The sequence below is a fragment of the Thamnophis elegans genome, chromosome 10 (genome assembly GCF_009769535.1).
Source record: "Thamnophis elegans isolate rThaEle1 chromosome 10, rThaEle1.pri, whole genome shotgun sequence".
Classification (NCBI taxonomy): domain Eukaryota; kingdom Metazoa; phylum Chordata; class Lepidosauria; order Squamata; family Colubridae; genus Thamnophis; species Thamnophis elegans.
In genome coordinates, this window is record NC_045550.1 from 40,844,273 (window position 1) to 40,914,061 (window position 69,789).

Sequence of the window (69,789 nt, forward strand, 5' to 3'; positions counted from 1 at the left end):
TGTTCTCCTCTTCGCTGTCCGGGACAAACAACGGCAGTAAGAGACAGCCGCTTGCGTCTCCAACGGAAGGGTTGACCGTTAACGGTCTTCGGCGGCGAAAGAAATCAGGGGAGGTGAAAAAAGCCTTTTGCGCGTGCGCGGACCTCTCGGTCGCTCGCGCTCCCGTTTGACAGCTGCGCGTCGTCGCTCTCCCTTCGGGTGGCACGTGAGACGCGCCTACTTCGCGGGTATCCCAGCGGGGTTGCAGGTCTAGGAGGCAGGAAGGAGGAGAAAGGTGGCTTTGCAGAGCGGCCTCTCCGATGACCCTCCGTTTACTGCGGGGCCGGCGCTATGGCTGCTCTATACCAGAGTGCAGACCCATCGGCCTCGGCTTCCCCGAACAAGCTGCTGGCGTTGAAGGACGTCCGGCAGGTGAAGGAGGAGACCACCCTGGACGAGAAACTGTTCCTGCTGGCTTGCGACAAAGGTCTGTCTCTCGCTTTTCCCTTCATTGCCACAAGGAAACTATTTTCGTTCCACCCGCATTATCAACCAGGAGCGAGCGGGCCTTCGTCAAGGAATCCGCCTAGCATCCAAGCGGACAGTACCGCAAAAGGCCGGGGTTCCGCTCCTTATTCCTGAACGTCGTACCTAGGATGAGAAAATCAATCCGAATAAACAGAATGTGACCCGTAAAAAGGGGTAGCACTCTGATACTGACCCGCTGAGTAATGTACATTCCTTGTAATGAGCAAGAACAATAGCAAAAGGCATCAAAAGTACCCATCTTTTCCTCTCTTCCCTTTTATGGGAATGTATGTCTGTTAGCTTTGTTGATGAAGGATCTTGGCTAAAAAGCCCAAAGTTAATTAGATTGTCAAGCAACGCTACTACAGTATAAGGTGCCATTTTATTTGGTTAATTCTAGCTTTTGATCATTCTTCTCTATTTCTATATTTAAAGGGAATACTTGTTTTTTAAAACAAAATTTACATATGGCTGACTTGCTGAAAATTTTAATAAATATTTTAAAAAGTCATTACACATTAAAATCTAAATTGCTAAAATAGAATTTTATATATTATTGGTTTAGGTGATTTTTACATGGTGAAGAAACTTTTAGAAGAGAATAATTCTGGTGACATGAACATAAATTGTGTGGATGTACTTGGGAGAAATGCTATTACCATAAGTATTGAAAATGAGAATCTAGACATTCTACAGCTTCTGTTGGATTATGGCTGTCAGGTACTACTAATACCATCAGTATAAATTTGAAATTTCTATCATTTTTGCTTTCCTTTAGAACATTGTCATTTTGTAATTTAATGATGTATATTTTCTTTCATGGTATGAAATTTGATATTATTTGTGCTTTAATTTTCTTCAGTCTACAGATGCATTATTGGTGGCCATTGATTCAGAAGTTGTGGGAGCTGTTGATATATTACTTAATCATCGACCAAAGCGATCCAGTAGACCAACAATTGTTGTTAGTATTACTTTAATTATGTATTTGAGAGTGCATCTCATGATGTCAAATCTTTGATAATGGGAAAAGTTTGATCTTGAAAACTTTAGAGAGCAGTTGAAAAGTTTTTGATTATATACCTGAAAATGGGAAGATATATTCTTTATTTCTGATTATTTATTAGCTTTATACACAGGAACTCATGAGCATATATAGCACTCTGCCACACACTTTTCCCTATGACAATCCTGTGAGTTATATTGAGCAGTGAGCTTCCATGGTTGAGGGTGGTCTTGAAGCTATTTTACTGATTATTTATAAAGCATATTTTTTTAAAAGTATTAGTTTAACCATTGTGGCATTCTACTGCTTGAATTATAAATAATCAAATTGAAGGTTGTCTTAAATTTTCAAATAAACATTGACTTGTATATACAAGTAGTCCTTGATTTACAACAGTACATTTAGTGACTGTTCAACGTTACAAAAGCACTGAATAGAGTGACTTATGACTTTTTCACATGACTGTTGTAGCATCCCCAGGGTCATGTGATCAAAATTCAGACACTTGGCAAGTGAATCAAATTTATGACAGTTGCAGTGTTCTAGGATCATCTGATCATCTTTTGCAACTTCCCGACAAGCAAAGACAAGGACAAGTCAAATTAACAACCATGTTACTAACTTAACAACTGCAGTGATTCAACAACTGTGGTGAGAAAGGTCGTAAAATGGGGCAATATTCACAAATGTCTCACTTAGTGACAGAAACTTTGGGCCCAATTGTGGTTGTAAGTCAAGGACTATCCCATATATATTATAAAAGGGAATGTTTCTAATTCTAGTTTTTATAAACATTACCAAAAAGATAAGAACTGTTATAGCATGTAAATCTAATAGTGTGTTATCTTCAATATATCTCACAAGGCCTTTTCTATTACATTTTTTTTTAAATTGGGAGAATCACTAGAAGTTACTGTTCAAATTATCACGTACATATTAGTCTATTTTTTATTTTATCACTTCAGGTACAAATGTGTGTCTCTATCTGGCTTCTTAAGAAGGAGAAGGAGCATATAAGAAGCATAACAGTTTATTCATTCTACTCCTTAGTACCCTACTAAGAGAAATAGCACTTGGACTTTAGAACCATGTATGCATTTTTCATTTCAGGAAATAATTCTTCATGGAACAAAATATACATAGTTAACATTTATCAGTCATTGCATTCAGTTTAGTAATTTTGAAATTAAATATATTTAAGACCTTAAAATGTATGTTTTGGTTTCAAATCAGATGTCTCTTAGATTTCATCTCTGCATTACTAATTCATCAAGCTTATTTTATTTTCTCAGACTTTTGTATCTGTGTTGCAGAAATTAATGGAACGTATGCAGAATCCAGAATACTCAACAACTATGGATGTGGCACCTGTCATTTTAGCTGCTCACCGTAACAACTATGAAATTCTTACAATGCTCTTAAAACAGGATGTTTCGCTACCCAAACCTCATGCTGTGGGGTGTGAATGTACATTGTGTACAGCCAAGAACAAAAAAGATAGTTTACGTCACTCCAGGTTACAATAATTAGATCTTCATCCGTATCTGCAGTTTTTCCACCATTTTAAGTAATAATCATAAAGGAGTTTAGTTCCTATTTTAGAATAAAATGAATGCTCATGACAAGGATATATTTGATAGAGTATATAGTTTTGCATGAAAAAATGTTAAGTTTAATCCCTGCCATCAGAGTAGAATTGGGAAAAATATTTGGATGATTGCTTATGGTCATTATAAAGTAGTGAACACAATGGTTTAGTGATCTCACTGGTCATAAATTAGTTTCCTACTATATCACTAGTAATCCTGAAGAAACTTTTGTAAACAAGGAACTATTTTTTTCTTTCATGTTACTATAAATTGCTAATATGTAGGCAGTTTAAAACATATTATTCATAAAAACAGATAAAACAGAATTTATTAGCAATTAGTTGGCAATTTATTGGCAACTAATATTTCTTAGCTATAGTGCTTTTCACCAAACAGCAGGCAAAGGCAAAGAGTTAATATACATTCTGTATCAACTGTAGCTTCTGGGTGCTCTCCAAAGGCAGCCCAAAATTGAAAACATTGTAGTATTCTACTTTATAAGTGATAAGAGCATACAGTAAGTCACTATTGCAAAGGCTTCTTTCTCACCAAAAGGCCATAATTGGCACAAAAATAGAAGCTGGGATAAAAGTCCCTTTTTATTGGCCTGCTTTTTTAGGAAGACTGGCATTGCACTCAGAGTCAAGCAGGAGCTGAAATTAAATCAGATTGTCAAGACAGGAAAAGTAACACTGTTATGCAGGATTAGTTTGCCACATCTAGTTCCGCATAACCTCCAATGTAGATACGAACAACATTTTTGTTATTGTCATGAAATTACAATAATACTCCAAATTGACAAAGTTGTTTTGAATAGGATTAATGGGTTTGCATGTTTGGAAAATCTTAATCTAAAACAATTGTCCCTTAAACAATAATGGATAGCAGTACATCTTATAATAAAGTCTTTAATTAAATTTGTTATAAGTATTAAAACTAAAAACATCTAAGAACTTTCTTACAAAACATGCATTGGAGGAAACTCTTTTGCTTACTGATAATAATATATATCAGATTTCTAAAATAGGTTTCATATAAATGATGAGTTGATATGTTTAATTAAATAAAAACTGTTTGTCTTAAGATGTGTTCTTTGACATTGCCACTGCAGATTTCGTCTTGATATTTATCGATGTTTGGCTAGTCCTGCCTTAATAATGTTGACAGAAGAGGATCCAATTCTGAGAGCCTTTGAACTTAGTGCGGATTTAAGAGAATTAAGCCTTGTAGAAGTTGAATTCAGGTATGATAATATGTATTACTATTGTAATTTCAGCAGCATGACATTATTAGATGCAGGCATATCACAAGTGAGCCTGGCTAACAATACTGTATATATGCTATAAACAGAAAATTTCCAACCCAAACTCATTGATATTTGATAAGAAATGAGTCACACAGGCTATAGCTTTTATTCCTAGACAAACATACTGAAGAATAAACAATATACCTGAATTTGTTACTAAAGAACAAGAACTAAATACAAATATTTCATGAACTGTTTAAGCTAAGTTAATTTGCAATTAACTTAGAAGATACTACATATACTTCAAAGATTTATAGCAAATGTTTAGTTAAGGACAAAATCTATATAGTGTTATGTTGTATTTCTTTTTGGTTCAAACACAATTACTCTGGTTATATATCAATTATTGAAGAAGAATAAGGGAGCCTAAATTACATATATATACTGATATAGCTTGAAGGTCACATGGACAAATTACTTTGGCACTATTGCCAAGAAAAATATAAGGTTGCATTCATGAATATTTTATTCTCTATTTTGATAACGTGTTTCTATTTTGCATGGTAATGAAATGATTTTTAAAAAAATTTTAGAACAAACAATCTGTATGCATCACTGAGGACTTAAAAAGATAAAGTCTTCTTCAGCTCAGGCTTGATTCTTGGTGCCATTATTTATATAAGATTAAAGAGCAGAGATTTCTTGGTGGTATCATCCAAATACTAAGCTTCCAAATTTAATAAAAATCAACACAGCACTACAATAAAACTCCACTCCCAAATGCATTAAAATGTATATAATAAAAGTCAGCCATAAATCTAGTAAATGAAATAAGGGATATTTAAGGACAATGTAGCTAAATTATTTAAATTATTTATTTCTTATGAATTTATGAATGGGTTGCAAGATTTATAGCATTCCCTCTTTCAGTTTTTCCCATTGCTAAAGTCATCCATATCTGAGGTATTTGAACCTGAATCCCCTGGTCCTAGTTCATCACCTTAACTACTATACCATCTTTAATTTTTTTAAAGTTTGTCCTTTTTCAGTGACTGAAATAATTTATTTGAACCATCTTGATTTTTGTTCAGGAAGGACCTTTATTCTTCTTTTTTGTTCATATTAGCATTAGATTAAATCTAATTAGTATTGGATTATATTAAATTAGCATTAGAAGTCAGTTTTGTTACTTTGTGTATTTCCTAGAAATGATTATGAGGAACTGGCTCAGCAGTGCAAAACCTTTGCTAAAGATTTGCTTGCTCAAGCACGGAATTCCCGGGAGCTTGAAGTTATATTGAATCATACTGCAAGTGATGAACATGTGGATAAACGAGGATTACGAGAAGAGAGAATGAATTTGAGTCGCCTAAAGCTTGCCATTAAGTATAACCAAAAGGAAGTATGTCACTTTTGATTTATTAAATACAAAATCCTGTTACAAATAGATGGGATAAAATAGATATGTGTCTTAGTAAGTTTCCAACTTCTAATAATTAGAAAAATTGTAATATTAATTCAATATATCTGTTAAATTTCTGTAGGAAGTCCTTGACTTACAATCTTTTGTTTAGTGACATTATGGAGAAGCACTGAAAAAAATGACTTCGTAAGTCCTCGCACTTACAGCATCCCTGTAGTCACATTTATTTATTGATTTTATTTATTTATTTGTCTTGTATGCCGCCCACTTCCGAAGGACTCCGGGCGGCTCACAATAGACAAGGGAAGGGGAAATAGCTAGACAAAAACAACACTTTAAAAAAACCGTAACATTCACAGTTTCCGTGGGGCTGGATGTTTCACAAGCCCCCCCCCCCCGGCCTGCTGGAGCAGCCAGGACTTGGTGGCTTTGCGGAAGGCCGGGAGGGTAGTAAGGGTCCGGATCTCCACGGGGAGGTCATTCCAGAGGGCTGGAGCTGCAACAGAAGGCTCTCCCCCGGGGAGTCGCCAGCCAACATTGGCTGGCGGATGGAATCCGGAGGAGACCTAACCTGTGAGATCTGATCGGTCTATGGGAGGTAATCGGCAGGAGGCGGTCTCTCAGGTACCTACATGATCAAAACCTGGGCTCTTGGCACCAGCATGTATTTGTAACGCTGTCTGTTACCATTTGTGACATTCCCAGCCTGCTTCCAACAAGCAAAATCAATGGCAGAAAAATTCGCTTAATAACCACACAATTCACTTAACAACCATGGCAAAAAAGCTTTTAAATTGGGCACCACTCAACAATTGCTTTTCTTAGGAATGTAATTTCTGGTCATAATTATGGTTGGCAGTCAATGACTGTGATATAAACATAGCAGAGATGGGTTGCTACCGAACTGGTAGTAAAAAATTGGCAACCTACCACTGAAACATAGGATATAAATTAGCAGCCTAGCACAATATTTTTCTCTATAAGACAATAGTCAATGTATTTGTGGGCCAAGATTTTGAATGGCAAGGGAGAATTAATGCCATATTAGTACGAGTTTCTTTTCATAATTCAGTAGATTCACTGAATTAGTGAATTCAGTAGTTTTGTTGCTCTAGTTACCTCATACCTCTGATGTGGCACAGAGTTTTGAATTTTAGTCTAATTTCTGTTGGCTGGCATTATATACTGTAATGGTAATATAGTTGCTGAAGTTAATTACCTCTATAAAATATGGTGCAAGGTTTTGTGCAGGAGATGACTGGCACTAATGTAAGCAGCACTTTCTCATGTGACCATTTTGAAGTTTAATTTCTTGTTCAGCATTCCAATCATGTTGTTGTTGTTATTATTCCTAGCTGAAAGTGAATAACTATTTTTACAATCTTGCTCTTTCTCATCTTGGATTAAAAGCCATATGTTGCCAGTGTATAAACCTGGCAAGGCTCTACTACTTTGCTGTCTATATATGTGTATTTAACGAGCATTGTTCTGTAAAATGGGAAATCTGTTTCACACATATAGTGCTGAGAAAGCACAGCCCAAAGTAAGGGAAATTATAATATATGGTTGCTATAATAGTTAAGATTTTAAATGTTTTATTGTGTGTCAGGCTAGTGAGCTCAACAAAAACAGCATTGCACTGTTACATTGCAGGTCTTGCCTTTTGTATATACGAATGTTCTGATGGCACATTAAAAATATGGTCAAAAGAGGTGGAGCTTATAGTACAATGCAGCCTTCATCACCAGTTCAGCAGTTGGGGCTGAGGACACCACACAAACATTGTTTACAGTTGTTCTAGTATTAGCAAACATAAAATGAATATCTGCTTTAAATATACAATGAAGTTTAATTATCAGATTATATTTAATTATATAGAATTTACATGTTTAAAATGAATTTACCCTCCAGTGCTATTATGTAGCTAATGATTTCTACCTACTTTTATTATTCTTTTAAACCAAGAATGTAAATCATTAGCTTCTTTAGAAAGTGCTTATTCATGTAAAATATTTTTCTATTACAGTTTGTCTCCCAATCTAATTGCCAGCAGTTTCTCAATACTGTCTGGTTTGGACAAATGGCTGGTTATCGCCGCAAGCATACATTTAAGAAGATTTTGACAGTCTTGACAGTTGGCATCCTTTGGCCTCTACTATCTTTTTCTTATTTATTGGCACCAAGATCTCAAATAGGCAGAATAATTCATACTCCTTTTATGAAATTTATCATTCATGGAGCCTCTTATTTTACATTTCTGTTACTACTTAATTTGTACTCACTTGTCTACAATGAAGATAAGAAAAACACAATGGGACCAGCATTAGAGAGAATAGACTATCTTCTAATACTGTGGCTCATTGGTAAGTATAATAAAACTGTTAAAATTCTAACTTTGTCAATGAATATATTTTGGATGACCACTTGTGTGATATATACTTTAATATAACATTCAATTTTATAAGAACATTTCTGGGCTTAATTTCAGTGAACTGAACTGTCTGTATCCATGATGGCAAAGTTAGAAAAATCTGTGTTTCCAGTCACATAAAAAGTTATAATAGCAGGAAGGCAGAATCTAGATAGATGCAGATGGAGTATCTTTATTATTGTACCTCATCTATGTCTGGAAATGTATTAGTTGACATTTGCACACTGGTAGGGAAGGTAAGTGAATACCACCCCTGTAGTTGATCCTTCAAGAACCAGCAATCTGATATGATAATAAGATGAAACTCAAAAAATTAGAATATCATGCAAAAGTTCATTTATTTCAGTAATGCAACTTAAAAGGTGAAACTAATATATGAGATAAGATTCATTACATGCAAAGCAAGATAGTTCAAGCCGTGATTTGTCATAATTGTAATGATTATGGCGTACAGTTCATGAAAACACTAAATCCACCATCTCAGAAAATTAGAATATTACATGCAATCAATAAAACAAGGATTGTACATAGAACAATATCGGACCTCTGAAAAGTATAAGCATGTATATGTACTCAGTACTTGGTTTGGGCCCCTTTTGCAGCAATTACTGCCTCAATGCAGCGTGGCATGGAAGCTATCAGCCTGTGGCACTGCTGAGGTGTTATGGAAGACCAGGATGCTTCAATAGCGGCCTTCAGCTCTTCTGCATTGTTCAGTCTCATGTTTCTCATTTTTCTCTTGGCAATGCCCCGTAGATTCTCTATGGGGTTCAGGTCAGGCGAGTTTGCTGGCCAATCAATCACAGTAATCCAACAGTCATTGCAGCAATACCTGGTTCACTGGGCTTTTGGCAGTGTGGGCAGCTGGAAAATGAAGTCAGCATTCCCATAAATCTCATCTGCAGAAGGAAGCATGAAGTGCTCCAAAACCACCTGGTAGACGGCTGCATTGACCCTGGTCTTAATGAAGCACTGTGGTCCAAAGTCCTGTTGCTCAGTGGTCCAAAGTCCTCTTTTCTGATGAGAACAACTTTTGCATCTCATTTGGAAATCAAGGACCAGAGTATGGAGGAAGAATGGAGAGGCTAATAAAGCACAGTAATCCCACAGTCATTGAACCAGTTTTTGGTGCTTTTGGCAAAAGTTGCTCTCATCAGAAAAGAGGACTTTGGACCACTGAACAACAGGACTTTGGACCACTGTGCTTCATTAAGACCAGAGTCAACACAGCCATCTTACCAGGAGATTTTGGAGCACTTCATGCTTCCTTCTGCAGACGAGCTTTATGAGGATGCTGACTTCATTTTCCAGCTGCCCACACTGCCAAAAGCACCAAAACCTGGTTCAATGACTGTGGGATTACTGTGCTTGATTGGCCAGCAAACCCGTCTGACCTGAACCCCATAGAGAATCTATGGGGCATTGCCAACAGAAAGATGAGAGACATGAGACCGAATGATGCAGAAGAGCTGAAGGCCGCTATTGAAGCATCCTGGTCTTCCATAACACCTCAGCAGTGCCACAGGCTGATAGCTTCCCTGTCACGCTGCATTGAGGCAGTAATTGCCGTAAAAGGTACCCAAACCAAGTACTGAGTACATATGCATGTTTATACTTTTCAGAGGTCCGATATTGTTCTATGTACTATCCTTGTTTTATTGATTGCATGTAATATTCTAATTTTCTGAGATGGTGGATTTGGGGTTTTCATGAGCTGTACGCCATAATCATCACAATTATGACAAATCACGGCTTGAACTATCTTGCTTTGCATGTAATGAGTCTTATCTCATATATTAGTTTCACCTTTTAAGTTGCATTACTGAAATAAATGAACTTTTGCACGATATTCTAATTTTTCGAGTTTCACCTGTAGAACCAGTAGTGGATCAGAAACTTTCTCAGTATCATTGCATTTTAAGTCTCTGTAAAGTATGCAGAATTTTGAAAAGTATGTTATCAACTTTATATACTTGAAAAGTATATTAACACCCTCCTCAAAGCATTAATCAGCTATGGAACAACTTTCTAAATGTGTGCTTGTGTGTACATGGAGACTGCTTCTGCTGAAACTGCCAGCAAAGGAGCTATATATGCACAGATAGTAGTGGACATTCTTTGAAACAGCCATTCAAGTTTTCCAAAGGATGTGCTTACTTTCATGTGTCACATGAAATGATGAGTTATTTTCTTTGCCATAATCTGCTTTGTAAAATGCTTTTTCCGAATACTTTAGGAATATTCAGCATTTTAAAAACAGGCTAGTGAACAAATTACTGCTGTGGTAATGAGGCTTATCACAAACCGATGTAAATTTTTTGTTAAATTGTTATGCCACCTCCTGTTTGCCAGTGGCTAAATAGTTTGTCAGTTGTTTGTAGAGTTAAGTTAGCATGTTTTGCAGACATATTGCTCTCAACCTTTGAGTTTTACCTCCAATACAAATCTATTACAAAAAAAAATTAACTGGCTTAACAGTTGGGGAAAAAAGCTGTTGAAAAATAACAAGAGGGGGAGACAAACCCACTTATATTCTCAACGATTTTGTTGTATCCTAAAGCAATGTTGTGTAATATTTATTATTAAATATAATAACGTATTTATAGTGGAAAACTATTTTATAAGGTAACTTTTATTTAGAATATATTGAATATTAGATAGTTCAGGTTCGGTATTGTTTTATAATATTTTGCAATACTCTAATCTGCTTTTTCACTAAAAACTTCTTGGAATGACTTTTTTAATAGTCTGACCTTTCTGTTATTTAAAAGTATACCTAGACAATACTGAGATTGAACACCCTTTTTCGTTTTCTGTTCTAAGGAATGGTATGGTCAGATGTTAAAAGGCTTTGGTATGATGGCTTGGAAGACTTTTTAGAAGAATCACGAAATCAACTTAGTTTTGTCATGAATTCTTTGTATTTGGCAACTTTTGCTCTCAAAATAGTTGCCCATAAGAAGGTAAATAGTTATTCTTATGTTAACATGAGCATTAAGTTGTATTTTTCAACAATTGAAGTCTTTAGTACATTCATTTTTAAAATTGTCTGGTATGTCTTTGAGTTTGGTCTGTATATATTTAATGCTGCTACAGAAGTAGACATTTTATGCATTAATGTGTTTATTATTTAAATTTATTGGCTGCTTATCTCCAGTTGACTCTGGAGAAAATACAAAACTAAGAGACATAAAGATAACTAAAATATTAAATTAATGTAAAGAACTTTCAGTATTTCTTGTTTTTTGTTATTTGCTAAAATTCTTTTTGGGATAACTACAGTATATTGTGTGTATGTGTATATATACTCTGTGTGTGTGTGTGTGTACACATACATACCTACATACATACATACACAAATACATATACACACACAGACACACACAAAAAATACATTTCCAAAAATAGAATATGAAATAAGAGGAACATTACAATACTGTTCAAAGATATAGCTAGAATTTTAGCTTTCATAAGTCATGGGTTTTATATATGCATATACTGTATTATCAAAATTAATAAGAAATAACCATCTAAATATACTTAGTTTGGCTTTCATTTCTTAAATATAAAGCACAACAAATTTCCTAGTAATAAACTGATGGATTACAATCATGTGTATGTATATGCACATACTGTATTTCACATATGTATTTCAGCAAGCACTTTGTTGTGTAGAAACCTATTAAATAATGAAATATGTTTCATGAGAGATATTGATGAACTATTCATCAGTTATATCCGAAGGAATGATAAGTTTTGTTTAAAAATTCCAGTTCCATGATTTTGCTGAGAGGAAGGATTGGGATGCTTTCCATCCTACACTTGTGGCTGAAGGACTCTTTGCTTTTGCTAATGTTCTCAGTTATCTCCGACTATTCTTCATGTATACAACAAGCTCCATCCTGGGTCCACTTCAGGTATCTTATTATATGACTATCAACTTTGATGCGATAGGAACATATGACCACCATTGTTAAATTTACTGTAGGTAACTGTTTATTGTTTTTCAAGTATGGGCCTTCTTGGCTTAATTAAACTTACTGAAATCATTGAGTGTATTCACAGTTGCCCTCCCTATCATTTATTGAACTAGCTATGCCTGTATGAGTAAGGTGTGGTTCCTTCATTGAATCAAAATTGTAGAAACAAAATTAGAGTTAAATTCCACATGATTCAACTGGTAGTATTTATTTATAAAGTAATCAATTATTTATGTATATTTTAGTGTATCAAGGGGCACTGTGTTTTTCCTCTATTGATGAACACTCAAATGTGTAAATAAATGTGAATTATGCATAATTGCATAATATCTATGAAATATTGTACTGTTGTCTGTACTTATTTCTTCATATTTCTTCCATTTTTAATCACAACATCTCTTGCAAATTCCTTGTTATTAAATGTTTATAACCATTAAGAGTATAGACTTGAATTCACCTTGAAAAAATTCAACATGTAACATTTCTTTATGTGCTAAAGCTGTGACATGCATTTTTATTAGTCCCTGTAAGCAAAGTCAGTATTCCAATATACCCAAACAGGCAAAAAAACAACAACCATTAAATGAGATACTGATATTGAAATGACTGCAGATATAGCCGTAGCTGATGCTCCATTTTACAGAAATAGAACTTAACCTTTAAATGTCTATAAAGGTATCCCATCAAATGAAATGTGAAGCATATTACTGCAAAATGTCAATTTTCATCAATATTGATAAAATAATAAATTTTGCTTAAATAAATTTTGAAAAGCTGTTAATACATTGGGCATGTTTTTAGATTTATTGTAAATCACTTCATGGAAATATCAGTGTCAAAAATACCTTGGAAATATATTCATTAATAAATTATTGCTATTAAATCATTCTAATTGACATGGTTAATATGAGGAAATGGTTTTAAAAAGGGGAATTGTTGGAAGCACATTTTATCTGTATGCCAATACATATACTTCTAAGTGAAAGTACTGTGAAGCGGTATATAAGTCTAAATGCTATTGCTATTAACAGTTTGTTAAAGGCTATGAACTCCATCAAACATGTGATACTAAACTATTTGTGAAACAATAATGTTTTATACCTACTATTTCCAGGATTTCAAGGGGAAGAAGGTGGAGGACTAGAAAGTTATATAGTTCATAGTTTTACAAGTTCTAGTGTTCTTGTATCCCTATTTGAGATACATTACCTTAAAATGAAGATGGATATACCTTTTAGCAGGAAGAAAGCTCATTAAATAGCTAGATTTACTTTGAAGTAAACAATAATATAAATGCATACTTTTTTTTAAAAATAGGTAAGTTTCAGTTATCAGATTTCAAACTTCTTCAGTAATTAAATTTTAGAGAATAGTATATTATATTATATTACATATTATATTACATTACATTAGATTATTTTAAATTAATTATTTACTTAGGATACTATTTTACTTTTTCATCAAAATAAAATGAAATTAAATATTCCATTCACTCTTAGAGAAACGTGCTCTTTTGTAATTTCATGGAATTTTTTGTCTTTTTTTAATTTGTCATCAGTTGATGTTAATTTCAGTAATCTCAAGTAATGTGTATTTTTCAGATTTCAATGGGGCAGATGTTGCAAGATTTTGGCAAATTTCTTGGTATGTTCCTTTTGGTATTGTTCTCATTCACTATTGGATTGACTCAACTTTATGATAAAGGATTCACTGTCCATGAAGAGAAGGACTGTGCTGGAATTTTTTGTGAGCAGCAAAGCAATGACACATTCCATTCGTAAGTTTCAATGCTCTCTAACTATGCATATTGCTGGTGATGTGCCTGTACCTTGTGTAGTACATGTTAATTATTAGAAACTGTCTAATTGTGTGGTCATCTTGATAATAAATTGTTAATCCCTTTACTTTAAGTTGATTGAAGTTTACTTTTGGTTGATTCTATAGTATATATAAAATGGCATTATTGAGCATGTAATTGACTCTAGGAAAGATTTAACTACAGTTCTGTTTAAGCAAATACTTTTACTTAATTATAAAATATGCCCTATAAAGCAATCATAATGCTACATTTTGTATTTGATGTAAAATGCATACAATAATGAGTTGAAAAAATTAACTTGCAAATTGTCTTTTCTCTCCTACTCACAACTGGAAAAATAATACCAAACCTCTACCACCTCCTCTTTCAGTTCTACTTATACTGTGCAATACATTTAAAGATTAGTCAGCCATTCTTGAAACAAATATGATTAGCTGTCTCTTAAATACTGAGTGTCCATGCCAGTTTATATGTGTTAACCAATAAATCTGTTTCATCTTATTTTGGGGCTAATCTTAGAACTTTAAAAGTTTGCATGTATTTATATTAATGTATTTGTATTTATTTCTGCCTTTTGACATTTATTATTCACTATATATTTACAAATGTTTACGTGTATTGTGAGATAAAATTTGATATATGTAAACCAATGCAGATTACAATCCAATTCACATATTTGACCATGAGGTTGCAATGAAGTTATTTCAGAGCCACATGAAGTTCATTTTTATCCTGAATTATTAATCAAAACACATATTATAGAATACTTCTATTCTCACACTATTTCACCCTGCTATATACATATCATGTGCTTCCTCTCTCACACTGGGCTCCTATACAATTTTAGATCTAAATATTCAAGTCGAGTAATCTGGATTTTAAATATCATGAGCAATACAACAAATGTATTCTTTCCTTATGGAAATCCTCAAGGATTATCTAATCAATTTTTTTTCTATCCTTAGGTTTATTGGCACCTGCTTTGCTCTGTTTTGGTATATATTCTCCCTTGCACATGTAGCTATATTTGTCACCAGATTTAATTATGGTGAAGAATTGCAGTCTTTTGTGGGCGCTGTTATTGTTGGCACATATAATGTAGTAGTTGTGATTGTTCTTACCAAGCTTTTAGTGGCGATGCTTCATAAAAGTTTTCAGCTAATAGCAGTAAGTACTTTTAGTACTTTATTATTTTACTGCCTTTATAACAAATTTGAAGCTTGAATAATAGTGTTATCTGGATTAGGATGTGGAATTTTCTATTTTTGGTGAATACATTATAATGCCTGGAAAACACTAATGGGATTCATCTGTTTTCATTAATTCATTAATTCATTAAAGTAAATCCTGTCTGGGAGGAAGAGGAGAAAAAAAAGTCAGGATCATGACTGCGTAATTGAACCCCTTTTATTTTTGTGTGACTCACATTAAAAGGGACACGGCATAGAGGTAGCACACAATATTTTGATACAAAGCTGTGTTTAATCATAATTTAATAAAATTTCTGACATCTTTATATATTTTAAATAATTCAGAATCATGAAGATAAGGAATGGAAGTTTGCTCGTGCGAAGCTCTGGCTTAGCTATTTCGATGATAAATGCACGCAACCTCCACCTTTCAATATTATTCCTGCTCCCAAAACAATCTGCTACATATTTAATAGTCTCAGTAAATGGATTTCTTCTCACACGTCATCAGGCAAAGTTAAGCGGCAGAACAGTTTAAAGGTAAGGAATTGTTTATATAATCATGTACATTAATTTTTTTATTGTTCCTTCATTACTTTGGAATATTTATATAATTTGTGTAACAGTCATAATTCTGGGCAATGAACATTAAATGACTTTTCATTTAAGGTCATGTAAATATGAATCATACATCAACAAAAAGCAAAACAAAAACAAACATGTCAAACAAAACATAGCCAGGCTCATTAATTGCACATTCCACCTCACAGGATATATAGGTTCATATAATGTCTTGGCCCTAGGGATTTTCTATGTGCATTTCCTAGGGAAAAATCCTCATTTTAAGGCTTTCCTAAAGGCTAACTGGGTCAGAATGATCCAAATTTCAAGGGCACGAGGAGAGAGATATTTCCAAAGAATAGGCAAAAAAGACAAGCCTCCTAAGTCATTACTTTAAGGAGGAGACCTGGAGCATGCCTATCCTGTAAAATGCACGGATAGGCAAAATTAACTGGTAAAAGGCAGTTGTGCAAATAGTCCAGTCCTGTACCGTGTAGGGCTTTGTAGGTGAAAGCAACTTGTTGAATTACAGAGATATCCTTCAGGAGAAAGTGCAGCTTGTGAAGTAGTGGTATCAGATAAGGCAGTGTTTTTCAACCACTGTGCCGTGGCACACTAGTGTGCCGTGACATAGTGTAAGGTGTGCCGTGGGAAAAAGACTTTATATATAGTCAATATAGGCACAGAGTTAAATTTTTTAAACATTTTCTAATGGTGGTGTTCCTCGTGATTTTTTTCATGAAAAAAGTGTGCCTTTGCACAAAAAAGGTTGAAAAACACTGAGATAAGGATATTGTTTTCTCTTAGCAAATAAAGTATAATTCTATGTATTACATCAAAGTCTCCGAAATATTTAATCTAGTTTATCTACATGGGATTTTGGCAGCCTTTCGGGGGTCGAGTCTGCACTCATCACTATGAATGTAATGCTAAACTAGTCTGTTAAATACAAGTCTGAGGGATTGCCTATCTCCAATAGTTTCTAAATTTAATACAATTTAGCAGGATGGTCATGCTCTGGATTCTGTTAATTAAAGAATGTCATCTCACAAATTGTGTCTTCTCTGGGAATGATTCCCCAGAGATCTGTATGACTCTCACCCTTACAATACTGAATACTTTTTTAAGACCTGGTTGTTCTCCCAAGTCTTTGGGACAGGATGATTGTGATAGCTACAGTAATTATTTATAGTACTTTTAGCAAGGAAAAAGAATTATTATTTTGTATCTCAAAAGAGAGATATTTTTATTTTTAGGGCAAGTATATTTTTAACAAGTACTGGGAAACATCAGTTGTAGCCAGACCCTAGATTGTAAAGTAACTTCCATGTACTTAGTTTTTAATTATATATACTTATTAGTACAGATAAGTAGATGCATACATTGACACATAGATAATTGTCTGATTCTTATGTGTCAGTTATGTTTGAAAAACAAAGACTATATATAGCAATTTATATCTTGGCAGATTATTAAGGATGTAAATATTTCAGAAATATTGTAAAGATATTTACCCATTTGGATGTATAAAGGCAGTATGCTTTTGCTATGAAAATGAAACCAATTTTGGTTTATTCAAAAACATTTGTTGAACAAGCATGGTAAAGCAAACTGTTCTCGATTAGGATGTGTATAGGCGCAATTGGCATCCTTAAATAATTGTCAGATTTCTTGAATCAACTCAAACAATCCATAGTATTACTTTTAAGCAGAACAAACTTCCAAATTCAATTATGGCCTTATTGTGAATAAGGCCATGCTGTGGCATAAAAATGCACATGTACAAGCATAGCAGGGCAATTTTAAACTGGGACTTCAACACTGGATTGATTCGTGGCAGATAGTCCTAGGCAAATTAGAAATTACATCTGTTGAAAATCCCATATTTTGGGCAGGTTCTTTGTTCAAATGCCATGCAGGCAGGTGAAATAGACAAACCAATAAGAGATTGCTGGCATGGTAGCTTCTGTATACTTTTGGAATTTTGGTCATCATTGTACAATATGCATGTTCTATCCGTATATTGCCTGAATTCAGTAAACAGGCATGAGGTCCAAATATAATAAGGATAAAATGATTTGTGAGACACAAACTTTATAGTATGTTTGCTATAGACATTAAAAACCTGCCAATTTAGTCAAAGGTTGTCATTAATCCAGAGGAAATGATTAAATGATAAATCAGAAGTTCCTACTTAGTTATTTGTTTGATGCAACTGCTGACAAATCTTATAGGGCATCATTTGCGCCTTGCAGTTTATTCATGGAATTTGTGACATTTTGGAGAGTTGTTATTTGGATGGTTAGCCTGTAGTTATGATGGACTTTGATTTCTTTGTGATATTCTTAATATCTCAAGAATTGATCAATATTCAATTAAAACATGATTTGCTACATCAATTTATCTAATTTGTCATTATTTATTTAAAGGAGTGGAAAAGTTTGAAGCAAAAGAGAGATGAAAATTACCAAAAGGTGATGTGTTGTTTAGTCCATCGTTACTTGACTTCCATGAGACAGAGAATGCAAAGTACTGATCAGGCAACAGTAGAAAACCTGAATGAACTGAGACAAGATTTATCAAAATTCCGAAATGAAATAAGAGACTTGCTTGGTTTTCGGACATCAAAATATGCCATATTTTATCAAAGAAACTAATTTTCAAACGTTTCTAATGATTCTACTCAGGCACCTATATTTGCAGTGTGTTGGATGGGGACAGAATCTGGTTCAAAAGCAGTAATTTTATTAGTATATTTTTAAAAGGCAATGAAAAAACTGTTGCCAGGTTCTGTGGTAAAACAGTAACTGGTGATTTTGTATTAATGTGAAGCTTTTGATGTATATAATTTGTAAACTGTATAGTCAGCTAAATGGAAATATTTTGTTATATGTCAAATTTGATATTCTCATTAGCATCTGGACATTGACTAATTTATGTGTACACTGTTGCACTTTTGAGAAGGAGATGTTTTAATTTTTCCTCTTTGAAGTATAAAATGAAGGCACAAATTATTTTTGACATATTTTAAACAATTGTACTTTTCTAAATTAAGGTAAGCATCAACCAGTTATGAGCATATTTTTAAAAACTACCTTTCTGAAAACTGTCAAATTAGGTTAATGTAATACTATTTTAAAAGAATTCTTTTGGAGTTGGAATAATATTGAAAGGCCATATTGCCATCCGTGTGACATTTTGGTATTCAAAGACTGATGAATACCAAAGAATTTAATATTTTGAAATTGACTATGGTTTCTTTTTTTTTAAGTAAAATGATGGCTTACTAAAATTTTATAGAGATAATCTGAAGGTGCCATTTATATCTAGATCTCTAGCACCTATTTATATCACATTATTTCCAAGATGCGATAGTTGAATTAATGAAATTTCAACATTCATACTCCTTTAGATAATTCAACAGAATTAGATGAAAGCATGGTACTTCTGTTGACTGTATTGGTTACTATAAGAATTAATCTTCATTATAAAAGTAATATTGAAATATTTGAAATATTTTATCCTCTTAAAATATTTATAGTAAAACATCTTACTAGTATTATGGGTCAAGTAAAGTGCAACAAACATATTTTCACTGTTTTCACTGAAAGCATACCATATTTAACCAGATTACATTCTCCATTTTGCAAAAAATACTTTTTGAAATCATCATTTGTTTAAGTCTCATACTTATTTTTTAAATATATTTTATGTTGGAGTGTCTTGATGTATATATTGATGCCCACTTTAGGTTTATCTATTTTGTAAATATATTGATTATTTCCATTAAATTCTGCAAACTATGGCTAACAGATGCTGGTCATCTAAATAATTGCTAAAATATTGGAAATAAAGAGAATGAAATTTAAATAAAATATTTCTCCTGAGGCTTTTTAAATACATATCTCCAACCATACACCCATAAACAAATCTATTTTTGCACCACAGAATGATCAAGTGATATGATTATAAAGTTGATGATTCTTTTGAATTGTCTGTATATTCCATTTGTATAATAACCTGAACTAATATCCCCCAAAAGAAGGTGAATTTTGGATTAGAAATCGAAGATTTTTACTTAAGATACACACTATTTTGTATTGTAGCATTTATCTTGTCAGTTGTATAGAAATAAATTGGCATTTTTCTAAAATAAAAAGTAATACTATTCTTAATGTCTGATCCAACTTTATTCTCAGAGAAATCATTCATTTTATTGTTATGAATATCATAAAAGGTATATAATTTAGAACAGTGTAATTATAGAAAAACAAAAGTTGTTTTCTGATATTATTTTTTTCCTATTTTTCTTTCATTTTCTTCCATTCAGTCAAAACCATAAATAATGTGCTTTCATCAATTAGCAGAAAAATAAATGGCAAGAAATATATTTAAACATCACATAAATGAACTGAACCTAATACATGATTTTCTTTTGGTACATTGAATTACTTTTAAAAGAGAATTTACAAACAAATTGTTTAGGACAAAATAATCTGAATATATTCTGTTGTTTACTCCCAGAAAATCTGTTTAACAATAAAATAAAACAACATCTGATAAAGAAAAAAATATTTATCAAAATTGTTCTTCAATACAGGAATAAATCATTCAAAAAGCAAAATAAAAAGGTCAATCAAAATACTTTACAATATGGCAAATCCAATATGACACAACTTCATTTGATAATTTTGAAATATGAAGCCAACTCCACAGGCACTAATTGTAATCTGCCTTAATTCAAAGCTTTGGCATTGATGTATTTTATTTGCATCTATTATGTGAGCAAAATATCCAAGAATAGCATTTAAAAATAATATCAAAATATGATACACTAAGATCTTGCTTTATCCAACATTATATGGTTCATGCTTAAGCATCCTGGAATTTGAAATATTAAGATTCAAAAGTAATGAGATTAGAATTATACATTTAAAGTTATCTTTTTGAGCTATAAATTTAGCACACAAAAAACTAGCAGCCAAAATGAATAGGCCAATCACTTGCCAAACCTCAATAAAACTTTTTAACTGACTTAGTCTTATGTATTAGAAACCGTAAGAATAAGTGTCCTGTGGAGTTGTATTGATCCTATTAGAGATTTTACTGAAGTTCAGGGTCCAAAGTATATTTGAGTCAGAATCTTCTGATAATTCTACATTTAGTTTAAAGCCATTCTATAATCTTGAACCATGCAAAGCAATCAAATCTACACATTTAACATTTAAAGCAATAATATGAAAATCAGGTTCAAAATATGGATTCAGTGTATAAGATGAAACTATCCTTTCCACTGTTTGGAAAAAATTTATTTATAAAAAACAATATTGTTCTTCTGTCTCATAATTGTGGGCCTTTGATATGTCTTAGGATTTTTAGTCTTTTCACTCTTCCCACTTGTAAATGCAGTGGATCCATTATGATTTTCTTCCCTTATTGCAGGCTCTTAAATCAAAATCCTACTGTAGGAAATACTAGCAATAAGCTTGAAAAGTACAATTAGTTTTTTAGTTATTAAAAATGTTTTCATGATTGATAATATAATGAAAATGAAAACCTAAATTTAAAATGAATTATACATTTTGCATTTGTATTTTGTAACTTCAATAATCTAGTGTAATTAAGTCAGTATAGTAGAAATCAGTTCTTTCAAGTGGCTGAAAGGTTTGAAATACATTTTTCTTTGATTACTTGAATCACAAATCAACAAATCAGTTAGGATTATATTGCTATAAAATCCAGAAAATATACCAATTTGGAAAGTGCATATTTTGTCAGTATGAATAATTTTTTTTAAAAAGTTAAAACAGATGGCTTCAAAAAGTCTACATCAGCACCTTTTGTTTTTTAAGGCATTCAGGATTTTTTGGTTCTTAGTCTTGAAACTCATAGTAAAACTGCTGGGCAGGAGTTTACCTCTGCCATCTTCTTCTACCTGGCCCATGATGACATAGTTTAGACCTATTGAAAGAGAAGGAAATGATAAATTCTGCTTTACAGCCCTAAGGATAATATGGCTCAACTGGTCACTGAATTCTTCAGATGCAAACAAGAACTTTAGAAAACTCAAATTATTCAACCTATGGAATCAATACAACTATGAAAATATTGGTCAAATGCAAATATTGCTCAAATGTTCTATTCACTATAAAAATAGCTGCTTGTCTATTTCTTTGTTAAAATTTATTTGACTATATTTTACAATAGTCATTGCTTTAACAACATTTGATAAAATGTTGTGACCACAAGTGGGATTGGAATTTTCATTATTAAGCGATGCTGTTAAGTGAGTCATGCCTGATTCTATGACTCTTCTGACACTTGTTAAGGAAATCACAGTTGTAAAGCAAATCACATGGTTGTTAAATGAATTTCAACATTTGAAAGTCTTTGTTTGTTGGAAGCCAGCTGAAAAGGTTGCAAATGGCAATCAAATGACCTCAGGATAGTTTGTTTGTTTGTTTATTGTTTGTTTATTTCATTTGTATGCCGCCCTTTTCCCCAAGGGGACTCAGGGCGGCTCACAACTCAAACAAGGGAAGGGGGATACAGACAATTTGACAACAACACAAAACAATACATAATTTAAAAGCGCAACAATCATACCATTCGAGATAGGGGCAACGATTCTTTAGCCCCAGGCCTGTCGGAACAGCCAGGTTTTAAGGGCTATGCGGAAGGCCTGGAGGGTGGTGAGGGTTCGAATCTCCACGGGGAGTTCGTTCCAGAGGGTCGGAGCAGCCACAGAGAAGGCTCTCCTCCGGGTAGTCGCCAGTCGACACTGGCCGGCTGATGGAATTCGGAGGAGGCCTAGTCTGTGGGATCTAATTGGTCTGGTGGAGGTAATTGGCAGTAGGCGGTCTCTCAAGTACCCAGGTCCAATACCATGGAGGGCTTTATAGGTGACGACTAGCGCCTTGAAGCGTACCTGGAGACCAACAGGCAGCCAGTGCAGCTCGCGGATAGGTGTTACGTGGGTGAACCGAGGTGCACCCACGATCGCTCGTGCGGCTGCATTCTGGACAAGCTGAAGTCGCCGAATACTCTTCAAGGGCTGCCCCATGTAGAGCACGTTGCAGTAATCCAGTCTGGAGGTCACAAGGGCGCGAGTGACTGTTGTGAGAGCCTCCCGGTTCAGGTAGGGACGCAACTGGTGCACCAGGCGAACATGGGCAAATGCCCCCCTGGTCACAGCTGACAAATGGTGTTCAAAGGTCAGCTGTGGGTCCAGGAGGACTCCCAAGTTGCGACCCTGTCTGAGGGGTGTACTGTTTGACCCCCCAGCCTGAGAGGTGGAACACTTGGCCAATTAGTAGGAGGGAAGCACAGCAGCCACTCGGTCTTATCTGGATTGAGTACAAGCTTGTTAACCCCCATCCAGTCCCTAACAGCCTCGAGGCCCTGGCACATCACGTCAATCGCTTCATTGAGTTGGCACGGGGCGGACAGATACAACTGAGTATCGTCCGCATACTGGTGGTATTTTATCCTGTGCCGTCGAATGATCTCACCCAGCGGTTTCATGTAGATATTAAAGAGGAGGGGAGACAGGACCGAACCCTGCGGCACCCCATACGTTAGGGGCCTAGGGGTCGATCTCTGCCCTCCGACCAACACCGACTGCGACCTGTCCGAGAGGTAAGAGGAAAACCACCGTAAGACAGTGCCTCCCATCCCCACCTCCCGCAGTCGTCGCAGAAGGATACCATTGTCGATGGTATCGAAAGCCGCAGAGAGGTCAAGGAGCACTAGGATGGAGGCATAACCTCCATCCCTGGCTCTCCAGAGATCATCGATCAATGCAACCAAAGCGGTTTCCGTGCTGTAGCCAGGCCTAAATCCCGACTGGAAGGGATCTATATAATCGGTTTCCTCCAAGGACCGCTGGAGCTGAAAGGCTACCACCTTCTCAACAACCTTCCCCACGAAGGGGAGGTTGGAGACTGGACGATAGTTGTTTAAGACGGCTGGATCCAAAGATGGCTTCTTCAGAAGGGGTCTCACCACCGCCGCCTTTAGAGCGGGGGGAAAGAACCCCTCCCAAAGGGAGGCGGCAACAACCGCCTGGATCCAGCCCCGTGTCACCTCCTTGCTGTTAGCAACCAGCCAGGAGGGGCACGGGTCCAGTACACATGTGGAGGTACTTACAGCTTCCATGGCCTTGTCCGCGTCCTCAGGGGTAACAGCTTGAAAATCAATCCAGTGATGTCCTGCCAGATTATTTGTATTTTGTATTTGTATTTTATTAATATTTATCCCCTGGTGCCTCAGCTGGTTCTGTGCAATTGGAGTCCAGGTCCGCCCGAAGCCGAGCAACTTTATCCGTGAGGAATTGGACGTAATCCTCAGCTCTGCCTTGCAAAGGATCGCTCGTATCCCTCCTATTTAGGAGGGAACGGGTTATCCTGAACAAGGCGGCTGGGCGCGACTCAGCAGAAGCAATCAGAGAGGCAATGTATGTTCTTTTAGTCATCCTAATTGCCCGGATGTAAGCTCTGATGCTGGATGTCAGAAGTGCTCGGTCTGACTCGGACTTACTGGATCTCCATCGTTGCTCTAGGCGTCTCTTTCGGCGCTTCATCTCCCGGAGTTCCTCAGTAAACCAAGGGGCCCTCCTGGATCCACTGCCTCGGATCGGCCGTAAAGGCGCAATCCGATTAAGAGCCTCTGTCGCTGCTGAGTTCCAGGCAGCAACCAGAGTCTCCGCCGGACTGCGGACGAGGGTATCAGGAATAACTCCAAGCTCCGTCTGAAAGCCCAAAGGGTCCATAAGTCGCCTGGGGTGGAACCACCTAATCGGTTCCTCCTCCCTACAGTGGGGGTTTGGTCTCCGAAAGTCAAGCCTCAGCAGGTAGTGGTCTGACCATGACAGGGGTAAGGTCTCACTACCCCTCAAACCAAGATCACAACTCCACTGCTCCGAGAGGAATACGAGGTCGAGCATGTGACCCGCCGAGTGAGTCGGGCCCCGGATTACTTGGGTCAAGCCCATGGCTGTCATGGAAGCCATGAACTCCTGCGCTCCATCAGAGTGTTCACTGAGCGAAGGCAAATTGAAATCCCCCAGAACCATAAGCCTCCCGAATGATGAATGTATGTTGCCTACCATTTTATTACATGTCTTCTATCTTGATGTTTGTGTTCCCCCCTTCCCAGTTTTATGTGAGCCGCCCTGAGTCCCCTCAGGGAAAAGGGCGGCCTACAATTCTAATAAAACTAAACTAAACTAAAAACTAAAAGATTTTAAGATGAGGGAAATTTCTGGATGTTTTCACTCATTTGATTTTTTATTGTAATTTAAATAATTTTATTTTTGCAACTTAAATATAGTTTCTGGGAAAATATGAGCATGAAAACAATAAGGACAAATATAATTTGAAAAATTCAGAATTCTACTTTAAGTTTACTTACCTCTTCTGATAACAGGACATTGTTTACAGACAACAATAATCTTGGCACTCAGATTTTTCCCTGCTTGCTGAATTGCTAAATTTCCTTCTTTGTATACATTAAGGATTGATACAGTTGCATATAAACTTCCACTTTTGATGTTGGTTGTGATAACGGATCCAGTTATTACTAAAAAGGACAATTTGGGAGGAATAGATTGCAATAATCTTGCAAAACAATGAAGCAGTTTTTACACCAGCCAGCAGTGAACAAGCATAAATAGAAAATATAATACAGAAAAAATGTATGAATAAATAAATAAATTGGAATAAAGTTGTTATTTAGCAATAGCAATAGTTAGACTTATATACCGCTTCATAGGGCTTTCAGCCCTCTCTAAGCGGTTTACAGAGTCAGCATATTGCCCCCAACAACAATCCGGGTCCTCATTGGAAGGATGGAAGGCTGAGTCAACCTTGAGCCTGGTGGGATTTGAACAGCCAAACTGCTGAACTGCAGTCAGCTGAAGTAGCCTGCAGTGCTGCATTTAACCACTGCGCCACTTTACAGAACAATGGAAACAAAACAATATATTGCATTGTACACCTTTAATAGAAAGAATAACTGCAACTTAAATATCCATGTTTAACCATGAATATTGGATAAACAAACTCATTTGTGCTGGCTTAATATATGGGATACAAATTGCATTTGTTAGTTGTGCTAAGATATAAAGGAATGATATTTATACTGAAAAAAGAGAGGATATGAACCTTTATCTGACATCATTAATTATAATGATATTCAAGAAACATATTCAGAAGATAGCAAGGAATTAAGAGCAAAGCAGTATGCACTATGAATTATCACTTTGAATTAAAACAATAACAAAGAGCTTTCTAAGAAGACAATATGCTGATGTTGTCACTAAATCAAAGCGTCCCTACAGCAACAGTCTCCTTCTGTTCAGTCATTTGTGTTTAGAATGGAAAACACTTCTAACAAAAAATTCACAGTCTAAGTAACTAACTAAGCCATAGAGTTCAGTGCAAGAGGTACAGTTGTATAAGCTGAAAGAATTTCCTTGTGCACTAATGGTAGCTTACAGATAAATGCTCCAACCCTCTTCTGTAAACATACATCCCTAAGTCACTTTTTTGGGGGTGGAGAGAAGAAATATGATCTTACCAAAATTACTCGAACAGTAATTGCTCTCAAGAGTTCCACTCCTTTTGCATTTTTGCTGGCACAGGCTGACTGTAGGTTTCAAGGCTTTCCAAAGAGACCCAAAATGAAAATTAAGTGTTTCAGAACTCTTCTAAAAATGACTTTCATTTTTTATGTCTTGTTTTTATGTTCAGTTACCAAAAAAGTCAGCTTCAAAAGTAAAACTCTGAACAATCTAGACAAGGCGAGTTTTAATAAACCAGCATTCTATACTAGCTCTGTATGAATTATACAATTACCGTATGTGGAACAGTGATACCTGAATTCCTGGTAGAATAGATTCAATTCTGAAAGGATGTATAACATCTAATTGGCAAAAATAGTCTCATTTGTGTTTTGTGGATGCAGACGTTTCTCATGGTTTTGAACAGGATTAAGGCAAAGGCATTATGGAGGGGAAAAAATCTTATTCTTAAATGAAGAATAAAATTCCTATCCTTAACAATTCTAAGAGCTGATGAATTAGCAAATATATGTCCACTTTTCTAAGTAAGGACACATATTTTATTTCAGACAGGCAATACCCATATGTGATGTTCCTGTCACATCTATTTAATCAAAACAATTATTTTTGTTCATTTTGTTACATTAAAATTATACAAATAAGAAAAAAATGACACTATAATATAACTTGATTTTTTTTCTTATCCAATTTAAATGAAGACCGCATACTCACCCTTGATAGTAGGAAGAGTTGTGGTGGTGATTGGTGATGTGGTTGGTGGTAATCTTTTGGGTCTGAATTTATAATGACCAATAAATCCATCAGCAGTTAAACTTAAATCAGAGAAAAATTGAATAAGCAACTCATTTTTTTCAGATATAATCGGCCTAAAAGAGAATAATGTTTTATCATTAATAACTCTTTCATACCACAATAAATAAATATCCTGCACATATAATGTTTTGAATGAAACAATTTCCATATGGAATATAAAGATTTACTTTGAGAGAAAAATAAGTTTCACAATTCCTAAAAAAATATGTCTACAAATCTTACTTTAGCTCTTAGGAAAACAATAATAATGGAAGAAGAGAGAATAAATGGATCTAAACAAACTGCTAAAAAGCACTTATGGATCCATATACAAAAAGTAAAAATGTATAAAAATACAAATGTTCAGCTTGTGTTTATCATTTAAAACAAATTCTATAGTTAATTCAAGTTACATCAAATACCTTTGACTCTGTGTTAATATACCTATTGTGACTATAAAGCCTTAGTAAGACCACAACTGGAATACTGCATCCAGTTTTGGTCACCACATTATAAAAAAGATGATGAGACTTTGGGAAAAAGTGCAAAGAAGAGCAACTAAGATGATTAAAGGCCATATGAAGAACTTATGAAGAATGGTTGCAGGATTTAGGTTTGGCTAGTCCAGAGAAAAGAAGGACTGAAGGGGACATAATAGCAGAATTCCAGTATTTTAGAGGTTACTACAAAGATGAGAAGGTCAACTTATTTTCAAAGCACCAAAAACAATGGATGGAAACTATTCAAGGAAAGAAGCAATCTGGAATTAAGGAGAAACTTCCTAAAAGTGAGAGCAATTAACCACTGGAACAGCTTGCCATCAGAGGTTGTGGTTTCTTCATCACTGGAGGCTTTTAAGAAGAGAAAGGACATTTGTCTGAAATGGCATATGGTTTGCTTGAGCAGAGGGTTAGACTAGAAGATCTCCAAGGCCCCTTCCAGTTCTATTCTGATTGACCGATTGATGATCAAGAGAAATAAGTGCAGAGGTGAAGACTGAAATTCACATTTAGACTCATGTAATTGAATCTAAATTCAGTATCAGGCTTTCAAACCTGGCACCTTCATTTTCTTATTCCTATTCAGTCAACACACTGTTTAGCACAAGCTCAGTTGGAATCAGGGAGTGCAGTCAGGGGAGGTGGAGCCTCACCAGTGTCAGGAGGAAAAAGAAAAATTAAAGAAAAAAGGCTAAGGTAGTTGCTGCCAGACTCCAGAGTCACAGTGGAGACTCTGAGTCTGCTTAGTGCTAACTGCAGGGGAGGCGAAAGAACTACGTGCCTCCTTTGCATAAGGAATTTTTCGCCTTTTAACCCTTGCTCAGAGTTAAGCAAGGGTTTAAAAGGCGGAAAAATTCCTATGCAAAGGAGGCACGTGGTTCTCTGCCTCCTGATCTGGCAGCAGCAAATGTGCCTAAGTTGCCTTTGTTTTAATTTTTTTCCATTTTCATCATGGCGGGCGGACAAGAGGAGAGTTGAAATCCACAGCTGGAAAAGATACGTGGATCGGACGGAGGGAGGGGGGCGAATTCAAAATTATTGTAATTTAATTAGTAATTTTTATTGTGAGTAATTTGTGTTTGTGTGCGTGCGTTTCTTTCTTCACTTCACTCAAACAAACTCTCTCTCAATTGAGAGAGTTTGTTTGAGAAGAGAGGGACAGCCCTCTCCCCCCCCCCACTGGGAGCCCCGTCCTGCTCCCCTCTCCCTTTCCTCCTCCTCCTCTCCCCTTTCTTTGCCGGCTGCTGCCTCATCCCGCCCACCTCTCTGTCCCCACCGCTGTGTCCGACAGGCCAGGCATCTCGCGTTTATGTCTGCCATAAACGCGAGACGCCTGGCCTGTCGGACACAGCAGTGAGGTCAGAGGAGGCGGGGGGCGAGGCGGCGGAGTGCGGCAGCAGCAGGGATGTTCTTGCCGCTGTGTCCGACAGGCCAGGCATCTTGCTTTTATGTCTGCCATAAACCTGAGACGCCTAGCCTGTTGGACACAGCGGCGGGGACGTTGCTTCTTGCTGCTGCCGCGCTCTTGCCTCACCAACCATAATCCTCACCGCACGTCACTGGTTGGAATAAAGTGTTATTAACAATATCAACATTGAAGGGAGCATCCGGGTGATCAAGGGAGTTGTGGAAGAGAAATAAAGAGGAAAGAACCTGAGCTTAGCTAGTTGTTGAGCAACCTCACTGGGTTCTAATAGACATAGCCTCAGATAAATTTCTGTGATCTTGGACATTTCAGTACTGTTCTATACTGATAGACTGCAAATTGGTAATAAGTTGATAAGTAAGATCACAAAGCCAAGTATGATATCGGCTTAATAACATGTGCACCAGAGATTCAAGCATTTCTGAGCACATGCAATGGTGATCCTGGATAAGAAATAATGTGACATCTATCTGTAAGGGCCACTAAGATCAGGGTACCAAATCGTATCAATGTGAAAGCTCTTCACTGAGTGACATGGGATAAACAATAAAAATATCTAATGTATAAAGAAGTACAAATGGGCTGCAGTAGCAGAATTTTTTTTTTTTTTTTTTTTTTTTTTTTTAGCACTGAGGTCCCAAATTAGAATTTTGGGGGGAGGTGGTCAAGATAGCATGATAATAGCAGCACATTTTCTTCCCACTGTTTTTGTTGTACATTTATATACATCATGGTGCTTATCTGTTATTTTTAATCTTATTTAACCTGCACATTACTTTAAACAATTGAAAAATAGCACAGGATTATTTATAATTAATGTGAGTCAGTATTGTAATGAAACAATACTCTATTGATCAAATTTGAAGCTACAGTAACTTTTTAAGGAAGAGAAAATCAGTTTTAATGCCTAAATTTGGAAAGCTATTGAATAGATAGCTCTTGAGGCTCTAACAGCCATATAGATAGATAGATAGATAGATAGTTAGATAGATAGACAGACAGACAGACAGATAGCATTTACAAAAAGTGTTAGCCAATGAGCTTACTTACGCTGGTGGGCTGTCTCCGCAATATTTCCCAATTCTCCTGGCATCATTAATCTTGCCACCATTAAACACTGCCACATAGTCATACCTGCAATAATTATCTCGTTCCAGATCAATTTTTCAAACTTTAATTCTACGACCTGCAAGATAATGAATTCCCTCATTAAAACACTTGTTAATTTATTATTAGTATGAAAATCTATTGGAACCTAAAACATATTCTGGCCTACATCATTTTAAGCCATTCTTAAGCCACAACGATTTTAAGTCAACATTGTGTTACCTTAGTTTTAATCATTTTAATAATAAAATCTGTAGAAAATAAACTAAAACACTGGTGCAGGATAAACTAAACAGGTACTGAAATCACCTTCCTGCACAGGTATATATTTAATATGAACTGAATCGAAGTAAATCTGATATGTCATCCCAGGTATGTGATTATATAAATAAATTGTGGCTATGCTGGAAAATTGCATTATTTTTTACTCAGTACATGAAAACAGTATAGCAAAAACAGTGCTTGGCTGCAATACAATCATTGACCAAATATCAGAAGATGTGTTCCTTGTGGAGGCTGAAATGCCAAAATTGGATACATTAAAGAGGACAATGTAGATGTAAAAGTCAAAGAACATAGTGAAAAAAGAAACTAAAATTAAATATAATAAACAAAATATATCAATAGAAGAGAATAATTATAGCTCAGGTTGAGTTATGAAGTTCTTGGTGCTCTCTAAGCTTGGTTATTTTTCCTGCAGATATTTCATTACCGTATTAGTAACACCACCAGTGTATTTGAACACATCAACCCAGTTCGCACTTGTGAAAACAAATGACCAGGCTCAAATTATCCAACTTTAGACACATTACGTCAAGATCCAGGTCTCTGGATTTAATACTGGGAAAGGTGGAAAAAAATAGACGAAGAAAACAATCAGCAGCAAGGTGGCTGAACTCAGTTACAATAGTGCATTGTTGGCAAAACTGTTGAAAATGCTTTTCAAAGTTGGAATATTAATCCACATGGATTGGACTTGTTCCACTATCATTATGTTTTAGAGAGGAGAACAGATTTACTAATTCATTATAACAATTAAGTTTTGTTAATGCAAGGTGCCATATTTTCTAATTGGATAAATTAATATAACTTACAGACTATACCAGACGTTGGGTCAATCCTTCAAGACAGACCAATGTAGGGAACCAGTTATAAATATTTGTATTACTTTTATTATAAGATTATAGTAACTGAATCTTGCAAGTCGGAATATGCTTTCTGCCCCCCCTCTAGGGAGAGTGAAATCCAAACCTCTTACTCAAGTTACATTTCTGCTTCAAAGTCAAGTTTCTTTTATCAAAACATTGTCTTGGTTGCAACTCTTCCTCCTGTTCTCCAAGGTTATTCTTACTGCTTTTTGGAGACCTTTATTATTAATTGTACTGGGATGGGATGCACTTAAAAGAAGCTATTGATGCTCTATACCAGGGGTGGCATCATGTGTCATATCGGGACTTCCCCCTTCACTAACCTTTTGGCTTGCTTGGCCTGTATTGAGTGAAGGGCTACATTGAGTGAAGTCTTGGGTCACTATAAAATATATAAAATAGTTAATGTATATAAAGTGTGTGTGTGTTATAAATAGGAAAGAAATAGACAAAGACTAAAGATGTGTATTTTTAAAGCATTTTTAAATTCTGTTTTTATTATTTTTATAAATAACACAGGGCAGTAAACATACTCCATATTCCTTCTCATATTTTCCCCACAATAACAATCCTGAGAAGTGAGTTGGACTTAGAGTGACAGGTCCAAACTTATCCAGGTTGGTTTTCATGCCCAAAGTGGGACTAGAACTCACAACCTCTGCTTTCTTGCCTGTTGTCTTAACAGTAGATCAAACTAGGGTTTGTTTATTTTAAAGAGAAGCACAGCTCACCTGGTTCTTTGGAGCCACAATGTGCCAGGAACAGGTAACCCCTGCTGGGTAATCACGATCAGGCCAGTTAGGAGTTTTAAAAGATCCAGTTGGTTTATCTAGTCGTCCACCACAATATTGGTCTCCTAAAATACAGAACATATATGCTAGTATAAAGTCTTTTCATATAGAAGATTTGCTCAACTCTCAAGTGAATTCCATGGCAATCCACATCTAAACCTATTACATCAGTAAATAATATATTGCAATTACATATTCTACAACTGAAATTGTAGAAAAGCCACAGTATCAACAAAACATCAATTGCTTATCAATTCTTATTAAATCTTTATATGAAGGGTATGGTCTTTTATATCTATAATTCTTTAACATTCTTCCTTAATTGAAGTATATTTTAAAGGGAGCAGAAACGGTAGCTATGACTCATCTTCTGCTACCAGAGACCACATTTATTATGCTGCTGAACTATTTGACTTTTGGGCTGAAGGATGGAAACATCTGATGGAATCAGGACTCTATAATACTCATTCAAAGTTATTCATTTTCCTGTACTCTGGAAGTTTAAATATAAAAATATAATTACTCTTAGCAATGACCATTTTTAGTCTAAAAAGCATGAGCATGTATAATTTTTAATTGACAAAAGTACATGAATAAACATGCTATTGCTCTTCCTCCTATGGGAAAAGACTATAACTCCAAATACAAAGGACTGGATTTTAGATATCTAGCCATTTTTGAGAAATTATATTGTCATTATGAAGATGTCACATTTTCACTCCCTTTGAAAAAAATTGTGGGAGAGGCTTGGTGATATCACAGAGATGAGTTTCCCCTTTTAAATACTTATGAAATTGAGAGAATTTAGAATACGTTTGTGATTGCTGTTGCTCTGTCTCCCCATACACACACTCAGAAAAATATAATTTTGGCAAAACCTTATCCTCGTGCAAACAGACTAATTCTAACATGATTTTTAAATTTTAACATTTTCTCCGTAAAGAATAAATTGCTTTAGATATGTATTTTTGGATGGCTGGTGAGCAAATCAAATTCTACATGCTCTTATTCTTAATAATCCTGCTGTGAAAATACAGTGTAGATCAGAAGATTTTGGCTTTAAAAACTTGAAAAATACCTCTTTCATGTGGTTCTGCTGCAGAATACTTTGCAACAAAGCCATTTCCAGCTGTATTGGCATCTGAAATCATTTGCACCAACATCTTATTGCTATTGGCCACAAGAGCACCAGGCCTGAAAGTGCCACAGAACCGGCCAAGACGCTGCCCATTGACATGGCCATTATATACATCCACGAAGTCATATCGACATAAATTATCACTTTCAGGTCTATGAACCTAAAAGAAAGACAACAACTTTCCCTTCAGGAACCTGTAGAAAAAAAGATACCAGAGCTGAATAACTTTTTTTTTTAATTAACAGCTCTTAAGATATAAAATCTATTTTTATATTATAAGCATTATCTTGTTATAAAATAGATACCACTTTCTCAAGCCTCCTCATGTAGCAGTCTTTACCAAAAGCTTGTTTTCTGTAGAAATTTTGTTACCTCTCCCCTTTCCAATCTACAAACATTATTCAAGCTTTATTGTGATATTACCACTTAGCGGTGATATTTGAAATAAAATTATCTTTGGGTTATCTTAAATACGTTCCAGAGGAAGCATGGATTTCTGGAGTAAAGAGCATTGCCTTTTTTGATTTATTTAGATTATTATGCCATTTAGTCCCAACTACCACTTCATTCTTTTGCCATATTTTTTGCCATGTTAATACAATATATTCCCTGGGTCATCAAACTGCACAATCACAGATCTTTTGTCCATTAAAACTATGCTTGTAAGGACATGAGAACTATGCCACTGCACTTTATTGGTATTGTAGTGCTGAGGAAATATTCACATTCTCTATCATATGAATAGAAGAACTGCCCTACTGGCAGGAAACTATAATCAGTACTAAAATACAGGCTTTACATTCAGAAGTCATCAGTCAATTAATTGTTCAAAGAGAAATTGGAAGTAGTTCTTAGATATCTTTGTTTACCTTTGGTATGTCATTGGGAAATGTTGAGATTTGACCCTGTGGAAATTAGCATTGCAAACCAATATTTTTACCATCAGGATTCATACAGTACTCCTGTATTAGACACCCCAAATCTTTTAGCGTCAATCAGGAATAAGGAATGTGGAGGGCCAAATTGTGTACATTCCTTCAAAAAAGATGCTTGGGGTAGGTGGATGGGGGGAAACCTATCTGCTCACAATTATAGATAATCTTCAACTTACAACCGTAATGGAACCTTCCCATTCCTGTCATAAGACACAGCATCATAAAGCAGGACACTGACATGACCAACCCAATATTATGATCTTCTTTGTGATCATTAAGCGAATGCTGGCATAAGCAAATGCCAATGTTCATTGTAGGGTCTTTTTTGCCCAAAGCTGGAAGCAAATGCAGGTTTTCAGCAAAAATGTTATAAACACAGTTACGTGGCCATGGGGCACATCAAATGGCTCAAGTGCAGTTGTTGAGTGCCTGGAAAGGCAGTCATGTGGTCACAGGGAAGCAGCCCAGTTGTTGGAACTTTGGGACTAGGACTAGGTCATAAGTAATGACAAGAAGCCTGTCATAATGACCAGTAGGAGCAGTTGCTAAGCAACTATCTAAATTGAGGACTAGCCGTGTTAAAAAGCATCAATTTTCCAAAACAACTAACTTTATGTCCATGTGTGTGCACACGGTTTCCACTATCCCTCATCTTGCTTTGTTACTTTGAAACAAACATCCTTGTCTATTGGTATTTGAAACAAGCAGCACTAAGCGACTTTTCTACTTATAAGAAGGCTTACAAGCTACTTTTCTACTTTATAAGAAGGCTTACAAGGTGCAAACATTAAAATCAGATGCATTCTTTGAAGTGAAGATGATGCTAGAGGTTGATGCCATTCAGCATGCCAATATCCATTTTTAATTTTAAACCATTACTTTAAAATCTTAAAGGAGAGATATGAGAGAGAGGGAGGGAGGGAGGGAGGGAGGGAGAGAGAGAGAGAGAGAGGAGAGAGAGGAGGAGAGAGAGAGAGAGAGAGAGAGACTGTTGTCTATCATGGAAGGTACACTGGTGTTTGTGGATAATATGCTAGGGATCTCAGCATGCAAGCACATGCGTGCATGCATGAACACCCACACCCAATTACAGAATCCTTATGAAATTTTCCAGAGTAATTTTTCAGACAAATTTAGTACTATGTGTTAAGAAGGGGGAAGGGAGAAAAAAGAAAGCAAGGGCTGAGAAGAATGCCAGAAAAGTTGCTTAGCCATATCAAGAATTTTATTTTCAACTTGCCTTGCACACTTCAAGCAAAATGAAAGACCTGGGCAATATAAGGAAAGAAAGAAGGATTAAGGGAAGAGAGAATGTTTTGGCATTAGAACAACAGTTAATGCAAGATGATATTCATAAGCCATAGTCAAAGCATTACCATTGGTTAATCACAAATCATAGATATTTTGGATAAATTTAAAGATAAAATATTCATTTAAATTGAACAAATTGCTACACTGAAATGCTTCAAGAAAGCAACAGGTTCCCAGACAGAAAGCTAAAGCTTTCAAGGAAGGCAGAGAAGTGAAGATAACACCAGAAAAAATTAAAGCAAAGCAAAGCAAAGCAAACCAAATCTGTAGCACAAGCAAACTGCATGCAAAAATGTGTCCCAAAGAAACAAAAACATTAGAGGCTTGATGCCAATGGAACTTGGAAGAGTGTCAGATTCTTCTTCTAAGGCAATCAACCTAACAAATCATGCCTGTCAGCTCCACTAGATAGATCCAATCAGGAAATCTACTGCATGGGAAAACCAAAATCTCACTTTATTGAGATTGGCTGTAAAACCAGAATCTTGGAATCTGTGCTATATCGCCCCTCCTTCTTATATCCAGCCTATGTCATTTGACTGAGCTACTTCTGAATACTATCGTTGCTGGAACATAAAGAGTATGCCAGCCTGTTTCTGCTTCTTTTGTCCTCTACAAGACACAGATCATTGTAGAAAATAGTTGGGCTCCCTGGGATGGAAGAAATCAAAGAGCCTCTCTGAGAAAGAAGAGGAGTTTTGAAGCGATGGGTGTTTCCCCCTTAAAAGGAATAGACATGACATGATGCTGCAGGAAACATATTGTCTACATTGGGCCTATAAGTAGGATATCATGGATAGGTTACCAAGTCTATTCAAACTGATCAACATTATCTTTTTTTTAATCCATATAGTATGGATGATATTGCTACATGAGACCTTGAAAGAATCCTTAAATTTTAGGAGACTCTGGGCAGAAATGTGAAAGAACTAGGATAACAAATAACATGCTCCTCAATCTTTCCAACTGAGGAAAAAGAGAAAATACAATTATAATACAAGATAGAAAGAACAAAGAAAAGTGCACGAGAAAGCATTAAAAACAAACAAAAAGGGCTTCTGATTTCTTCTGCAGCAAATAAAATTACAAATTGATCTCTTACTCTATTATAAAAAACTCTCTTTTTTCCATTACCCATTTTTTCTAATCATCAAAATAACAAGTGATAACTGTATTTTTGTCTGTTGCATGCAAGAAGTCTATAATTTCCAGACAGCCATAAATGTAGATACTGTCCTTTCTCTGATCTAGGATGAGAGTTAATTTAGCCACCTCTATAAGCTCTATCATCAAATTCCTCCATTGTGGATAGTGTCAAACCTTTTCACTTGTGAGCATATAATAATTTTACTATAGTTGTCAGTATACTAAAAACAAAGTCCCACAGCTTTTTCTAGTACAGTGCTACCTCAGTACTCCTCCTTAATTTGTTCCGGAAGACATCGACAAGTACTAAAAAGGAACAAACCATGGCAACTTACCACGTGATCCTTTGTTTGATTCGGGCAGCACTTCCTATCTGTCCCTTTTCCTATGTCAGTGACCTCCCTAACATGGCTGACTCCTCTGTGTCTGGCCCCCAAATGCCTTTTTTTTTTCCTTCAAGAATTCCCAGTTTTTAATAACTAATACATCAGGGAAAAGGGTAGGATAGATTTCAAATGCTAGCTTTTTTTTTTACATTTAGGAAATTATTCAGTTGAATACATGTGACTTTATAAATTCTATAGAATCCCAGGTATAATCCTGGGATTATACCAAATGCTCTCTCCATATGTATAAATTGGCTTTTAGTAAGTTTCTAAAGAAACAGAATGAATTCTAACCAACAGAAGGCTCTTATGAAATCTCTTAAGCCAGTGAAGGGTAAAAGGGTAACAGGGAATTAGTATTCTTTACAGCCAGGAGTGTTGTAGCATATGGCTTCAGTAGTCTGACAGGCATACATTTAAAGTACACATATAACTCTTCGATTGGGGACAACATGTCTGAAAGAGAACTGATAAAAGATGAGGACAACAAATGTTTCAAAAACTATAAAGTATGTTTCATAAAAAGTGGTCAGCTCCTACAGCAGCAACTGTATCTTCTTCTGAGACAAAGCACCTAAGAATCATCTGTATGAGATATTTTCTTCCACAATAGAGTTTTCAAGTTATTGAGTATTAAAGAATGTTCCATTTCCATCTGATTGGCTGAAACTTTCAGGGCAATGCAAGAGTACAATTGTTTCTCTAATTCTTCATGTATTTCTAAAGGAGCCCCGAGAAGCAGATAGTCTTTAAGCAAATGGCACACCTTTGCTAAATTTGGCTGTATTTTTCTGTAGTACATTTCATTTTACTTTGGTCACATACAGTTCTACAGTCGGAGCCATATACGCAATCCAGGTCAGACTCGCAGTGACGATCTTTAATAAGTTCTTTTAAATTCATTTCTGGCACTATTTTTCTCATATCCAACATTTTTAAGTCATATTTATCATTATAGCCCAGGTTTTTGGCACTCATATCACACATGAGAAAATTTCCATACGGTCCATGGAAAATGTCTTCCACAAATTCTAGAAGCCCTATAGCTATTTTTGCCTTTCTCGGCCACAACGGAGTAAACCATTGATCCATGTTCCTTCTGAAACCAAAAGGAATGAAAGTTCTAAAATCCACGGAAGGATTATTCCAAAAAGAGAGGTATATTCAACTTTTGCATCACATAAAGATCTCCGCAAAACCCCAACAATTTGGGAGTGTGTTCTTTATCTTGGAGAATTACCATGAGCAGGAATTCATTTAACTGGAGAAGTGCCCATGCTGACTTTGCTTCTGGCAAGGAAACACGACCATCTTTATTCCCATCAGCCACAGTCAATATGAGATTAACCAATTCAGGAAGATTTCCTTGTTCTCCCAGTTTTGCCTGTTTGTGGGCATCTTTGACCTGTTTGGTCTCTATCCTTGGTAATTTTGGTGGTGTTTTTTGGTTCAAAAGACTTTAAAAAGCCCATAGACCATCTCTTTGAATTTTTGAACAGTAGTTCCTCTAGTTGGTTTATCAAACAGAGTTGTTTCTTTCCTTGGTTCTAGTTCAGGTCTAAGATCAATATGAGCAATTTCTTCCATCTGGCATTTTATAACTCCTTGCAAATTACCCCATTCTCCTAAATACATCTGATTGTTGGGTTGGGTTGACAAACATTTTCTGAAATAAAGTGTTTGTCTTGTACACAGGCTGCTACATGCTGATCCATCAATAACCCCACTCTTGTATTTATCACATATTGTTTTCTTACAGTCATGCCCTCTGCAAAGTTCTGTGTAAGATGAGTACTGAACATAAATAATCCAGCTGCCAATAAATACTCCTAGCCAAGAGAAGAAGAGATATTTCATCCGCATATAAGAGTAGCGAACCTCTGACACTACTTAAACTGGATCCTGAGCTTAACATCAGGTGATGAGCAAGGCAGTGCCATGTGCTGCTGGTGGTAAAGAGGCTCGGGATCCATGCATGGAGTGGCATGGGTGTGCTGGAGGTTGCCGGGATGCTCTCTAGCACTTTCTTCTTCTTCCCCCCAAATGCCTTTTGTGGTGCGTCAAGTACCAAACAAATGATGAGTACCAAAACAACCAGTTTTACACCAAAACACGTTGAATACCAAATTTGATGAGTTCTAAACCAGTTGAGTATTAAGGTACCATGGTATACTTTTAACTTATTGTTTATTATTTATAGCTTTTCTTTTTCTTCATATTGATTCCAATTTTGCTAATGAAATATCTTCACAGTTCAATAGATTGTTTCACCAAGAAATTGGATATAAAATGTCTTATATAATTAATTGCAAAGGTGTATTTGACTATATTAGCCATAGAACATTTTACATTTGCCAGTTATTCAGGATTTGTTACCTATACTTTACAGCTTATACTGTTTTTCATTGTTTCCTTCATTACCATATTTAAATGTTTACTTGTAGTAGCATCATTTCTTTTACTTTTCTCTTGAAATTATAATAAAATGTATGCATAGACATACATAACACATAAATGAAACAAACTAGCAATATTGCTACATTGTTAACATAAATGTGTTTAAAAAATAAAGAGAAGGAATAGAAAGCTTTGCAGTATTGTAATGTGAGCAAGGCATGGGAAAGCAAAACATGCTTTATTCAGAATGGTCAACTACTGAACACTTTGCAGAATCTCACTACAAGATTTTAATAAATTATTTAACCCTGTGCTTCCAGAGAGTGGGAGGAAAACATGGACCTGAACAAAATTGACTCAATGCTCCATGAAGAAACATGATATAAATCTCACAAACAAATTAATGATGATATTGATGCTGTGAGCCAATCTTCTCATACAGAAAATCACAATACTCCTTATCTGGAAAAGGCAAGCATCAATGTTTGAAAAGCACCTATATTTTTTTTCAAAATAGCAATAAGAAAACTTTCATATCAGCCAGGAGTAATCTTGGGTCCAGCTTAATTTCCCTAGTAGTTGCAGGGCTGCCTATTCTTAGAAGAATTACTAACTGTCCTAACCTTCACAGCCATTTAAAAAATACTGTTGTTCTAAAACAGAGCAGGCAGGAGCAGTCATATCTACCAAGATATGGCTTGCTGCATAGCTAATTACTATGGCTGGTTGTCACCTTGTGACTGCTTTTGCTACTGGTTTATTCAGATACTGAAATCTACTTGAGCAAGAAAGGCTCCCCAGTGAAGGAAGAAGCCCATACAAGCAATAGAAAAAGAGAAACAGGTAATGGTTTGATTCAACTTTGCAAAGTTATATAAGGAATAATGCTGGTACAAAAGTAATGGGCAACGGTTTTTGAATGAATGAATACATAAATAAATAAACTACTTTTTACGTATTTTCTAAGGAAAAGAAATAGAAAATATTTAGAACACAGGGGTACCTACCTGGAATTAAAAAAGTCAACCTGGTGCCCCAACCATGGGATGGAAGCTCTACTCTGTTTATGTGTGTTGTGTGGCCTATAAAACATGGTGAGATTTTGAATGCATAATTGTGGCCCGTATCTTGACTTTTATGATCCCCTTTCCTGCCACTCATTTGAATACAAAGGAACAGTAGCTCATGTAGTAATCCAATTGAGTTTTGTAGTACTGCAAGGCATATATTCCAAAGGTTTCTTTAAAAAACACTCTTTCAGCTACACTCAGCTTTGTTTTTCAATTAATTACACAGAACAGTAAGAAGAGCAACCATTTCAAGAAATTGAATATTTTGCCAAAAAATTGATCATGACTCACTTTTTCAATGGAAAATTCCATGGATAATACAGACTGGGATCCCAAAATACAATTACTCACCATATACTATATAAGATTTATTTTTGAGAGTATGGGTAAGGTTCAACTAATTTTTGTGCTAGTATTTTTTTATATAAATATTTACTCATACTGCTATCTCAGAAAGAAAAGAAATGTTTCCATTTGGCTTAGCAAGTTAAATAATCAGAAACTAAACTTATTTTTAGATATTTAATTAAGCTACTCAGAATCTGATTCTACATTAGTTGCATAAAGTGGATAATGTCTCAGTTTATAGAACACCTTAGTGTTCATATTGTGTCCTCAATATTAATAATCAAAACGTATTTGTATGTTATAATTGTAATAAAAGGTGCACAGTGGCTCAGTGGCTAAGACACTGAGCTTGTCGGTCAGAAAGGTCAGCAGTTCGAATCCCTAGCACCACATAATGGAGTGAGCCCCCATTACTTGTCCTAGCTTCTGCTAACCTAGTAGTTTAAAAGCATGTAAAAATGCAAGTAGAAAATAGGAACCACCTTTGATGGGAAGGTAACAGTGTTTCATGCGCCTTCGGTGTTTAGTCATGTCAGCCACATGAAAATAATGGAGCTTTGTTCTATTTGTTTTTAAATTTTAGTCATATTCAGACAGCACTGGCTCTTTGGCTTTGAAACTGAGATGAGCACTGCCCCCTAGAGTCGGGAACAACTAGCACATATGTGCAAGGGTAATCTTTACCTTTACTAATTGTAATAAATTCTGCTATTTATACTAAATTGTCTATTTGAAGACTTGAATATTATTTTTATATTACATTCCTAAAGACTCTGACTAGATTGAGTATTCAGTTTTTCCAAAATCACTGAGGACTGACAAGAAAGAGCATATTTTAAAACCATTGGTATGTGATGCCTTGTATTTTGCACTCTACAAATTGCTATATAAGAGACAGTAAGAAAAACAGTTCAGGGAATACTATACTTATGGATTGTGTCAAGCCTATAATACAATGTGCTGAATGACTGGCTTCTATAGTTAGAAAATATACAAGAGAAATAAAAGACAGAGCACTTGGTTGTAATGTATTATTTTGTTATAAAGAATAACACTCAACTTCACTGTTACTTCAATCACAGCAATCTTAACCCTATTTAGTATTAAATTCCTGCTATTCAATTCCTGCTTCTGCAATTATGAAGTTACATCTTTTTATTTATTTATTATTAATTTATTGGCCACCGATCCCACCATAGGGCAACTTTAAGAGGAGAAATATAGAACAACAATGCAGTAGCAATAATGTAATGTTGTACTTTGAGCAAAGACTGGAAACATACTAAACAGGGTAGATATACCAAGAAGCATCCTCTGGAATGGCAACTAGAGATAAAAAAAGCTACCAAATGCTATAGCAGACTTGCACTAAATTTGTATAGTTTCATGAGTAGGAGAGATTCCAGGCAACAGAGCAAAAAACCAATGTCTCCCAGAGCCTGTATCTGGGAATGGAAATGAAAGCTATCTTAAACTGATAGTAGCACTACAATATTTGCCCCAAGGACTAAGAAATGCATCTCTCCACTAAATTGTGGAGAATCAAGCACTGATTGGTTGTCATTCTCTAAATCCTTCTGCTCCTTTATCAAGATGCTATCTTGCAAGACTCTAATTCACCATGTATTGTGCCTGGTAGACAGCTTGTTTATCTGTGCAACCGATGCATTGAGTGACAAGGCACTCTGGTCTCCATTTTTATATAATGAGAGAGTAACAGAACTGCTTCAGCCTGCTAGAATCTGTCATGCGGGATCTCTGAGTGTAAACCATGCTGCCATTATTGGTACCAGAATCATTATGAGCAACTCAGCCAAAATTAAGCCTTACACAGTGGCTTTGCAGAAATCCAGTTTATAGTAACTTTAGAGTAAGGCTCCAATGAGCATAGTGCTTGTGGTATCATCATATAAGGCACAGAATAACATATATGTTTCAACAGGAGTTTTTGGGATGCCAGGGACTGCTTAGTAGCCCAAAACAAAGGAATTATCTTGTTTGATCTAAGAAGGGCATGTTTCTTCAATTGTCTCCATCTTTTTTCTTTTTATTATGGCCTGATAAATGCTTTTCTAAGATAAATCCAATGCATGTAAACATTATTCTGAAGGCCATACATCTTTCAATTAACCAAGAACCCAATTTGGTCTAGTGATTAGGGCAGCAGGCTAGAAACCAGAAGGCTGTGAATTCTAGTCTATCTTAGCCATGAAAGCCAGCTGGATGATCTTGGGCCAGTCCCTTTTTCTCACTCTAAACTGCCTCCCAAGGGGGGAATTGTTGTTGTGGGAAATAGAAGGGGGAAAGTGCATTGGATATGTTTGCCATCTTGAGTTATTTGTAAAATAATAAAGGTGAGATATAAAATAAATAAATGTCCTAAGACATGTGCCACAAACTTTGGTTTTATGGCAATAGATGCACCATAAAGCCAAAGTTAAACTCTAGAAAAACATTATTTCTTAAAATCTTACATGTGGAAGATTCTTTTCTTACATAAAAGTAGGCATTCATAGAATCACGAGACTGGAAGGAACCTTGGAGGTCTTCTAGTCCAACACCCTGACCAATAGTTGTCCAATCTTTTTTTTAAATCTCCAATGATGAAGCATTCATAATTCTAGGAGGCAAGTCAGGAAATTCCTCCTTATTTCCACATTGAATCTCCCTCTGATGAGCTTCCACCCACTTCTTGTTCTGACGTTAAGTGCTATGAAAAGTAAATCCCTGTGACAACCTATCAACCTATTGGAAGATGGCTTTCATGTCACCTCTAAACCTCTTTGTTGGGCTAACATATCTAGTTTCTTTTATTCCATGGACCTGTCTATGAAGCCCAATTCAAACAAGCATTTTTAAAAGTGTGTAGTATCTAATAGTAAATGTTTGACAACAGCTGTTAAATTTATCAACCTTCAGTAAAGTATAATAGACGAACAAGAAACGTACTCATTCAATTTTGTTCCTCAATATTATTGTGCTTCCAATCTCATCTTTTTCTTGCAGGTTGCATCTTGTACTTTTTAAAAAAATGTTAAGGGGAAGCAAATATACATCTTTTTCATGTGCATTCTTAGCAGAGAAGACATATAATAAGCTTCCTCCATAGATATCCAGAAATGTCATCTTCAATCTATTACCATCGCTTCTCGGCCTTTTGGCTAAGATCAAGTGTAATCAAGTGTTATTTCCAATAACACACAAAAGCTTTTCCTTCTAAGGCATTTATTGCCCTCAGTTTCAAGCATGGCAAAAAGGAACTTATGGTCTGGGTTCACATAAACATTAAACTAGTTTAATGTGGATAGTTAGCTTTCAGCACATTGTGAAAACCTTGGCAATTTTAAACATTTTGCGTAAACATGGCCATCATGTTAAGACATAAATATTCAAACAGGTTTGGTTTAGAGCAAGAGTTCAAAGTCTACTGAAATGAGTAGCTAAGCTTTCATCGTACATTAAAGAACACTACTATATTCCATCTACATTCCATTCCAACACTACTATATTCCATCTACATTCCATCTAATACAAATTACATTTGTATTAACATTTGTGAAGAAATATCAAATTTTCTGCTTTGGTTGCTGCATAAGATATAAGGTATCATATTATAGACACCCATCATATAACTGAAACCAACAGTAAACCTGCATATTATTCTTTGTAGGAGTAGTCATATCAAACTTTCTTACTGTGATTTTCCAGGTACATTGCTGTTTGGAGGGTATACCCCTGGGAATCCTTCACTTCCAATAAACCCGATACTCCAGTTAGAATACCACCACATTTAAAAGCCCTGGGAAACAAAGAAGAATTATTTTGAGATAATATGATCTGCTCCAGATTAAACAGGAAGGATCTACTATGCCACTGTCAAAATACCCTATTTTTCAGAGTTTGAGATGCACCGGAGTATAAGACGCACCAAGGTTTTGAAGAGGCTTTAAAAAAAAAAAGTAGGTAGGTCGGTAGAGTGGGGGAGAGAGGGAGAGAGAGAGAGAATACAGTAAGTAGGTAGGGAGAGAGAGATTAGGTAGGTTGGTAGATAGAGTGTTAGAGATAGAGAAATACAATAGGTAGGTAGAGAGAGTGTGTTTAGGTAGGTAGATAGATAGAGGGATAGAGAGAAATACAGTAGGTAGGTAGGGAGAGAGGGAGAGAGATAGGTAGGTAGATGGATAGAGAGAAAGTAGGTAGGGTAGGTAGATGTTTCCAGATGTATTTATCCATGTGCTGGAGAAGGAAATCGCTGACAACCTGCAGCACCTAAGACTTTTTGCTAGCACAGCACTTGATCAATGTAATTCTCATCAATCACTCTAATTACAATACAATACAATAGCAGAGTTGGAAGGGACCTTGGAGGTCTTCTAGTCCAACCCCCTGCCTAGGCAGGAAACCCTATACCATTCAGACAGATGTCTATCCAACATCTTCTTAAAGACTTGCAGTGTTGGGGCATTCACAACTTTTGGAGGCAAGTTGTTCACTGATTAATTATTCTGTCAGAAAATTTCTCCTCAGTTCTAAGTTTCTTCTCTCCTTGATTAGTTTCCACCCATTGCTTCTTGCTCTACCCTCTGGTCCCTTGGAGAATAGTTTGACTCCCTCTTCTTTGTGGCAACCCGAGATATTGGAACACTGCTATCATCTCTCCTCTAGTCCTTCTTTTATTAAACTAGATATATCCAGTTCCTGCAACTGTTCTCATATGTTTTAGTCTCCAGTCCCCTAATCATCTTTATTGCTCTTCTCTGCACTCTTTCCAGAGTCTCCACATCTTTTACTACATTGTGGCAACCAGAACTCAATGCAGTATTCCAAGTGTGGCCTTACCAAGGCATTATAAAGTGGTATTAACACTTCACACTTAATTAAAGAGCTTTCCGAAAGGAAATTTTTTTTTGCACTCTGCAAACCTCCCCCAAACCACCCATTTTTTGCAAAAAACATGCCTTTTTTTCAAATAAAAGGCATGAATAGCCTTTGGGGGGGGCTTATAGAGTGCTGCTGGGGACTGGGGAGACAAAAAAACAGCCCATTTTTTGGCTCATTTCTGCCCTCCCCAGTCCTCAGGAGCTCTCTGAAAGCCTCCATAAGGGTATGCATGGCCATTTTGGTGAAGGGAGCGAGGCCTTCGGGAGGAAAAAAAAATGCTGTATTTGATGTATGAGACACACCCAGATTTTCAGCCTCTTTTTGAGGAAAAAAGGTGCCTCTTATATTCCAAAAAATACAGTATATAAAATCTTTGTATAAAGCATTTAAAAGGTATCTATCTATTTAAATATAATGCAATTTTGTTGCTTTAAATTGCTTATGTGCTGTCCAGTCATCTTCAACTCTTAGCAAAGAGACAGAGGGGGGAGAGGATACTTGATGCATCAGATGTTGTTGAATCACTTAATTTCAGGTAAAATGTCCTGTGTCAACAACCACATATTTGCACACGTACATACCCTGCCAAAGTGGTTTTGCAGTTGTATATTAGCATTTATTATAAGAAAGTCGTAACTATAATATTATAAATATATATATACAGTTGTTTTCTTCAAAATGTTTGGAAGGCATTCGATAACCAATCTGTCTTCTCAAAACATATTTATGCTTGCAAACAACCTTTACTTCTGCCATGTCTCCCATAATTATTCCTCAAACTTCTCACTTTTTTGTTCACACATTTTCTCTCAAAATTTAGATTTAGATTTTACTTTATTTGTATGCCGCCCTTTTCCCTGGGGGGACTCAGGGCGGCTCACAATTCAAGGGAAGGGAGGAATAGACAAGTTACAACATGAAGACAATACACCGTTAAAAAGCACAACAGTCATACCATTCGAGTGGGGTTGAAGTCTTTAGCCCCAGGCCTGTCGGAACAGCCAGGTTTTAAGGGCTATGCGGAAGGTCGGAGGGTGGTGAGGGTACGAATCTCCACGGGGAGTTCGTTCCAGAGGGTCGGAGCAGCCACCGAGAAGGCTCTCCTCCGGGTAGTTGCCAGTCGACATTGGCTGGCCGATGGAATTCGGAGGAGGCCTAATCTATGGGATCTATTGGTCTAGTGGAGGTAATTGGCAGTAGGCTTTTCCCCCTGCCTTTCCTTCTTCACAACCCATTCTCTTCTTCCACATATTCATTTTTGCAATTTGATCATATTTTTCCAGTATGGACCAAACCACCTCACCTTCTTTCATACTGGTTACTTTTATTTTATTCAATGTTTATTCAGTTTTTTTCTTAAGTTTTGACTTTATTTCTTGTTTTACCAAATACACTTCTTAGTTGCCCCATCTCACTGCACCTCGATTTATCTGTTTGCTCTCCTAAACTACCAAACTTGTATTTTTGCATCATGAAAGTTAGCAGTAGCAAACTCTTGTTGCACCTCAAGAGCTCAGTTTTGGCACAACCTGGTTGTATGCCTGAATGCCAACAAGGCTATTTTATTCCAAACAAACACTTAGGATCTCTTATTTAGGGCATTATTGTGGGAGTCAACATATTGTTGCCCATGACCCATCAACTAGAGGGCACCATCTTGACAACATCTCAGGACTGGTGTAAATAATTGATTTTTGTTCACTGGATACTTAACATTAAGATTAAATGAACTCAAGTCTTTCCTTTTGTTCTTCGTCCATGAACATGGGGGTGGATGCATAATTTGATGTTCTGGAAAGCCTCGATTATTTTATGATGATAGGACGCTGTTCAGCAGCTGGCAATCATCTAATATAAATCCACATATTTCTTAAGGGTCAAATCACGATGCATGACTATATGCACCTGTAATATTTGCAATATATCAGGGAACAAACCACAGATTTTGGCAATATATGATGTATCAAAGCTTTGCCTGCATCTACCAAATGTCCTATTGAGGATGCCAGCTCAGAAGTAGCGTGATAATACACAGGCAATAACTAGATGGCCTGCATTTCGATTACTTAGTTTTAAATTAAATGCAGCATTTGCCTTGGCCCATCATTCAAATTCAGATGCTTGGTAAACAGAATGTTTTTACAATGGTTGCAATATCCTGGGGTTACATGTTAACATCTCTACTGTACAGTATTTCAATATGCTCCTTCCATATTAATTTGATCTCTTTTGGTTACTGTCTGTCCATTAGCATCCTTATTATACTAATTGAGGAAGGAAACTTCTTTGGAACCCAAGGATCTTTGAAAGACTTTCTTGTTTTTCTAGGTCTGTTTCCATCTTCATTATCTTTACAGGCATTGTTGTAATGCTGTTTCTTCTCTCTTCTAACAGTTCTATGAAACTTGTTACGGTATTTTTCTGAGTATAAGATGTACCTTTTCCCTCAAAAGAGGGTGAAAATCTGGGTCTGTCTTATACACTGAATACAGCATTTTTGGCCTCCCAAAACTTCGCCCCCTTTGCAAAAATGGCTGTGCATAGCCTTTAGGAGGCTTCCCGAGTGCTGCTAGGGGCTGGGGACGGGCTGTTTTTTGCCCCCACCCCCGATCCCAGGAGCACTCTATAAGCTCCTAAAGGCTATTCATGCCCTTTTTTGACAAAAAACCGACCTGTTTTCATGAAAAACTGGCTGTTTTGGGGAGGTCTGCAGAGTGCAAAACTTTTTTTTTATTTGCCTCTTCAAAATCTTGGTGCGTCTTATACTCTGAAAATATGGTAAGTTCCTTTCTGAGATTTTTGTCTTTCTTTGTTTTGGCTTCTCTTCTCAGTAATTTCCAGTTTGTTCTGATGTCCTCTTGCTTTTGTCTCTTTCTTCATTTTGGCATTTCTCTTTTCACATTAACCCTTAATGACTGATTAAGTTCAATCCATAATTCCTCTGGTTCTGTGTCAATGAAGTCAGTAGGATGCTGAGTCATGGTTAAAGAAAAACAGGAATGAGAGTTGTGGAAAGTTAAATTTGGATGATATGATTGACTAGGATCCTGAACAAGAACTGTCCTGTGGGAAGGATATCCAGCATTTTTCTGTCACAGGTCCTTCTCCTCCGAGGCATGTCTCTAAATAATGTCTGTTTTACTACTGCAGCCAACTTGGCACCAAAATGGAACCAGATGAGACAACACATATAATTGAAGTATACTGAAAGAAAGTCCTGTGCTGTCAGACATCCTGGATACTGTAAACAGACCCAAGTTGTCATTTGCTATTACTTCCATCTGTCATACAGATGGGAAGAAAGGATCGGGAAGAGACTCTTTTCAAATTGTTAAGTGTGGGGCGCTTGTATGCCTTTTAAGAAAGCATCAAATTCCAGGATACATTTCCCATCAAACTATTCCAAAATTAGAGCATCACATGGAATTCTAGTTTGCAGAAAAGAGCCCATTTCTGCTGCTAAATGTGAGACAGTTGTTAAGTGAGTTTTGCCCCATTTTATGACCTTTCTTGCCACAGTTGTTAAGTGAGTCACTGCAGTTGTTAATAACAACATTGTCATATAAATCTAGCTCCCCCATTGATTTTGTTTGTCAGAAGGTCACAGAACTGCAACCGTCATAAATATTAGTGAGTTGCCAAGTGTCTGAATTTTAATCACAGGACCATGGAGATGTTACAATGGTCATAAGTATGAAAAAGGGTTATAAGTCACTTTTTAGTTGTAACTTCGAACAGTCACTAAATGATTGTAAGTAGAGGACTACTTGTGTTCACACCCCCACCAGCATGTTAATGATGCTACTTCAATGCATCATCTTAAAAATAAAAATAACACCAGGCCCGCTGATAAGTGAACTCGGTAATGTCACTAAAACTTTAATCCAGATTTGCTGAGAAAGAAGAAAACCCTAGCATACCTAGGAGATTCCCAAGAATTTGCAGAAATAAATTTTAAACAAGCCCTATGGGGAGAATCTCACCACTAGTTTCTAATGAGGGTGGATTTTATTTAGTAACCACAATGTGGTGTAATGGCTAAGGTGTTGGAGCAAGGAGACCCAAGTATCAGCCCATCCCCAGTCACAGAAGCTCACTGTGTGACTTTGGACACATCTATTTCCAAGTCAACCAACCACATATGGCTTTTATGGCGAAAGAAGGAGAAAACATCATGTATGCCAACTTGAACTCCTAAATGAAAAGTGAATATAAATTGAATTAAGAATGCTTGCTGACTTTTGAAAAGAAAAAAGGAGAAGAATTGAATGGAATATTCCTCAAGAGTACATACTAACTGGATCTGGGAAGAAAGATATATCCAGCAATATCTTTCCCAGGTACCTCTTACATGCCTAATAATATTGGCTTCCACACGTTTACAAGGCAAACCTGATAGGTACAATTTAGACAAAAGGATGAACATAGGTTTTCCATACATCTGTGTAATAGTAATGTAAAGCATTTCTGAAGCTCCTTATTAAATTATTTGGTCTTCCCCATGTACATACGGTAGCAAATGAACAATCTCTTCATTCCAATTTGCAACAAATAATATTTATATATTTAGACCAGTGGTTCCCAATCTTTTTTTTGGCCATTCCCCACCTAAGCATCTCTAAAATGCTGATGCCCCTCCCCAGCTCGTCACATATAATTCTTACTTTACTCAAAAAGTGAACTCCACTCACTTGGAGGAAGGCTAAAAGGCCATTAACTTGGTTTAAACAAGGTTCAAATTGTCCCCATTAAAAATCAAATTGCCCCCCTGTGGGGCATGGGCCCCACATTAGGAATCACTGTTTTAGCCAGACTACTATCTCTGATAATATATGCTGGAGAATTGTGGCTAGCCACAGCATGGCTCTGTATGGTCCAGAACATACAGTTCATAACCCGCTGTATGGTCCAGTTTCCCCTCAATCGCTTGGATGAACATAAAACAAACCACTGGTGTTTTGCAAGTGTGAATTACAATTCCTTCCCTAGAACAACACAATAGTAACCCCTTTCAAAAGAAAACACTCAATAATTGTACTCAATAATTCAGGGACATTTAGACAGAGATTCACTTTTACCCTAGAAACTTCCTCCTTCTTTGGAAATATTTCGTTGTTATCCTTCCAAGAGGAAAATGCACTCTGCACGTATTTATAATTTTTTTTATCTTCTCAAATATTACGTTTTTACAGCACAGACAAAAAAAAAAGAAGTAACCCAATGCATTTAAAACTTGCTGGGCAGAGAGTCTGACTGCACACCCTCTAGGCTGTAAATGTCTTCTGAAACTTGCCCTTGCACGATAAAGGAGGGTTTTTTCCCCCTTGTCTTTTAACTACACGCCCGTGAAAATCGCCGGATTCGTGGAGGAGGAGGCGTGAGTTGTCTCCTCAGGACAGACGAGGTTCTAAGGTGGGGCACAGAAGAAACCACAGGAAAAGTTACGGGCAAGGGAGGTGCGCTACTACGGCAATCCTTGAGGCACCAAACGTTTCCTGTGCACCTCGGACGTGCCAGCCAGCCAGCCAGCCAGCCAGCCTAAAGGGAGACCCCGGGGCTGCCGAACAATAAGCCCCTGAGGCAACGAGGGAGGGCTCGTCCTCATTAAACCCGGGGACGGTGCCGGGGCGGAGGGGGGTGGGGCGCGGGACAAATGAGCAAAACGAAGCCGGCAGGCAAAGCAGGCTTGCATTTCCGTGCGCTGCGTCGGACTCATAGGGGAGTTTACCTCGGTCTTTGCAGCTGCTGCCGACTGTTGTTGGGCTGAGCGGCAGCGAGAAGCAGGAATCCCAGGGCCAAAGAGCGCGTGGCTGACGCGGCCGCGTCTTGCATCTTCCTCTCCCGCTTCGGCCCCTTCAGCACGGAGATTCGTTCGAGGCCACCTGTATAAAACTCCTGGCCAAAAAGCGCCTGCTGCCCCTTTACCGTGAATATCCCATTTGTTCGCGAGGGGAGGAGAAAAAAGCTCCCCCGTCCTCCTCCTCCTCCTCTTTCCGACCGAGGCGGCGACCGCGGGGAGGAGAGCGACCAAGAGATAAAACAGACGCCCCTCGTTTTTTACCTTGGTGTAAAGTGGCGGGGGCGTCTTTGAAAAAGTCGCGCCCCGGGTCTTTTCTAAGCGCTTCCCAGGCAGAGGGAACCTTCCAATGAAATTGACCGGTGGAACTCGCGCCACCAATTCTGGGAAGATTACAAGTTTAGAAATCCCACCCCCTTCCGAAGATGCCAAATCCCATTTGCCTCAGCGTAGGGCTTGGGGCCAGAGTTGTTGGGAAATGTGGCATAGCTGGATATCAATGGAGATTCTTAGTCATCCAGGACAAAGTTGAACCAAAGGTGCTTTTTCAAAAGGCAGATGGACTTTGTTTTTCTTTGAAGACGTTTCGCTTCTCATCCCAAAAGCATCTTCAGTTCAGAACTGAAAACTTCTGGGATGAAAAGCGAAATGACTTCTAGCAAAAACAAAGTCAAGATGTTTTGAAAAAGTACCTTTGGGGTAGTATTGGTGGAATACTGCAGCTTTTCCCTCCCTAGGTTCACAGGGTTCAATTAGCCTTTTCGGATGTGGTGCTCTGTTCACCCCATATATGAGAAAAATCAATTGTCACAACATTGCAATATGGCAGATAGTTATTGCCATGCTAATAACCAGGGACTACAGACTTGAGGATTAAGTCTAGGTTGCTAAAAACCCATTACTGGGGCAAGATAATGCGATTTGGATTAGGCTTGGATGTGTTGCTGAAATTATTTCTCAAAATTTGAGATTATTAAGAATTAATCAGGAGCAGTGTTGGAAGAGAAAAAAAAACAATGTGCTGTATTCATTCCTAGGTGGTATCATGACTTTATTCATAGAATTTGCTTGCCTGTGGTTGGCTCTGACATGCTTACTCATCCATTTTTTTTGGCTTGGCATGATGGCACACTGACCCATATGGCTGGGTGTTCACCACATGCAAAGTTGTCTTCACCTAGTCTAGGTGTTTGTGAGAAGGATTAGATGCAACTTCATATGACATTGAGTTCTTTGCAAATACAATAATAATTGTTGTGCTTGGAGGATCAAACAGGAGTAATCAAAAGCCCAAAACATGTGCAGAGACCAAACCACATTTGGGGAACCAAAGACAAACTTGTGACATGCAGTTTCTTCACCAATACTGATGTCTCCTATTATACATACGATTTCACAGTTATGACGTAAATTCTTAATTATGTTAAATGTACTTTTGAAATTATACCATGGCACACATTTGGGCTTGTTAGCATGCCTCCTGTTTCCTACATTTGGTGAATGTTTTCATGTAACATAATATCCATCTTACAGAAAAGTTTGCTTTATACATTTTTGTAAATTTCAGTTGGATTAATAGGAGCTCTTGTTGATGTTTTGATCAACCACCGTTAAGTGCAAACATTGTACAAAATAGACCAATTCATAACTTTAATTACAAACAGCAAGCCACTTTTTATTACAAGTTCATAAACAAAATCAAGGCTTAACTATGTTTGCCCCGTAGATACTAAAGCAACTGTTTATAAATATGAAGCCAAAATAAAGATTAACAAAGTGGCAGTCTCCGATATTATGCAAAACATTTAATGTTGTTTTCTGCTTCCTAAATTAGTGTTTTGCCTGCACTAGCCTGCATAAACACTGTATTTCATCTGCTTTGAACACCTGGAAAATTGATTCATGTCTTTGAGATTCTTTTATTTCCTCTTGTTTAATCTCCTTACATTTCTGGCTTCCAGGTTTTGTTTAAAGTATATTAATATATATATATATATATATAATATAATATATGTATGTTCATATCAGACATTTGCTTGTTCATCTTTTCAATAAAATTCACTCTCCTTGGGATAGGTTTGTACACTTAATATGAATTTGTCCATCCAAATTATTCCTATTGTTTGAGTATCTGGTAGTGCATGAAAGAGTTGGAAGAGACATTCTTCTCTCAAAGTCTTAGTTTAATTGTATGGACACGGAGTTTATGACTTCAAGAAATGATTCTCAATAACTGGGATGCATAACACAGTAGGACATAGAAACAGTTTAGATGGAATGTGTGGTAAATCAAAGGACCTTTAATCCTTAAATCGTAGTGTAAATAATAAATATAATAACAGTAGCTGTGAATATATGAATGTCCTTTTGTTTTGTTTTTTGATTGATGAAGACATCAATCAACTTCTGGGTGGTGACCAAATTTGACAATAATTGTTGAGAACAGCTAACAGCAGATGGCAGTATCTGGCAGACTTTCTCTGACCTTAAAAAAGCTAAGAGGGTCAGATCTGGTTAGCCTTTACATGTGAGTCACCAAGAAATCTAGATGTATGAAAATTGGGGGGGGGGGGAAATCTGGGGGAAGACAACTCAAAATCAATTATATATTGTTGTCAGTGATGTTTTTAATTGATTCAAGAAAATGGAAAACAATCATTAAAATGTAGTTTCACTAATATTAGGACATACACATGCATAAATAGTATCAAGAATTATATAATCTACACTGAGATTTTCTCCATATCTATAAGTTTATACTAAAATCAAAGGAGGTATTTGGTATGAGTCATGATTGGCTTGATTTGTACTCCCAACAAAAATGTTTTTTTTTTGCCAGTAGCCATACATGCTAATACTACCTCCAGATTCACAAGTCAGGTGTTAAATACTGTCTGATCTCCTTGGAATCCTGAAGCTAACTAAATCCAAACAATACTAAAGTCTGGGAAAATTTCTTTATTTTAGGACTACATGGTCTGGAATATAGAAGTAAAATAATCACTAAATGGAAATAAAGACATATAAAACTCCCTTTACTGCCATCTAGGACTTCTCTGAATTTTTGCAATGGCAAAATGGCAAACGCAATGGCTTAAAAAAACCAACCCTATCAGTACTTCCTCTTACATAGCATTATTTGCTTTAACAGATATTCATATTTTCATTATAAGATTATTGTAAAATCTTATCTTTTAACCATGTTTCAACACTAATGTTTCACTAATTTCAACAATATGTTTCAACGTTAAGTTTTTTATACACTGGTGTTTTACATTTGATGTTAAGGTTATCCTTTTTTCTTTTTGTGGAAAGTCATTTGTTTGTTTTTATTACACAAGTAAGCATTTTAAATTTTAGCCAACATACAGGGTCTTGGTTTGTTATATGTTTAAGTATATTCAATCTTATTTTAATATTGTGGAAACTTAACATGTGAAAATAAATGCTATTGCATTTTTTTCTTACAATGTCAATAAACAGCTATTTTACACCGGCAAAACAAATACATCTAGGATGTATTTTACACGATTGTATGACTTACTGAAGTGTTACTGGTATACATTCTATATACATTTTCAGACACAAATAGACTTATGAATGTGGCTTATCATCCACAAACAATAACTCCATAGAGGCTCATCTTGAATTTCTTCTGATCATACAAATGTTTGTACAAGTCTTAATTTGATATCCCGGATAACGCTTTTGCTGTACAGATTGGACTTTGCAGACCAAATATGAGGCTGTTTAAACATACTATATATAGTTATATATAATGATAATTATCAGGACAAGTAGTAATATTGATTTTGATATCAAATATATAGTCTACTTATTTTATCTGGTTCTGACCATGATGATAAAAATGACAAAACAGATGTTGCGTGTTACAACATGTTCTACCTTTTTATAGTTTTGTAGCATCACATACAAATATACAAAGGGTAGAGTTTATGTTGCAATCTTACAATGGATGATCACTTGTTTTCCCCTTCCATGTTTTGTGTGTAGATAAAACTGTTTAAATTTTTTTTAAAAAAATCCTTCTACTATTTTAATGACTTCAAAATAACATTTTCATTGAATTCACACTGGATAGGAAGAAATCAACAGACACAGCAGGCCTTCCATATTCTTTAGATTTTGTATTGCTAAGAGTGATAATGTATTCCATATGTAAGCAAATGAAATTGAATTTTTGTTCAAATACCTCTTTCTTTTGTGAAACTAATCAGCCAGCATGTGCAGGAACAACATATTTTTGAAGAAGGAACAACCTTAGGGACAGTTGAAGATGAGAATGTTAATGCCTTAGGAGAAACTGAAACAGTATATAATTGTGTACGTCTTGCAGAAAATGAAATCTTTGCTTGATATGTATATATATTGACTCAATCTTATGATGGCTTTTAAGTTTTCATCCCTGAGAAACCGATGTAGACCTTGGTTCTGCAGTTAGCAGTATGATTTTGGATATATTAGATGTTTAACCATCCCGGAGGTGCTTTTTCAAGAGGCAACTGGTTTTTCTTTCTTAAACATCTAGATCATGCCTATCAAATTGGTGGCCCACCAACCAGATGCATCATGCACAGGCCACGCCCACCCCAGCTTCGCAAAGGCAAAAAATGTTGTGATACATCACAATACATTCACGACACGATCAAATTTGACACCTGTGATCTAGATCAAGGGTGTCAAACTGGTGGCTGATGGGCCGGATGCGTCATGCCCACACAAGCTCTGCGAATGGGGGAAAACATTGTGAAATGTCACATGACAGCAATGTGACGCCATGAGTTTGACACGTGATCTAAATGCTTAACCAGATTCCAATTTTTAGCAGTCAGTATATGTATTATTCAGTATTAACACTACTTTATCATATGAGTATGATGCACTATAACAGCTGCTATACCCTAGTGTTACATACAGCTTTGTATTTAATTTTCAGATCATATTTTCTCTTGGGAATATTATTGTTACTTTTTCCAGTACCCCATTGTAAACTGTTCCTACTTCCTTCCTTAACATTTATAATAGCTTTTTAAAAAAAACTTGGATTATTATTCTATTATTAAATTCCCTTGACTATGCTTGTTAAATGAACAATAGGAAATTCACAATAATTCTGTTATGAATAGCTTCCATCCTTGAAAACCCCTGCTGAGATAACTAATTAAAGACATGAATACAAAGAGCTTACTTTCTTTCAATCCATGTGATATTAATTCACCATATTTACTACTTCATTGCATCTGTTCACCCTTTTCACCTTTTTCTTTTTGCTGATTAGTACTTTCATATTAGAAGGCATTTGTGATTTGACTGCATTGTTTTGGGTTAATGTAGCTTTCCCTTTTAATGTGTTTGCATCGTTTTTATAGGGTTTGTTTTAATAGGGTTGCCCATCTAAATTTTATATTGATGCTTAAATTCCTAATTTCATCAATAATTCAGTAACACAGAGAGCTGTTTCTACCTCTAACTTTCTAACATTTGCTAAAGTCTGACCAAATATAGGTGTTATCTGAGTTTCAATACTTAGTGATCTTATGCAATTTATTAGCGTACTGTTGAACTCGATGATATCCTATACCATTTCAGACAAGCGACTGTCCAGTCTTTTCTTAAAAACCTCCAGTGATGAAGTACCCATAATGTCTGAAGGCAAGTTGCTCCATTGCTTAAATGTTCTCCATGTTAGGAAGTTTCTCCTCAATTCTCTTTGTTGGGGCAGAAAGCTTCGAAAGCAGTTGCCATTTACACAGTTGTTGGAGTGCTGCAAAATGGCGGCTGCTTCCAGGAGGCATGGGGAGCAGGCCTAAGCATGGCAAAATGCTGTCAAGATAGAATTAAGGCAGAGAGCTGGGCAGCACTGCAGTGTTCCTGTGGTCGGTCATAAGAGCAAATAACTGTGGGAGCACTGCAGCTGTTGTAATTTTGAAACAGGAACATATGCAGTTTTGGGGGGACCTGTCATCTCTTCGAATGGTCATCAACTGATCTGTCGTATTTCAGGGATTAATGTTTTCATGTGACAAATCAGTATTAATCCCAAAGATTCATTAGATGTAATTTTTATTCCCATCCAAAAATCCCCATTTAGCTTATTCTGCACTAAACAAATAACATATAGTGCAGGAGTGGGTTCCGGCTAGCACTACTGCCGGTTCACTCAGGTGTGCGCTTTGTGTGCACGCACTTGTTGTGCGCATGCACAGTGCAGTTAAAATTGTTCTGTGCATACACAGAACTGAAAAACAAGATGGCGGCACAAACAGTGCCGACCGGGGAACCAGTTCAGGGGCCTGGTAGGCCTGGGTCGCTGCCGGTTCCAGGGACCAGGCCCTCAAACCACTACCGGTAGGAATCCACCACTGATACAGTGACAAGGTATGTCTTTCCCCCACTTTTTTCATATTCAAATGATATTCTGTTTAAGATCAAAAAGGTTTTTTTAAAAAAAGGGAATGGGGTTTAATCCTGAAGCTATTTCTTTTATTCAAGAGGAAAAATTTTCTCTATAACTGTAAATGAGAATGGTAGGGCGTAAAACAAATGGAAAACTAGTCGGTTTTTTTCCAATAAAGGATGGGAATACTAAATACAAAACCAGCCAATTTCTTTTTCAAGCTTATTAAGTTAAAGAAAGCATTGTGCCTAACTACTTGGCTCTGCAGCACATAACAAGTACAAAAAAAATCATAAGATGGCATAGAATCAAAAGTTGGAGAATGTAAACTTAATTCCAGTCTAGTAAATAAACAGATACTTTATACTTATGAGATTGAAGTCAAAATTCTATGATGAAAAACTGATGACTGAAGAATACAAATTTGGCCAAAATCTCATTACATTTTGGAAGACTAGATACACCAATTCCCTTATAAACCCATCCCAGATACACTGATGACATACAGTAAGTGGAATTGGCAACAGTAATATTTGTGGATAACATACTTACACTGAAAGTACATATTGTAAATCTTTATCACAACACAATACAAAAATGGGAAATCAAAGACAATTATTTAAGTTCTGTTGGGTACAAAATAAAATACCTTAAATAATATTTTTAATAATTAGCTTTAAAGTTCTAAAGCTAAAGGTCTCAAAATCCTTAGTTCTGCTCTACACTGCGAACAAGACTGAGCAAAATAATTACTTAACCAACTACAGCAATAGGCAGGAACTGACCCCATTGGCAATAGCATTTCTCTCTTCCTCTCAGCTTGACATCTAATTTTAGGCAGACATTTTATGGTGGTTTAATAAACCCTAATTGGTGGTTTCATGACAGCAGCCAAAACTACAAATCCTGGTTTCAATCTACATAGGTTAAGTTGCATACAACACACAAAATCTGAAATATTTATATTATCTCATATTCTGTGATTTTTGTTCCTCAGCATCACATACAGTTTTAGATTATCTATCGAGGCATCTTCACTGTTCTATCAGAATAGAAATGTTCTCTCAATTTACAGAAGAGTGGTGATTTAAGAAAATTCCTCCAGCGGATGTTTCTGCTTTTAGAGTTCTTAAAAGGATGATAGATGTGGATTCGTATTAGGCCTTTGCCAACTCAACATCTCTTTAAATATTGATCACTTCTATTCTCCCTTTCCTACTTGAAGTTGGTTTATATCTATAGTGATGTTTATTTTCACATCTGCAAAGTGCCATATCATCATTTCTCTTTCAATTTATATACATAGATCCACCCATCAACTTTGAATTTTATTATCTGGAGTTTTCATGGCCCAAAGATTATTTTTATCTATGAATTTTCTTTACTTCTTAAAGTTCTCTTATTCTGTTCTCTTATTAGATTAGAAGCTTTTTGCTATGTATCTCTGTAGAAAGCTATTCTACCATGTAGCTTGAATCTTCTCTTGTTGAGCACTTCAGTCTTTGACTTAGTTATACAGTCTGTCTTTCCTTTGAAGATTATCCAGTTCAAGGTGAAGCAATGCATACCATCTTAGGAACTGCCTTCCTATTTTCCATTATTATGATACCATATACTTCAAGTGCTCATATACAGGATCCTTTTCTAAGAGAAGTCAGTGTCTGCAACATTTTCCAAGTGTTGGGCCCCATGGCAACTGCAACTTCAATTTTTCACTCATTTACACATGGAGGTAATTCACCAGATATGGACTTCACATAATTTACCTCACAGTTCTTCTGTGGCAAAGTATTACTGTGCAATCTCACCAAAGGCATTAGATTTACGTCTTCCACAAAAGTCACCACCATTCCCCCTCCTTAATTGGATGGGGAGCTCAGTTTCAAATGTTCTGCATCCAAGGTGCCTAAACTTGAGTGTTTTACAGTTTGCAAGACTTCCAATTAATTCATGCTGAATACTTCAGCTATACCAGCATGATATTCAAAATCGGAGTCTGGAGATTTGGGTGTTTTATAAATACAGTATTGTAAATAATAAGTTAGTCTTTCAAATGAAGAAAATCCACATCTGATTCCTTTTTGATATGACTCGAAGACAATACATATCCTTCACAACTAGAGCAAACAGATCCCAGAATTTTCTTTTCTTTTTTGGAAAAAAATCCTATTTTAAACATTCCTGTATGCTGTCCATAAACTGGGCAAATATCAACAGAGGCTTAATAAACTGCATTGTTTTGAGCTGCAATGAGTCACCTTATTCTTGCCCATTGAGAGTATCTTTGCTTCCTGTATCACCCACTAATTCTTCATTAATGAGGACAGGTTTTCCATCCAATTTCCTCTACATTATAGCATAAGTGATTTAATTCTGCAATCCCAATAGGATGCACATGTTATTTTGGGCTCTCATCATTTCACTATGCAGATAAATAAGAATATCTACAATACAGTGCCCTTTACAATTGGCTTTTATTTAAAACATAACCCTTTCACCAGCAGTGTGGTGGAATATGCTGCTATCAAGGTGAGTAGTTGCCCTACAAGGCGTAATATTTCCCAACCTTTAGGTGTAACTGGAACACTTTTGCTCTTTTGAGGCATCTCATCCTGAGAGATACATAGGCTCCATATGATATAATTTCCCATTTTCCTGTGCTCCTACAACAATGTTTCTGGAACAGCATAAGAGTTTGGGATGCCTGCTGGAAGGATTGTGGATTGGCATAGTGCAATTGCAGCAGGAAAAATGTACCGACACAGGTTGTCATCATACTGAGGTCAGTGATTGCTTTTACATCTGTATGGTGCATAAACATACTTGACAGAGCTCAACTGTAGAGCTCAACTCTGGAGTTTCTAGAGACCTGGTCACTTCTCATTAGTCTTTTGCTTGTTTATATTCCCCCCCCGCCCCTTCCTAAACATATTACCCATTTGGCTGGCATAACAAATAGGATATGTTTATCCCAGGGACAGAGAAAGGATATTGGTCTTACTGAAACGTCTATTTTTTGAGGGAGGAGGGAATGGTCACCGTGTGGGTTTTATCTTAGCTGATTGGTCCAAGACTGAGAGGAAAGTTATAAATACTGGTGCATATCCACTCCTGGCCAGATTCTCGAAGATGAACGGTACAACTGAAACGACAAAAACAACAACACAACAAACCCCGGGAACGCCCGGGCCTTCCCCTTGGCCCCAAACAACAGAACTCAAGGGCGGGTCGTGACCACTCCCTCCTCCACTCAGAAAATAGACGTTCAGGTAAGACCAACATCCTTTTTCCAGAGTGGGAGGAGGGAGTGGTCACGTGTTCATGTTCTCCATCCCATACCCAGGGAGGGAGAACAAGAACACTAGGGCCTAAGGGGAGCCTCAGCCGCCACCCCCTGCAGAACCCCTCCGACCGAAGGAGGGTCCGCAGACGCGAAAGCATCCAGACGATAGTGCCGGATGAAGGAAGTCGGGGAAGCCCAAGTGGCCACCGGCAGATGTCCTCAAACGGGGACCTTGTGGCCCACGCCGCCGTGGTTGCAGCCTCCTGGTAGAGTGCGCCGTGATCCCCAACGGGCCCGTCCGACTGAGGCCGTGTAAGCCTCCCCGATGGCCTGACGCAGCCAATGGCCAATGGTAGCCGAAGACACCCTCGACTCCAGCGACCCTGGCTGGAAGGAGACAAACAGGGCCTCCGACTATGGACCTCACCGGTCCGCTGGAGGTAGATCCGCAGAGCTCGGCGGAATCTAGCCGATGCCAGAGACGCTCCCGTCATTGGAAGGGCCCGAGCAAAAGTCGGGCAGGACGATCTCCTGGGCCCTGTGAAAGGGAGTATTTACCTTCGGAACGAAGGCCGGGTCAAGGCGAGGACCCACCCTGTCCTGATGAAAGTGACAGAGGTCATCCCTGGAGGACAGGGCGCTTAGCTCAGAAATACGTCGGGCGGATATGTAATCGCCACCAGGAATGCCACATTCACGACAAGAAGCGTAAGTGAACTGAGCGAAGAGGCTCAAACGGGGCACCCGTCAAAGCCCTGAGGACCAGGGGAAGATCCCACGTGGGGAACCTGTGAACGGGGAGAGCCTGAGATTAGCCCGCACCTTTCAGAAAAACGTGATCAGAGGGTAACTGGGAAAGGGAAGAAGACCCCGCCCCCCCCCCAGGACCGAAGACAGAGCCACCACCTGGCGACGCAAGGTGTTCTGCGAAAGCCCGTCCTCAAGACCTTCTGAAGGAAATCCAAAACGGACGCCGGGCCGCCTCGATGGTGTGAATGACCCCGGAAGACGAGCCTCCCTCAGAAGCCGCCGTTCAAGAGCCGCCGCGGTCAGCTGGAGCCACTAAGGCTCCGGGTGGACCAGAGCCCCCTGCCGCAAGACAACCTCCCCCTGCGGAATCCTCCACGGGGGAGCCACCGACAGCTGTACCAGGTCGCGAACCAGGGCCTCCTGGGCCAAAACGGGGCCACCAGAATGACCAAGGCCCCCTCCACCACCACCTTCCTGACGGTCCCCGGGATGAGGGGAATGGGAGGGAAGGCATAGAGAAGGCCCGGGGGCCACCAGCTCCTGAGGGCGTCTGTGCCCTCCGCCGACCTGGCCTGGAAACGGGTGAAGAACCGTGGAAGCTGGGAGTTCTCGGGAGACGCAAACAGGTCCACCAGAGGAGACCCGAACCGTTGGAAATCTTCTGGAACAGCGACGGGTGGAATTGCCACTCGCCGTTGTCCAGAGTCGCTTGACTGAGCCAGTCCGCTTGGAGTTGGAGAGTCCCGAGATGTGCTCGACACCAGGGACTGCAGGTGTCTCTCGCCCAGGACCCCAGCCGCAGAGCCTCTAGCCAGAGTGCCTGCGAGTGGGTCCCACCTTGACGATTGATGTTGCCTTGGTGGCAACATTGTCCTTCAGGAGGAGCACATGACGCTCCTCCACCGAGGACCGGAAGGTGACGCAGGAGCCAGTCGCGCAGGCCTTCAGCTCCAGCCAATTTATGTTGTGGCGGAGGTCCGAGGCCGTCCACCTGCCTGTGCCATCCGGGAGCCACCAGGCCCCCCACCCGAACAGACTTGCGTCCGTGGTGACGGTCACCCTGTCCGGTTACCAGAAGTAGCAGCCCCGCTGAATGGCCGAGAGAGCCACCACGCCAGAGAGACGCGGACCCCCGCCGGGAGACGGAGAGTCCGAAGAGAATTGCTCAGGCATCCCCTCTGAAAGGGAATGAGTTCCCACTGAAGGGGCTGGAGATGAAGCCTGGCCCACGGAACAATCCCGATGCAAGAGACCATCTTGCCCAATAACTGTGACAGAGAGAGGATGGAAGTGAACCGCCTTGCACGAATGCTCTCCGCCAGATGACGGAGGCTGACCTGCCGTTCTTGAGACAGACGCACCACCCCCAACCTGGAATCTATGACTGTCCCCAGATGCAGAATGCGGGTGGAGGGAGAAAGATGACTCTTGGCAAAGTTCACGAAAACCCCAGGCCTTGAAGGCTCCGAATGGTGAGCCGAAAATCTGAGACGGCCTGATGAAGGGACCCCGCCTAAACCAAGACGTCGTCTAGATAGCATTGGAGACGAACCGGCACAGACCGCAGATTAGCCGCCAGAGCAGCCAGAACCTTCGTGAAAGTCCGCAGGGCTGAGGCCAGGCCGAAGGGAAGAGCCCTGTACTGGTAGTGGCGGGACCCGTGGGAGAACCTCAAGAACCGGCGATGAGCGGGCAGGATGGGAATGTGAAGATAGGCCTCCGTGAGGTCCACGGAGGCCAGGAAATCCCCTTTCCTGATGCCCTGAAGGATAGACTTGAGGGATGACATTTTGAAGCGCCTGTACACCAGGAACCTGTTCAGGCGCTTGAGGTCTAGAACTGCCCTCCAGCCCCCCGTGCTCTTCGGGACCACGAAGAGATTGGAGTAGTGGCCCAGGCCTCGTTCCCCTAAGGGAACCGCTTCCACCGCCTGAATTTCGAGGAGGTGAGCGATCGGCTGAACCATCAGGCGGTGGCGCTCCCGACTCCGAGACGAAGGGAACGACCGGAAGAGATTTGGAGGAGTGGAGAGAAATTCTAACCTGAGCCCGGACGAACCGTGGCTCGGACCCAGGAGTCCGACGTGATCTCGTCCCCCGATCCGCATAGAGAGAGAGGCGGCCTCCGATGGACGACTCGGGTTTGAGTCACTTCCCTCTGCGGTAGGGTCGGCCGCCTCCTCCCGAAAGGGCCGCCGAGACTGGCCCTGGAAGCGATTCCTGTTCTGAAAGGACTGTCCGGAGAATTGTCTATCAGGAGGGAAGGAAGAAAACGTTGGTTATAGCCATAATCAGAAGCCCTATACCGTTGCCTACGGAAAGGACGTGACTTAGCCTTGGCCTTCTTGGCGTGGAAGAAAGGACCTTCTTCTTGTCCTTATCCTCTACCAGAATGGGAGTAAGGGCCTCCCCGAAAGATTGGGCCTTTAAAGGGGGCGGCCGCCAAATCCCATTTCGCCTTGTTGTCCATCTGCCAGTGGCGCAACCATAGAAGCCTATGGGAGGTGACAGAGGTGGCCAAGGCACTGGAAGCAAACTTGACCGTATCCAGGGTTGCATCAGCCGAGAACTGGCAGGCCGCCATGATCTTAAACAGATCTGGTGGAGCCGGTCGTCCTGGATGGGATGCGCTCCTGAAGCTTCTTAAGCCACCATGACAGTGGCACGGTTAAAGTATGAAGCCGAGGCCGCAGACTTAATAGCCCACGCCGTGGCGTTAAAATTCTTCCGCAAGGTAAGCTCTGCACGCTTATCTTCTGGCTTCATCTTATCCGCTGCATCACCCGACACCACCGGGGAGGAGACTAGGGCGGCCACTGGGGTGTCAATGGCTGGCAGCTGAATGGCCTGAGCAAAGGTCTGTTCTACGTTATAGTGCCGGCGGTCATTACTGCCAGGAGCTGAGAAGTTGGAGGGGCGAGCCCACTGGTCAGTCAAAACTTCCAAAAACAGGGAGGAGCAGGGATCTCCTCCTTGTTGGTGGCCGTGGCAGAAACATGGCCATGTAAGGATCCCTGGGGGGGGGGGCACTGAAGGGTCCCCAGTCCCGACCTTAGTGGTCCTGCCGTGCCTTGTCCAAAAGAGTTTTAAACATGGCCGGCACAAAGAGGCCCCTTGGAAGAAGGCTCATCAGAAATGGCTGTATTCTCATCATCCGAGAAACCCATCTCCTGGGGAATCTCCCCCCCCCAAGAACGAAGCGTCACTGACCATGGAAGGAGATGAAGCCCGATACTGAACCCTGCCTAGCCCCCCATGCTTACAAGAGAGGGAGCCCCTGTCCCGCTGGGCAATGCCCCGTGTAATGGCTGCAGAAATAAGCCTTTTAATTCCTTCAGGAAGATTATCCAGATCCTCCACATCCCCATAAACAGAACCAGGCCCCTGGGGAGCCAACCTTTGGGAGGAACAGGGGCCCCTGGACCTACCCTCCAGGGGATCACCTACAGGGGATGGAGAACGTCTCCTCCTGGAGTAGGCCCGAGACCTGCCAGGGGAGCTAGAAGAAGATGCCGGGCTAAATCCCCTAGGGGAAGACCTGCTGGACATAGGCCCAAGGGGAGACCTGGACCTATCCCGGGATGAAGGCCTGGTTGCCGGGGCCTGCCTCTCTGCCCTGGCAAAAGTCTTCTCCAGCGCCCTATGCCGCCTGGCCTCCTCCCTAGTGGAGGACCCTAGAAGGGCGCCTAGCAACCAAGGATCCCTGGGGGGGAGCCCCCCACCCCACCTCCAGATCCAGGGCCTCCTCACCCCCAGCTGGGCCCACCACCTGGCCCTGGGGAATCTCCGCTCCCTCATCCATTCCCCACTCATGTGTCCAACGAAGGGAGCAGGAACACAGGCCTCCGCAAGTCCCACTGGAACCAGGGCCTGAAGGTCTGTGGGGAGAGCTAGGCCTAAAGCCTCGCGCTAGGCCGCACCCACGAGGTAGGCCGAAACAGGCCCTGCGCACGTGGCGACCTCCCAAAATGGCCACCGGAACTCCGTGCGTGGGCAAAACTCCGTGCGCGGGCAAAAGTACTCCAGCGGCTCAGCCAGGCTTCCAGGGGCCGGCGCCGCGTTAATCGAGCCGGGGGGAGCCGCGCGGCACTCAGGCACGCTCCCCTCACTCCCGCACAGTCCCCACAGTCAATAAGAGAATAAGCGGTGGAGCGGCAGCCGCCCGGGCCGATCAGCTGTAAGGCGGGCGGCTTGAGCGCTCCACGTGGCGCCGAAGCCGCTCCTGCCGCCGCTGCTGCAACGCGAGCTGCCTGGAAGCAGCAAAAACACCGGAGCTGGCACCCCCGCGCTCCCAGGGATAGGGCTGAGGCTCCTGGCCGCGGGGGGGGGGGAGACCAAGCACCCCACAGGGCCCCTCCCCCAGCCGCCCGAGGCAGAGGTCTGTCCCTTGGGGCCGCAGCAGTACAATTTAGAAAATTTGCAAAGTTTTAAAGTGCCCAATTAAACCAAATGGGAGCCAAATTGAAACAATAAGAAATCCTACCTATCTTAAATTACTCTATCAGTGCTTGGACCAGACTGAGAGAATCTGGGCCAGGAGTGGACAGGCACCAGTATTTATAACTTTCCTCTCAGTCTTGGACCAATCAGGCTAAGATAAACCCACACGTGACCCTCCCTCCTCCCACTCTGGAAAACAGGTTTGTTTTTCTTAAGAAACGCTTAAAGATGGATGAATGAATTGCTCCATTCTAACACAAGAATTTTCTAGTCACAACATTTAATCATTCACATTCTGGATCAAGGGCCAAGTTTATACGAGATTCTGTCTGATTTCACTAGGGAAGCTCTTTGCTCACAGTACTGCAAAATGCAATATGAGCCATAATACTGCAAAAAAGCAACAAAAGAACAAATACGCAACTGAAACCTAAAAAAAATACTATAACTGTCCTCCCTGTTCTATAATCGATGCTCATTTTAACTGCATAGGAACCCAATAAACAGTCTTACATTAACTTAATAATTGGTCCATTTTTAAAATTTACTATTAACAGATAGCAATTCTCTTGATTTCAAGACAGGTGTCTTCTATAGTCCATGGATTGTACTTGAAACTCTTTTCATATAAAGTGAACGAACTTCCAATGACCTGTGACTGTTCATCTAGTTAAACAAATCAAAATTAGTTTAAAATTAAATTGCTAAATTTGTTATTATTATTTTTACTGAAAGTACAATTTCCACCATCCTATGATTAATCCTTTTAGATTATCAGATAAAGACATAATCAAATTCTAATTTAAAAACAAAACTAAGATAGAATTAGAATTCTTTATGGCCAAGTGTGATTGGACACACAAGGAATTTGTCTTTGGTGCATATACTCTCTGTGTATATAAAAAGACAAGATGCATTTATCAAAAATTCATAAGGTACAGCACTTGATGATAGCCATAGGGTACAAATAAGCAATCAGGAACCAATCAATATCAATATAAACTGTAAGGATACAAGCAACAAAGTTACAGTCATGCAGTCATAAGTGGGAGATGGAACGATGATAAGATCTTAATAGTAATGCAGCCGTAGTGAATGGTTTGACAGTGGTGAGGGAATTATTTCCCTCATTTCCCACAAGGTAATGTACAAAGATCCATTACTATGCAATAAATCAGCTGCAGAATTAAGTATAAAACAAAAACTAGAAATAGGAACAAATCAAGCATTAAGTTAATTAGTAAGTACAAATCTTACTTAAGTTGATGAGTACTTTATTAACTTTGACATTTCTTTCAAAAAGAAAAAACTCTACACATATAACAATTTATTTAACCATGGTTTTCTGAATAAACCTATACCTACATTCACAGAATCCCTCTGGGAATAGGGCGGCATAGAAATCCAATAAATTCAAATCAAATCAAATCAACATGATATGCTAACCCATACCCATGTCTCAAATCAGTTTAATCAAGTTGCAGCAGAGATATTGCGAGATAGCTGGCTTTGTCTCTCTTAATGATCACCTAGTAACAGTGATTCTATCATGATACCAGAACTATTTCCATTCCATCTGGTTGTTATAAGAACTGAAATGTTTAAAAACGAGTTTACATCCTTCTCAAATTTTCTTTTGTACAGTGTTTTAGAAGCCGGATTTGAAATTTCAACTGAATGTAAAATGACCCCACCCCAAAGATTACAAACGTACATTCTTGTATGCTGCCCAGTTTCTTGCTTTGCCAACTTGGGTTGTCAACTCCCACTGAAAACAGTCTTAAAATATTTTCTCTCACCACTTTTTTATGTGGATGTGTATATGTAAGCACTATATGTGTGAGATACACACACAGCTTGCCAAAATCAATCCATGCTAAAGTTTTTTAAAGTATACTGTGAAAATCCATATATCATTTCAAAAATAATGTCTTCATGGTCTTTGTACTTTGTACATTGCTTTTGACCACTGTCTATTGTTGCCCAGTGTATTATGTGGGATTGTAAATTCTTTAAGACCTCAAAATGTGAATGCTTGTAATTGTTGGCTGCCAACATTCCCATCTTAGATTGAGTCTCCAGTAGAGATAATTAATGGCTTCACATTTGCATAGGGCATCTCATAATTCTTTATACTCGCAAATATACATTTCCAGGATAATGTTGCAGGATCCAATCTGAGTCAGTCACCGGGATCAAAGGTTTGTTCTTCCAAGATTTCGGGCTCATGCTGGAGCACATCCTCACGTAATTTCTCTTTCTCCAGAATATGCAGTATTTTTGATACTGTTACACATGGTAGATTTCTGATCTGTTTCTATAAAATAAGGTTTGGAAACAAATTTATCCGTACATAGTTTCATAATCTATGCTTAAGAAGCTTGGTAATTATACTTTTTAAAGGCATTAGGACAATCATCATGTGCTATACGATAAAGTGTCATCAATATGCTAATGATACCCAGTAATAATTTAAAGGTCACTAAACAGGGCAGTTGTTAAACACGGACTACCTGTACAGTATTAGAAAAGGTTACAGCTTAAGCCTAGACACAGGAAGGCAGAAATTCAATGATCAATTTAAAAGCTCAAAGCTGACCACCGGCTGGCCAGTTTATATCTTACATATACAGCACACAAACATTTACATATGCCTAAGTCAAAAACATGTTGGTTTAACTTAACATATGAAATGAACCCGATCAATTAAGATCAATCAACATGACTTAGTATAGATGTGAAACAGACTACAAGGAGGTGTGCGGTTTTATGATTTGTATGTTAAGGATCTTAATGTTATAAGCTACCCAGAGTCACTTGTGTACAAGTGGGCATATAAACCTGTTTAATAATTCTGTAAATAATAACTACGGCTTATTTTTTGCTTAGCATAATGTAGGAACCATTCATTCTGGCTTATATCATACATTATCAAATGAAGTTTTCCATGATAGCATTATATTCAAACTACAGCAAAAACCCATCTTTATGTAATTCACAAAGTTGTGAAGATAAAACTAGGAACCTATATATTACTAAAATGAGCTCACTTTTTATCTAAGTAAACTTAATTAATATAATTTTTAGAATATTGTTATGCCTACCAGTATATGTATTTTTTCAATAAGTTGTTCCACCTATGTTCAAATTTTCTGCCAATTCAAGAAATGGCTAAATATTTCTAATATTATCAGGATGGAAATAACAGATTAAATGGCCAGAGGCTTTTGTAAACTAAATGTTAATATGGATGAGTTTATCAAATTATCTAAATAATCATAATAAAATTTTTTTTCAATAAACAACCAATCAACCAACTAACCAGTATGTCCCCCATAATATGTGGGGAGGAGAACAGTTTAAATTATGTATTATATGTGTGATGTCTCTTC

General features: G+C 38.1%; 3 protein-coding genes across 3 annotated transcripts; 1 reads left to right on the forward strand and 2 right to left on the reverse strand.

The window, feature by feature from the left end:
• Positions 1–217: 217 nt before the first annotated feature.
• Positions 218–19,830, forward strand: TRPC1 (transient receptor potential cation channel subfamily C member 1). Its single transcript, XM_032224862.1, has 13 exons — positions 218–466; positions 1,073–1,227; positions 1,370–1,471; positions 2,827–3,029; positions 4,214–4,345; positions 5,555–5,750; positions 7,798–8,134; positions 11,026–11,165; positions 11,976–12,119; positions 13,784–13,959; positions 14,967–15,168; positions 15,537–15,731; positions 18,182–19,830. The coding sequence occupies exons 1-13, from the start codon at positions 331–333 to the stop codon at positions 18,407–18,409; spliced, it is 2,346 nt and encodes a 781-aa protein (XP_032080753.1). The 5' UTR covers positions 218–330; the 3' UTR covers positions 18,410–19,830.
• A 1,031-nt stretch (positions 19,831–20,861) lies between these two features.
• Positions 20,862–51,830, reverse strand: PCOLCE2 (procollagen C-endopeptidase enhancer 2). The gene is given in 14 exon segments (XM_032224872.1): positions 20,862–21,713; positions 25,164–25,331; positions 26,331–26,414; positions 27,046–27,200; positions 30,103–30,214; positions 30,217–30,238; positions 32,039–32,163; positions 33,177–33,386; positions 33,389–33,409; positions 33,412–33,430; positions 44,525–44,544; positions 44,547–44,594; positions 44,597–44,628; positions 51,439–51,830. Coding segments are annotated over 14 exon segments (1,251 nt in total). The 5' UTR covers positions 51,543–51,830; the 3' UTR covers positions 20,862–21,582.
• Positions 37,409–38,892, reverse strand: LOC116513690 (divergent protein kinase domain 1A-like). Its single transcript, XM_032224873.1, is given in 5 exon segments — positions 37,409–37,803; positions 37,806–38,135; positions 38,138–38,185; positions 38,188–38,398; positions 38,473–38,892. Coding segments are annotated over 5 exon segments (1,209 nt in total). The 5' UTR covers positions 38,878–38,892; the 3' UTR covers positions 37,409–37,588.
• Positions 51,831–69,789: the final 17,959 nt, after the last annotated feature.

Coding starts and splice junctions, on each gene's coding strand:
- TRPC1 (XM_032224862.1), top strand. CDS start 331: ATGGCTGCTCTATACCAGAGTGCAGACCCATCGGCCTCGGCTTCCCCG. Junction 3,030..4,213: donor GATAGTTTACGTCACTCCAG/GTTACAATAATT, acceptor TTGCCACTGCAG/ATTTCGTCTTGATATTTATC. Junction 4,346..5,554: donor CTTGTAGAAGTTGAATTCAG/GTATGATAATAT, acceptor TGTATTTCCTAG/AAATGATTATGAGGAACTGG.